Below are 72,089 nucleotides of genomic sequence, written 5' to 3'. Positions count from 1 at the left end.
GTTCTCGGCTCACATAATATACATACATATATACCATACGTACAAGCAAGCACATAGTCACATAAAATGTTCACTTATGTCATTACATTAACAAGTTACTAGTCACGAAATGTTTCAAGCAAGCTACATCAAGATACAAGAAAGGTTCTAAATTTCGAGTTGTCACATCATCCCCAAGTTGAAAGAAATTTCGTCCCGAAATTTGATGGCACTCACTGAGGAAGCTAGTCAAGTTGTAAGGTTTTCCCGGTTATCCTGGGGTGTCACATCCACCCCCCGTTGATCTGGAATTTCGTCCCGAAATTCCGTAGCTTCAGCCTCAGTAGCGGTTGTACTGTTCTCAAACAGTTGGGGATACTTTTGTTTCATCCGATCTTCGCACTCCCAGGTGAACTCTGGGCCGCGACGTGAGTTCCAACGAACTCGAACAAGAGGTATTCTAGTGCTCTTGAGGACCTTAACATCCCGGTCTGTGATTTCGACTGGTTCCTCGACGAATTTCAACTGTTCGTCGATCGTGAGTTCCTTCAGAGGAACTACGTGGGTCTCATCTGACAGACACTTCTTCAGATTCGACACATGGAAAACGTTGTGAACTGCACCGAGTTCTGCTGGTAAGTTCAGTCTGTAGGCCACCTTGCCTATTTTCTCAATGATTTCAAAAGGTCCAACGTATCGTGGGTTGAGTTTGCCTCGTTTACCAAAACGAACCACACCCTTCCAGGGTGAAACTTTGAGTAATACCCGCTCCCCAACCTGGAGCTCAAGTGGTTTCCTGCCCTTATCGGCGTAGGCCTTCTGACGGTCTCGAGCGGCCGCCATGCGTTGTCGTATTTAAGCAATCCGCTCAGTAGTGTCCACCACATGTTCTGGGCCAGTGATTTGACTATCTCCCACCTCTGCCCAACAAAGAGGTGACCGGCATTTACGTCCGTACAATGCCTCAAACGGAGCAGCTTTAATGCTAGTGTGGTAGCTGTTATTATACGAGAATTCCACGAGTGGCAGATGCCTTTCCCAGCTGTTGCCAAAGTCGATTACACAAGCGCGAAGCATGTCTTCTAAGGTCTGGATAGTGCGTTCGGACTGCCCGTCCGTCTGTGGGTGATACGTTGTGCTCATATCAAGACGTGAGCCAAAAGACTTGTGCATTGCTTGCCACAGTTCCGAAGTAAAACGTGCATCTCGATCAGAGATGATAGAGGTGGGCACCCCGTGCCTCGAAACAACTTCCTTGAGGTATATTTTCGCTAAAGTGGAGAATTTATCTGTTTCCTTAATTGCCAAGAAGTGTGCGGACTTTGTAAGTCGATCCACAATCACCCAGATAGTATCGTTTCCGCGCTGTGATCTAGGTAGGCCAGTAACGAAATCCATGGAAATTTGCTCCCATTTCCATTGTGGTATCTCTGGTCGTTGGAGTAGGCCTGAGGGTTTCTGATATTCCGTCTTGACTCGCGCACAAGTCAAACACTTGCTGACGTAAGTTGCTATGTGGGCCTTCATGCTAGGCCACCAATACGTAGTTTTAATGTCGTGGTACATCTTGTCCGAACCAGGGTGTACCGAGTAGCGAGATTTGTGTGCTTCATCCATCACAAGTTCTCGTACGTCACCATAGAATGGGACCCAAATGCGTCCTGTTACGTAGTAAGCACCGTCTTCCTTCTGTTCTAGGCGTTGTCTTGACCCGCGTAGGGCTTCAGCTCTAACGTTTTCTGGTTTCAGTGCTTCTATCTGAGCCGCTCGTATTTGCGAAGGTAGACTAGAATGGATCGTGAGTTGTAGAGCTCTTACGCGCTTAGGCGCAGTGTCCTTTCGACTGAGGGCGTCAGCCACAACATTGGCCTTGCCCGGGTGATACCTGATAGAGCACTCGTAGTCATTCAGTAATTCGACCCATCGTCGTTGCCGCATATTCAGTTCCTTCTGCTTGAATATATGTTCTAGGCTCCTGTGGTCGGTGTAGATGGCGCACTTGGTTCCGTACAGGTAGTGTCGCCATAGTTTAAGTGCGAAAACAACAGCTCCCAGCTCCAAATCATGTGTTGTGTAGTTCTTCTCGTGAACTTTGAGTTATCGTGAGGCGTAAGCTATGACTTTATCTCGTTGCATCAATACACAACCAAGACCTTGAATTGATGCATCACAGTACACCACAAAATCTTCTGTGCCCTCTGGCAGTGAAAGGATAGGTGCACTACAAAGTCTATCCTTTAGATGCTGAAAAGCTAACTCTTGTGCATTTCCCCAATGATAAACAACGCCTTTCTGCGTTAGCGAGGTGAGAGGCTGCGCGATCTTAGAAAAATCCTTAATGAATCTCCTGTAGTAACCCGCCAATCCCAAGAATTGGCGAATTTCCTTTGGTGTGCGAGGCGCTGGCCAGTTCTTAATAGAGTCCACTTTGGATGGATCAACGTGAATCCCATCCTTGTTTACCACATGTCCTAGGAAATGGACCTCTCGAAGCCAGAAGTCGCATTTCGAGAATTTTGCGTAAAGCTGTTCCTTCCGAAGGAGTTCCAGAATAAGCCGCAGATGCTGTTCGTGCTCCTCTTTACTCTTAGAATAGATCAGGATGTCGTCGATGAAGACTATAACGAACTTGTCCAGGTAAGGCTTGCACACTCGGTTCATCAAGTCCATAAAAACTGCGGGTGCGTTCGTCAGCCCAAACGGCATGACCAAAAACTCATAGTGCCCATAACGGGTTCTAAAGGCTGTCTTAGAGACATCCTCTTCCCGAACTCTCAGCTGGTGATATCCCGATCTCAGATCAATCTTTGAATAGTAGCTCGACCCCTGCAACTGGTCGAACAAGTCGTCAATGCGCGGTAGAGGATAACGGTTCTTCACAGTCACCTTGTTGAGTTCACGATAGTCGATACACATTCTGAAGGTACCATCCTTCTTCTTCACAAAAAGTACTGGAGCTCCCCAGGGCGATGAGCTAGGACGAATGAAACCCTTATCCAAGAGTTCTTGTAGTTGCGTAGAGAGTTCTTCCAACTCTGATGGGGCTAAACGATAAGGTGCACGGGCTACAGGCGCAGCTCCAGGAGCTAGTTCAATCTGAAACTCGACTTGGCGATGGGGCGGAAGACCAGGTAATTCCTCAGGGAATACCTCAGGATAGTCTCGTACAACTGGAAAATCTTCTAGCTTCTTCTCTTTCTCTGTGGTATCAGTAACTAGAGCCAAAATCGCTGTGTGGCCCTTTCGTAAGCATTTCTGGGCCTTAAGGAGAGAGATGATGTTCTCAACAGCACTCCTCTTGTCGCCACGAATCATGAGAGGTTCTCTACCTAAACCAGGGATACGAACGATCTTCTCGTTGCAAAGAATCTCTGCTCGGTGTTGGGATAACCAATCCATCCCAATGACAATGTCGAAACTACCCAAAACGATAGGAATAAGGTCAATAGAGAAGGTCTGGTTAGCGAGAATAAGTTGGCAACCTTTGACTACGTGCGAGGCCTCCAAACTCTTACCATTAGCTAGCTCTACAGTGTGCTTGTCGCTCAGGGGTGTTGGAATACGCTTAAGCATTTTACTAACTTCTAGTGACACATAGCTAGTATCGGCACCCGAATCAAATAAGACTGTAACATAAAAGTCGTCGAGAAGGAACTTACCCGTCACCACGTTGGGATCATTCCTTGCTTCACCTTGACCAATCACGAACACTCGTCCCCTAGCACCATTGTTGTTGTTGTGGTTCCCATTGTTACCATTCCCCTGATTGTTGTTGTTCTGGTTCAGTTGGGGACAATCTTTCTTGAAGTGGCCTTCAGCTCCACACTGAAAGCACCCTTTGTTGTTACCCTGTTGCTGCCGCTGATTCTGTTGAGGTTGCTGACGATTCTGATTGGCGGGGTATGCGCTCCTGCAATCCTTTGCAACATGACCAGGCTTGTTGCACCGATGACAGTTGCCCCTGGTGCATGGCCCACTGTGGTGTAGGTTGCAACGATTGCATTTGGGGTGGTTCCCCTTGTACCCACCATGACTTTGACCACCAAACGACTGCTGACTGGGGCTCTTGTGGTCGTCAGTCTTTCTCTGCTGAGACTGAGATTGTACAGAAGTCGAACCCTTGCTTGAAGTTCCATCCCATTTCTGTTTGTTCTCACTAGAAGTACCAGAAGTGGTTGCAGCACCTATGCGCTTTGGTAACTTGTTCTGCTCCACCGCCTGATCAGTGAGACGGTGAGCCAATTGAACAACCTGCTGAATAGTGGTCAAGTTTGCTGAAGTCACATGGCTTTGGATCTCTGGCACCAAGCCCTTAAGATAAAGTTCAATTCGCTTATACGGAGGGTCCACCATAGTAGGACACAACAAGGCTAGCTCATGCGATCTCTTAGTGTACGCCTCAATCTCTGACCCCGTCATCTTGAGATTGTAGAACTCATCTTCCAGCTTATGGATGTCATCGCGACTGCAGTATTCCTCCTTGATCATTTCCTTGAAATTCTCCCATGGGGTGGCGTTGGCAGCAACCAACCCCAGCATTTGCACTTGAGCATTCCACCACGTGAGGGCCAAACCCTCGAGAGTACCAGTAGCATACTTCACTCTGCGCACTTCAGGGCATTCACACATCTCGAACACAGACTCTAGTTTCTCAAACCATTGTAGGAGACCTACTGCTCCTTCAGTTCCGCTAAAAGTAGTGGGTCGACAGTCCATAAAGGTCTTAAAAGTGCACACCGGTGCCTGAGCATATTGACCTAGGGTAGGTGAAAGAAAGACAGAGTTTAACACAAAGGTAGGTTCACGAGAGTAGGATCCAAATGATCCTAGAACAAATTCGGACTGCAGGATATACCTCCTGCGTTTGCAGCTGCAAGCGCTGCGGCAACTCGTTCGTTGATCAAAGCCGTCAACTGGGCTTGTGTCATGTTAACGCGTCCAGACATGATTCTTCATAACAAGAGTAATACGTGTGAGAGAGGTTCGCGAAAGTACGATAGTAGGGCAGAGTAAGCACGCACGTGTCCAAACAACAGTAGTTATACTAATCAAGCATACCATGAGCAATGTACTATGTATCTAACAAGTAGGCAATATACACATATTATATTACCTAGTATGTCGAGCCTTGCATGCGGAGTGGAGCGTCGTTGTGGACCGTTGAGCACTGTACCGGTTATAGTCTGGTTTTAACAAAAACGTTTCTTTTTCATTAAAACCTAGTTCACTATAACCAATGGCTCTGATACCAATCTGTCACACCCCCAAAATCCCACCTGCGGAGTACTACCGCTTGGAGGCGTGACTGACCAGGATCCAGCCACCAATCATACTGAACAAGCATATAAATAATCATAAAAGTTTAACCAATACGATTGGTGTCTCACAAAACCAAGTTTAAGTCGCAAGCGGAAGCATAAGTTTAAAGTTATAACATCAGTTCAAATGTTTTCAAATAGAACATGACACGCAGCGATCCGTGTCCCACAACGACTCTCCTCCATGCAAGCTCCATCTGAGTACCTATGGTCCTGCAAAGCATGTAGTAACGAGTCAACAACTAGTTGAGTGAGTTCACAGTTGGGTGTTCGTTTTAGTTGTTTCGAAAACAGTTTCCTTTAACTGGCATCCTGCCGTGGGGGTTACCCCATAGTTTAAAAAAACGTGACTTGTTCATTCCCAGTTACTCCGGCATTCCAGCCGTGGGGGCTACCCCATGTTAGTTATCAGGCATTTCGGCCGTGGGGGCTACCCCATGCGTACACTAGACTCGTTACCATATCGACTGCTGACTGTAGTCATGTTTATGTGCCCTGAAAATCATCAATGTCTATCATCATTGACGTGCCCCAGATCCATTAGTTCACGCCCGCCCTCTGCGGCACGGTGTGAGGTTTGTCAGACCTAAATAGCGCTATCTAACTAATGACCCGCTCGCCATTGGCCCGGCGATTAGTCGATACAAAAAGGAGGGACTTCGTGATAGAGTTTTAGTCTAGTACGTGCTATCCGTCCATCCGGACGAGGAATCACATTCCTGAACCACTGCCGTCCTACCCAAGGAGGACGAGGAACCCACGTTCCTTAACCCCGTTCCCAACCCAGGGAATCCCATGCTTTGTAGAGGGTGTGAACTCACCTTGGTTTGCTCGGCAATAACACAGAAGGTCAATCAAATTGCAGGTAATCAATTAGGTCCTATCACAGATATTATTCGTATCAGATTCAAGCCAAGCAGTGCACGTATGTTCGACACGTATTGTACACAGGTAATAATCATGGCAACACGTTTAACATTAACAGTCAAACACAACCCAAAGTCCGAGAGTGAGGCCCAAACGGTTGGGCTCGTAGTAACAGGCCCAAAACACACGTCAACAGTAATACAGAAGTCCATAAGCTCGGCCCACTAACTTAGGCCCATAACTAAGCAAGCCCACTAAGGGGTCTCGAGTCGCAACCGGACTCGCAAACGTGGTTTCGAGTCATGCTGTTCGTGTTGATCATAGGTGGTTGCGAGTCGCAACCTATGTCGCAACCACGGTTTCGGCTCGTCATGCTAAGGTCTCGAGTCGCAACGGGACTCGCAACCTGTGGTCTCGGCTTGTCATGCTATGGTTGCGAGTCGCAACCAGGTGTTCTCGACTCGCAATTGGTGTCGCAACGTGGAGGTTTCGAGTCGCAACCAGGGGTTCCGACTCCCCAACAGTTGCTGATTCTGCACAGTTGTACTATCCAATAGAATTTGAATGTCATGCAACACAAATATTGTACTATCCACTAAAACATGTTTTGTTGTCTAAACCTTTGCTAAAATGGATCAAACAAGGCAGAATTCAAATATTCAACACACATTCATATGATATTCAACAAGTTCTTCATATATTCAAGTCATGTTCATGTTCATCATATATCCAAAAGCCATATTCATAACACATTTAACCCTTGTTCAAGCACACTATGCATTTATCCTAATTATAACATGAACAACTATCAAACACTTGAACCAAAGGCTATAATTCGGTCCTTTATTAACCCGATTACATGACAAATACAAACCGATTTCATGCTCCTTAAAACTAGTGGTTCAACCTCCTTTAAACACAAAGCATCAACAATCCAAAATCAAGCATGTTAACCGGTTCATTATTATCATACATGTAATATCATCTTTTGACAACAAACAACTATTTTCTATCTAGCAAACATCTTTATCATAGATAGACAATCATCAAGCCAACACATATTATCATTCAACCTCATTACACATCAACAACAAACCGAAATACAATGTGAGTTACTAACCGGTTAAGAGGTATGAAAGGTGAACTCCAAATGTTGATTTCCAAGCTTGAACCGAAATCCTAGTGCTAACCGATTGGATCCGAAAATGATGTGTGTTTGTGTTCTTAGGGTTTTAGTGAGAGGGAAAGTATGAGAGTGTGAGTGTGTGTAGTCCAAGGAAATGGTGAGTGTGGTCATGAGTGTAGTATTTATACTAGTTCCTCATGATCCACCCTAAAGGGCTTACCAAAACCGGTTAGAGGAGGTCACGGCCCAAAGGCCCAAATCGGTCACTATTCACTCGAGACCTCATGGTCTCGAGTCGGGTCCTTGTCGTCTCGAGTTGGGTTCTCGGCTCACATAATATACATACATATATACCATACGTACAAGCAAGCACATAGTCACATAAAATGTTCACTTATGTCATTACATTAACAAGTTACTAGTCACGAAATGTTTCAAGCAAGCTACATCAAGATACAAGAAAGGTTCTAAATTTCGAGTTGTCACATCATCCCCAAGTTGAAAGAACTTTCGTCCCGAAATTTGATGGCACTCACTGAGGAAGCTAGTCAAGTTGTAAGGTTTTCCCGGTTATCCTGGGGTGTCACAGTAAAAACCCAACATAAGTATTAAGTTGAAATATCATAAAAGTGTTTATCATAACATCCACAATCCGTGCCCACAACGATCACGCCTCCCGTGCAAGCTCCATGAGTACCTATGGTCCTGCAAGGCATGTAACATAGAGTTAACAACTAGTTGAGCGAGTTCACAGTAAGTAAGTTCGTTGCATAACTATGCGTTATTAATTAAGCCATTTTGTATGTTCAATTGGTGGGGGCTTCCCATGTTGTGTGTTCAGTTAGTGGGGTCTTCCCATGTTGTATATACTAGACTAGTTGTAACCATAAGTGTTCTTCTTAACCCGAGAATAGTAGTACGTACGAGGTTTACGTAGGTTTTATGTAAGTGTCCTTCTTAACCCGAGGACAGTGGTACGCGGGGGTTTACGTAGGTTTTACGTATGTGCCCTTCACAACCCGAGGCAGTAGTAAGTATAAGTTTACGTAGGTTTTACGTAAGTGTCCTTCTCCACCTGAGGATAGTGGTAAGTACAAGTATACGTAGGTTTTATGTATGGGTCCTTCGCATCCGAGGACGATGGTAGGTAGTCTAGTAATAGAGAAAGTCCAAGTAATTGTTCAATCCCATTCCCTACCCACCGGGAATCCCATGCCTTGGTAAGAGTGTGAACTCACCTTGGTTTGCTTGGTATGCTAAGTATGTGCTCACAGTTAATAAATCACGTCCTAAAGTACGCACGTGTACAGAATCAGTTTGTATTCACGAAGTTCACGTGTAAGCATATTCAAGTAGGCATCGCATCAAAGATCACCAAGTAGCACATATCACGCATTCAAGTTCATTCAAGTTATGTTCAATATTTAACGGCAGTTAACTAACTGGGTTAATTCTTAACAGAATTAAGTTAAGTTTCTGTGCAGTTTGACCACTCGACGAAACACCCCTTGTTTCGTCGTATTTACCCTTGGCGAAACACATCTGTTTCGCCGTACTTACTCATGACGAAACGCATCTGTTTCGTCGTAGTTACCCTTGGCGAAACACCCCCTGTTTCGCCGTGTCCGTTTCGTGGTGACCAGTGTTGACGAAACACATCAGTGTTTCGCCGACATCTGCGTTTCGTGAACATCAATTACGTCGTGACAGTTACAAAAATTACAGAAACCCTAATCATTGCTAACAGCCGTCATCATCAAGCAGCAATCATACAGAAATCATTCAGCGTATAATCATCATCTAATCAACACATGATTCGCAAGTTATCAATACATAGGCAGATTCATGATAGTAACACGTATTCGATCAGTATTCAATCAACATGATTAACAAACATCAAACCGACATGAACATCATTAAATCCAGTTCCACTAATCACTTATACACATCAATCCGGACCTGTTTATTAGGATCCCTAAATCAACATCATGTTTCGCATAAAGTTATGTAACCGATTACTCATGCATAACGAATCAAGATTATCCTACACATATACTCACATCCGTCCAGGAAATCAAGCATACACAAACATGTATAAAGAAATCAAAGAATCAAGAAACCGGTTTAACAAGCACGCAACTAACCGAGATAGATGGTACGAAGGTTTGATCGCTAAAGAGGCTTGAGAGAATCCTACACAGCAGTCGTCACACAGTGGGGAGAGTTCTAGGGTTTTGATTTTGCCAAAGATGTGAAACAGTAGTCGGTTCACGTTTTAATATACGAATTTACGTACTGGGCCCGTAATGGGCCTCGGCGAATTACTGGGCCGGCGAAACAGCTTATTTCGTCGAGATACAGATGACGAAACACAATCTGTTTCGTCGAATTGGTTTAAGGCAAAACACATCCGTTTCGTCGGGTTGGTTGGTGGCGAAACACTCTTGTTTCGTCGAGCCTTTTTCATGGTTTGCTTAGTTTAAGTTTTTCAACAGGTTTCATGTTCATGCCAAACACCTATACATGTAATATTCACAATACCTTTTATCATATAGCACATAACATATCCAACAATCATCTCAAATTATAATCCAGTGTACAGTTACAAGGAAATCAATCAAGCAACTAAACAGTCAACGCGCAATAAATGCGAATAAGGAATCTTGGAAACTCGAGTTGTCACATTATCCCCATCTTGAAAGAAATTTTGTCCCGAAATTTAGCATGCGGTTACTGAGGAAGCTAGGTAAGTTGTATCGTTTACTGGTTTTCCTGGGGTGTCACATCATCCCCCCGTTGATTTGGAATTTCGTCCCGAAATTCTGTAGTAGCTTCTGCCTCAGTAGTAGTTGCATTGCTCTAGAATAACTAGGGATACTTGAGTTCCATCTGGTCTTCTCGTTCCCAGGTATACTCTGGGCCACGACGGGAGTTCCAACGAACTCGAACAAGAGGTATTCTGGCAATGGGCCGGGCTTGGGCCGGGTATTGGTAATCCCAGGCCCGTACCCGGTTGTAATTCTTTGGCCCATACCCGGCCCGTTACCCGTCGGGTATTTTTCGGGTAATTACCCGTCGGGTATCGGGCATACCCGCGGGTATCGGGTATACCCGTTAATTTCTTAAAAATACATGTTAGGACAAATATGCATTTTTTACTTTGATGTTTATATAATTTACTATTTTAATGACTATAATAAATAAAAATATGACTAATAACTTACATATCATAATCAGACCACATATACTAAACTAAATTAAAACGATTACTTAATTAAATAATTGTATCAGGACCACCTATTTGCATAAAACATCCACATAATAAAGGGTGATAACTTCCATATCCAATATACATGCTTAAAAATAAGTTATATGTTAACTAAACACTTGCGAAATAAATAGCCACATATGACTATAGAGGAGGTAATAAGTACATTTACTAAGTTTATATATACGGAAATCTATAATTCGGGTATTATTCGGGTAAATGGGCCGGGTATCGGGCGGGTATCACTAAATCCCATACCCGTACCCATACCCGAATTTTTTCTATTTTTAAGCCCGTACCCGGCCCATACCCATTGGGCTTCGGGTATACCCGGCCCGTATGTTCCGGGGTTCGGGTAGACCCATCGGGCTTGGGCTTTTTTGCCATCCCTAGGTATTCTGGTGTTTTTGAGGATCTTAACATCCCGGTCCGTGATTTCAACTGGTTCCTCGACGAATCGCAACTGTTCGTCGATAGTGAGATCCTTCAAAGGAACTATGAGGGTCTCATCTGACAGACACTTCTTCAGATTCGACACGTGGAAAACATTGTGAACTGCACCGAGTTCTACTAGTAGGTTCAGACTGTAGGCCACTCTGCCTATTCTTTCTACGATTTCAAACGGTCCGACATACCGCGGATTGAGTTTGCCTCGTTTACCAAAACGAACTACACCCTTCCAGGGTGAGACTTTGAGTAGCACTCGATCCCCAACTTGGAACTCGAGTGGTTTCCTGCGCTTATCAGCGTAACTTTTCTGACGGTCACGAGCCGCCGCCATGCGTTGCCGTATCTGTGCAATCCGTTCAGTAGCATCAACTACCAGTTCTGGACCTGTGATCTGACTATCGCCCACCTCTGCCCAACAGAGAGGTGACCGGCATTTACGTCCGTACAATGCCTCGAATGGAGCGGCTTGAATGCTGGTGTGGTAACTATTGTTGTACGAGAACTCCACTAACGGGAGATGTTTTTCCCACCTGTTGCCGAAGTCGATAACACATGCACGTAACATGTCTTCCAGAGTTTGAATAGTGCGCTCAGACTGCCCCTCTGTCTGAGGGTGATAGGCTGTGCTCATGTCTAATCGAGAGCCAAAAGATTTGTGCATTGCTTGCCACAGTTCCGAAGTATATCGTGCATCACGATCAGAAATAATGGAGGTTGGCACTCCGTGTCTCGAAACAACTTCTTTCAGGTATATGTTTGCTAAAGTAGAGAACTTGTCTGTTTCTTTGATAGCCAAGAAGTGAGCAGACTTTGTGAGTCGATCCACGATCACCCAAATAGTATCGTTCCCATGCTGGGATCTAGGCAGGCCAGTAACGAAATCCATGGAAATTTCCTCCCATTTCCATTGAGGTATCCTTGGTTGTTGAAGTAGGCCTGATGGTTTCTGATATTCTGATTTGACTCTCGCACAAGTCAAACATTTGCCGACGTATGTTGCTATGTGGGCCTTCATGCTAGGCCACCAGTATGTAGTTCTGAGATCGTGGTACATTTTATCCGAACCTGGATGTACCGAGTAGCGGGACTTATGAGCTTCATCCATCACAAGCTCGCGTATGTCGCCATAAAGTGGGACCCAAATACGCATCGTTACATAATAGGCGTCGTCTTCCTTTTGTTCTAATCGTTGCCTTGAGCCGCATAAGGCTTCAGCCCTGACGTTTTCTGGTTTCAATGCTTCTACCTTAGCATCTCGTATCTGTGCAGGAAGACTAGACTGAATAGTAAGTTGTAGTGCTCGCACGCGTCTAGGAACAGTGTCTTTCCGACTGAGGGCATCAGCCACAACATTGGCTTTGCCTGGATGGTACTTGATGGCGCATTCGTAATCGTTAAGTAGTTCGACCCATCGACGTTGTCGCATGTTCAATTCCTTCTGCTTGAGGATATGCTCGAGACTCCTGTGATCGGTGTAGATCGTGCACTTGGTACCGTACAGGTAGTGTCGCCATATCTTGAGCGCGAAAACAACAGCTCCCAGCTCTAAATCATGCGTAGTATAGTTCCGTTCGTGAACCTTGAGTTGGCGCGAAGCATAAGCAATAACCTTGTCACGCTGCATTAACACACACCCAAGAACCTGGATGGATGCGTCACAATAAACCACAAAATCGTCCGTGCCATCTGGCAATGAGAGAATAGGTGCACTGCAGAGCCTATCCTTTAAATGCTGAAAAGCTGTTTCCTGTGTATTACCCCAACGATAAGTAATACCTTTCTGTGTCAGCAGTGTAAGCGGCTGTGCAATCTTGGAGAAGTCTTTAATATACCTTTTGTAATAACCCGCCAAACCCAAGAATTGGCGTATTTCCGTTGGTGTACGCGGTGCAGACCAGTTCCTGATCGAATCTACCTTGGATGGATCAACATGAATCCCATCCTTGTTTACCACATGGCCTAAAAAGTGGACTTCACGAAGCCAGAAGTCGCATTTTGAAAACTTGGGGTACAACTGTTCTGTTCGAAGAAGTTCCAATATAAGTTGTAAGTGTTGTTCGTGTTCCTCCTGACTCTTGGAGTAGATCAGAATGTCATCGAGGAAAACAATCACAAACTTGTCTAGATAAGGCTTGCACACTCTGTTCATTAGATCCATGAAGACTGCAGGTGCGTTCGTTAGCCCGAATGGCATGACTAGAAACTCGTAGTGGCCGTAGCGAGTTCTGAATGCTGTTTTGGAGACGTCCTCATCCTGGACTCTCAGCTGATGGTAACCTGACCTCAAATTAATCTTCGAATAGTAGCTCGACCCTTGCAACTGTTCGAACAGGTCATCAATACGTGGAAGAGGATAGCGGTTCTTCACTGTCACCTTGTTTAGTTCGTGGTAGTCTATGCACATCCTGAAGGTACCATCTTTCTTCTTTACAAACAATACTGGGGCTCCCCAAGGCGAAGAGCTAGGACGAATAAAGCCCTTATCCAAGAGCTCTTGTAGTTGCTTAGACAGTTCTTCCAATTCGGTTGTGTAACAACTCTCACTAAAATCCATAATTAGGATAATAATTATCTATTAAGGAAACCCTAATTGAGACACCCAAGTAATTCTGCATTAACCCTAAAATTTTCAGAACAATCAGAATCAGGATCCGGGCCCCTAAAACTCAAGGGGGCAAACCCTAGTTGGACGTTTATCTAAATAAAACGTTGGTACAATCTGATTTGTTAAATTAGTTGATTCAGCAAGCCTAGTCCCTAGCCTAGGCAGCCTATAATTAGACTGCTTAGCTTACGGACCGTAAAGGAAATGGCATACGGTCCGTAAGCGAGTCCCAAAAATCAGTATAAATAGCCGACCTTGGCACTTGAAATCTGTTGTTAAAACGACGCACAAAGCTTCTGTGTACGTCGAGTTATACTTAAAACAGCCCACAACACACACACGATCACGAAGTGTTGCCGCAATCAGGGTAATAACTCGATCGCTATTACGATTCAACGTCCGATCGATTATAACTATCCAACGATTGTCCGAGTGCTGCTCAAATTGAGCCTGTACTTTGATTATTCGTCGTGATTTCAACTTGAATATTTGAGTGTTGTTCGAATTCGGACTATGCTCTGTTATTCGTCGTGAATCCGATTGATTTATTAAGTATTGCACTTGCTAATCGTTGTGAGGGTTTAATCTCGTGAATTGATGTAACTACTGTATTAGTTACTAACCCGTTTGTGTGTGCATTATGTTAAATTAGGTTTAATCAAGGCTAATCAGTAGGCTTATATCTTGCTCGTTAAATCTGCAATGTGAGTCATTCTCTTTTTATCAATTGTTTTACAAAACTCCAAATTATTTTTAAAGTTATAAATACAGTGATTAAGTTTATGTAATCACCATATTGCAGCCGATATGTGGGGTTTTGTATACATTACTTGATAATCGTCACCATTGGGGCAGCCATTGGGTGATATGACCATAATCACAGATACCATTGGACAGGTGGGCCAATGGGTCGAGTGGTAAAGTATCGTGGGTAGTTGGTTTGATATCAGAAACATTGTAATCTCTCTTAATACTGTAGATTATAACAACATAAAGTTTTCAGTAAAACGAATGATTCACTCAGTATTTCCCCGCTGACAAAACCTTTTTCAAACATGTTTCAGGTGATCTGTTGTAATCCAAGAAAAGTGCCGTGAAGCACTACAAGCTCTGAGAAGTGGCTCAAATGTGAATAAATAAAGAAACATGTTTTTAGAAATAAAGATTTCCCGGTGAAATCACTTTATTGTAAATTATGGGATTGTATCCCTAAAAACCTTATGTAAAATATTAAACGGGCATTTTCAGTATTAAAAAGATCCTGTATTAAAAGACTTCCGCTGTCGCCTAAATTAGATACCGCAGGTTTCCTGTCCCGCGGCTCTTGGAACCGGGTCAAACCGGGCCGAGGGTCGTGACAGGAAAATGTGGTATCAGAGCCACTGATCGAGCCACTGATTTAAGCCTATAAATTAAGTATTTAACAAAATGCTTAATTTTACTAATTGCTATTTTGTGATTATATGTGATTATTAACTGATTATTTATTAGATACAGTATGGGTAAACAAAAGCTTTATGCTATCTACCACAAATTAGACACTACAAAAGGAACCTCTTCCTCCAAACTCCCAGCAGATCTAAAAGAAGGAATTTTTGTTCGTAAAGCAAATTATGAAAATCCTCTTACCCCAGAGAAAAGAAATTCAATTCTTAGGAAAGGTCAGGAGAAAATAAAGAAACCCCAAGTCAAGAAAGTGAGGTTTAATCCAGAAATCCAGGAATTTGTTACTAGTCCACCTTTGACCTTTGGAGGACAAATTAGATGAAAAATGGGCAAACCTTTATATGCTAGCTACCGTAGCCGAAAATGCAAACCTTTAAATTTCCAATAAGTCGGATCTAGTAGAAAATCACTATCCAGTTAATAAATAAATCCTAGTGTGTTTCTTTCCTGTTATCCTCTGTACAAAGTAGTATGCAATAAAACTTTAGTGTTTATTTGTTAAACTTTGTTCCAAAGTTTTAACATTGCATTTTTGCATTTTGCATATACGCTACACAGCATGAATGAGATATCGGAAGCATTTCAGAATCTCAACTTATATCCGGTACCAATTGAAGTCTCCCACGACTTTACTGGTTATATTGCTGATATAGAGGAACCCATGGAATTCCAAGCTCCGCCGCTGGAAAAAGCAAAACCTAAAAAGAGAAGAAGATATGTAGGATGGAGGAAAGTACGCCGAAGGAAGCCGGCCACTAGGAGACTCCCTAAAATAGAAAATCCTTTGAGCAAGGGGAAAGAAATAGAAACTGGGGAGAGTTCTAAACAGCCAGAAATAGACATTAAGAAAAAGGGAATAGAAATTGGAGAGAGCTCGAAACAACCTGAGGAAATCACGTTTCAAGACGAAATAGGCCGTCTACTGGCAAACTGTGATGTTATAAGCCCTATCCACAATAATCTGTACCCTTACCCGGCCACAGCCCAATTTCCCTTCAACCTAGAACCAGCTATTTCAGACCCTCTGATTCACACTCGCCCTTTAGACGAAATGGACGAGTGGTGGACAAACGACTGGAAATTCCAAAACATGATTAATAGCCCTTATACCTTCCTTCCCCAATTTGATCCAGAACCTATCCCTAATCCTCCGATGAGTAACGAAAACCTAGCCGAACTTCGTCAGTTTGGTGAAGAACTGATAGGTACGGGGAATAGGATTCGGGAGATGGGGGAACAACTATCCTGGAAGTATGACGAAAGGGAACGTCGTTACTAAAACTGCCAGTTAACGAACCAAATAGTGAATCAGGAAGTATGTTTATAGAAGTAAATAGAACTTTGTAAAATAGGCAATAAAACCTTGTAAGATACGGTGTGTACGGATGCCTATAGAATCTATAAAACAAAAAAGAAGTCGAGAAATCGACAATTTTGATTATAAATATGTGGTGATAAGATTATGCGATTATGTGCAATTGTTTTGTTAAAATTATTTGACACTAATAAGTTTATATCTATAAAAATCATCAGATGGAGAACGCTAACAATGAACCAGTTAATGAAGAAAATCAATCTGAGCAAAACCAGGAAAATCAGTATATGACTAGACAAGATATTGAAAATATCATTACTCAAGGGATAGCCAATGCTATTCCAGAAATCATGGCTGCTGCTAGGAAACCTGTTGAATCACAACAAATCATTCCTAGTAAACGTACTCAGGAAGACAATTTTAGCCATAGTGTAAATGGAGGCGGCAATCATGATAATCATGATAACAATCCGCAACAGGCTCTACTTCCTAAGAAAATGAAAGTTGCAACGTCTGGTTGCACTTACAAGGAATTTCTTGCTTGCAAACCCGCAGAATTTGCAGGTAACGAAGGAGCAACTGCAGTACTGCGTTGGTTAGAGAAAATCGAAGCAGTAATTGCAATAAGTAAATGTGCTGAAGAAGATCAAGTGATGTATGCTGCGAATCTATTCAAAGAAGGGGCGCTAGAATGGTGGAACACAGTGCTACAAGCAAAAAGAAGAAGGGTGGCCTATGCGATGAATTGGGAAGAATTTAAAAGTCTTGTAGAAAGAAAATTATGTCCCGAATATGAAAAGGAACAAATGGCAAACAAGTTCCTGAGTCATCGTATGATAGGCGTAGATTGTCGGGGATATACTTCGACATTCTTCGAATATGCGAGAGTGGTACCTACCCTGGCTTCGCCAGAACCGGTACTCATTTCCCGTTATATTTGGGGATTAATTAGTGAAATCCGTAACATCGTCAAAGCCGCGAGACCTCGTACTATTGACGATGCTGTGGAATTAGCTGATACCCTAACTGATGAATTAGTACGCACTAGAGAAGAAGATCGAAAGAAGGACTTGGTTCAGAAAATTACCCAAGGAGTTCGTATGGGTAATAATACCAGTTTCAAAAGAAAAGGAGCAAGGCAATCTTCAACCCCGCCATTTTGCAGGAATTGCAGAAGGAAGCATTTTGGAAGATGCAATGCAATTTGTAGTTTCTGCAAATCTGTAGGCCATAGTGAAGAAAACTGTAAAAAGAAAACCATAGTTTGTTATAACTGTGGAGAAATAGGACATTACAAAACAGAATGTCCTAAACTGGTTAAAACCGCAGACAACAAAGGAAAGCCAGCTGAGGGAGCCACTAAGAAAAATGCACGAGCATTTCAACTGACCACTCAAGAAGCTGAACTTATTCCAGACGTGATAGCCGGTACGTTCTTAGTTCACGACGTGTTTGTAAAAGTATTATTTGACTCTGGTGCAAACCAAAGATTTATTAATACTTCATTTTGCCAAGCTCTTAAGCTACCCTTAACCACTCTTAGGCAAATTTTTACGGTCGAAACCGCAGAAGGGAATTCTGTTAACATAGATAAAGTTTTGCAAGAAGGAAAGATAGAACTTTTGGCCATAAGTTTTCTGCAAACCTGTTACCTATGAAGTTAGCCGGATTCGATGTGGTATTAGGAATGGATTGGTTAATAGCCAACCATGCTTGAATCTTATGTGATAAGAATTCCGTAGAAATTCGAACCCCCGCAGGAGAGGTGATTTTGATTACAGGAGATAGATCTCGAAAGCCACTAAAATTCATATCAATAATGAAACTGGCTAGTTATTCGAGAAAACAAGAAATGGTGTATATGATTTCCATAATCATTAATACTAAAGATAAGGAACTTCAAGACATCCCCGTAGTCTCAGAATATCCAGACGTTTTTCCAGAAGAATTACCTGGATTACCACCCGATAGAGAAGTAGAGTTTAGAATTCATTTGATTCCGGGTACTACACCAATAGCCAAGGCACCTTATCGATTAGCACCCACCGAAATGCTAGAATTGAAAAAGCAATTAGATGAATTACTAAGCAAAGGTTTCATACAACCTAGTTCATCCCCTTGGGGAGCACCAGTGTTGTTTGTAAAGAAGAAAGATGGATCAATGAGAATGTGTATCGATTATAGAGAATTGAATAAGGTTACCATTAAGAACCGATACCCATTACCTAGGATGACGATCTTTTTGATCAACTTCAAGGAGCTAGGTATTTTTCTAAGATAGACTTACGTTCTGGATATCATCAATTGAAAGTAGAAGAAGAAGACATACCTAAAACTGCTTTCAGAATGAGGTATGGTCATTATGAGTTTACAGTCATGCCATTTGGATTAACGAATGCACCCGCAGCATTCATGGACATGATGAATAGGATCTGTAAACCATACTTGGATAAATTTGTGATCGTTTTCATTGACGATATACTTATTTACTCCAAAAGTCAAAAGGAACATTGTGAGCATTTACACGCACTCTTAACTTTATTAAGAAAAGAAAAGTTTTATGCCAAATTCTCAAAGTGTGAATTTTGGTTGCAAGAAGTGCAATTCTTAGGTCATGTAATAAATCACGAAGGTATCCATGTAGATCCTGCTAAGGTAGAAGCAATCACGAAATGGAAAGTCCCACAGACAGCTATGGAAATTAGAAGTTTTCTAGGCTTAGCTGGATACTATAGAAGATTTATTAAGGATTTTTCTAAGATAGCTGTACCTTTAACTAAGTTAACCTGTAAAACCGTTAAGTTTGAATGGGGATTTAGACAAGAAGAAGCTTTTAAGATTTTAAAACATCGATTGACAAATGCTCCAATTTTAGCTTTACCCGAAGGAAAAGAAGACTTTGAAGTCTACTGTGATGCTTCAAAATTAGGATACGGATGCGTGTTAATGCAACGCAAGAAGGTAATTGCGTATGCCTCAAGGCAATTGAAAAAGCATGAAGAGAATTATACGACTCATGACTTAGAATTAGGAGCCATAATTTTTGCCCTTAAGATCTGGAGACATTATCTGTATGGAAGTAAGTTTACTGTTTATACAGATTATAAAAGCTTAAGGTACATATTTGGGCAAAAAGAGTTAAATATGAGACAAAGAAGATGGATGGAAATCCTGAGTGATTACGACTGTGATATTCAATAGCACGAAGGAAAGGCGAACATAGTCGCAGATGCCTTAAGTCGTATGTATCATGAGAAGCAAAAGCGAGTTCGTGCTCTTAGATTAAATCTACAAGTGGATTTAATGGATCAACTGAAGAAAATTCAGGAAACAGCAATCAAGGATGATGCTGAAGGAATGAAAGGTTACATAAAAGAATTGAAACAAGGAAATGATGGAATTTGGAGATTCCACAAGAAACGAATTTGGGTACCTAAGCAGGGAGAATTAAGAAATAAGATTTTAGAAGAAGCCCATAAATCTAGGTATACTATGCACCCAGGAAATAATAAGATGTACCAAGATTTAAGAAACAATTTCTGGTGGATAGGAATGAAAAAGGATATAGCCGAATACGTATCTAAGTGTCTAACTTGTTCATAAGTAAAAGCTGAACACCAGAAACCTTCAGGACTACTACAACAGTTAGAAATGCCTGTATGGAAATGGGAACTCATAACAATGGACTTTGTTACTAAGTTACCCAAAACCAGAAAAGGTAATGATGCTATTTGGGTAATTGTGGATCGATTAACCAAATCAGCTCATTTTCTACCAATAAAGGAAACCTTTAGCATGGAAAAGTTAGCCAAGTTGTACGTAGATGAAGTAGTATCCTTACATGGAGTCCCACTCTCCATTGTATCAGATAGAGATAGTCGTTTCACTTCTCATTTCTGGACTAGTTTCCAGGAAGCAATGGGAACCCGACTAAATTTAAGTACCGCATATCATCCTCAAACGGATGGACAAAGTGAAAGGACGATACAAACCCTGGTAGACATGCTCCGAGCATGTGTAATTGGTTTTGGTGGTAATTGGGATAACCACTTACCCTTAATTGAATTCTCCTATAACAATAGTTATCATTCAAGCATTGAAACTGCTCCATTTGAGGCATTGTATGGACGCAAGTGCAGAACTCCAGTATGTTGGGCAGAAATAGGAGAAAGTCAATTATCAGGTCCAGAAATCGTACAAGAAACTACTGACAAGATAACTCAGATCAAAGAAAGACTGAAAACGGCTCGAGATCGTCAGAAGAGCTATGCAGACAATCGTCGCAAACCATTAGAATTTCAAATCGGAGACAAAGTTCTATTGAAAGTTTCTCCTTGGAAAGGAGTAGTACGATTTGGTAAGAAAGGAAAACTGAGTCCAAGATACGTAGGACCATTTCCAGTAGTCCAACGAATAGGACCAGTTGCTTATCGTCTACAACTACCAGAAGAACTAGCTGGAGTACATGATGTGTTTCATGTATCCAATCTCAAGAAATGTTTAGCAGACGAATCCCTGGTAGTACATCTTCAAGATGTAGAGGTAAACGAAAAGCTGAAATTCGTAGAAAAACCACTACATATCGAAGATAGAAAAGTCAAATTTCTCAAGCACAAACGACTAGTGCTGGTCAAGGTCAAATGGAATTCAAAGAGAGGACCAAAATACACTTGGGAACTGGAATCAGAAATGAAGCGAAAATATCCTCATTTATTGCAGTAAATCTCGAGGACGAGGTTTTTCTTAAGGTGGGAAGGATGTAACAACTCTCACTAAAATCCATAATTAGGATAATAATTATCTATTAAGGAAACCCTAATTGAGACACCCAAGTAATTCTGCATTAACCCTAAAATTTTCAGAACAATCAGAATCAGGATCCGGGCCCCTAAAAGTCAAGGGGAGCAAACCCTAGTTGGACGTTTATCTAAATAAAACGTTGGTACAATCTGATTTGTTAAATTAGTTGATTCAGCAAGCCTAGTCCCGAGCCTAGGCAGCCTATAATTAGACTGCTTAGCTTACGGACCGTAAGGGAAATGGCATACGGTCCGTAAGCGAGTCCCAAAAATCAGTATAAATAGCCGACCTTGGCACTTGAAATCTGTTGTTAAAACGACGCACAAAGCTTCTGTGTACGTCGAGTTATACTTAAAACAGCCCACAACACACACACGATCACGAAGTGTTGCCGCAATTAGGGTAATAGCTCGATCGCTATTACGATTCAACGTCCGATCGATTATAACTATCCAACGATTGTCCCAGTGCTGCTCAAATTGAGCCTGTACTTTGATTATTCGTCGTGATTTCGACTTGAATATTTGAGTGTTGTTCGAATTCGGACTATGCTCTGTTATTCTTCGTGAATCCGATTGATTTATTAAGTATTGCACTTGTTAATCGTTGTGAGGGTTTAACCTCGTGAATTGACGTAACTGCTGTATTAGTTACTAACCCGTTTGTGTGTGCATTATGTTAAATTAGGTTTAATCAAGGCTAATCAGTAGGCTTATATCTTGCTCGTTAAATCTGCAATGTGAGTCATTCTCTTTTTATCAATTGTTTTACAAAACTCCAAATTATTTTTAAAGTTATAAATACAGTGATTAAGTTTATGTAATCACCATATTACAGCCGATATGTGGGGTTTTGTATACATTACTTGATAATCGTCACCATTGGGGCAGCCATTGGGTGATATGACCATAATCACAGACACCATTGGACAGGTGGGCCAATGGGTCGAGTGGTAAAGTATCGTGGGTAGTTGGTTTGATATCAGAAACATTGTAATCTCTCTTAATACTGTAGATTATAACAACATAAAGTTTTCAGTAAAACGAATGATTCACTCAGTATTTCCCCGCTGACAAAACCTTTTTCAAACATGTTTCAGGTGATCTGTTGTAATCCAAGAAAAGTGCCGTGAAGCACTACAAGCTCTGAGAAGTGGCTCAAATGTGAATAAATAAAGAAACATGTTTTTAGAAATAAAGATTTCCCGGTGAAATCACTTTATTGTAAATTATGGGATTGTATCCCTAAAAACCTTATGTAAAATATTAAAGGGGCATTTTCAGTATTAAAAAGATCCTGTATTAAAAGACTTCCGCTGTCGCCTAAATTAGATACCGCAGGTTTCCTGTCCCGCGGCTCTTGGAACCGGGTCAAATCGGGCCGAGGGTCGTGACAGGTTGGAGCTAATCGATACGGTGCACGAGCTATAGGTGCTGCTCCTGCAGCTAATTCAATCTGGAATTCGACCTGGCGATGAGGCGGTAGCCCAGGTAAATCTTCAAGAAACACTTGAGGAAAATCGCGCACAACCAGGATATCCTCCAATCTCTTCTCTTCCGCTGATGCATCAGTAACAAGTGCCAAAATGGCAGTGTGACCCTTCCGCAAACATTTCTGAGCCGTCAGAAAGGAGATGATGCCAACCACGGCACCACTCTTGTCGCCTTGAACTTCGAGAGTTTCTTTACCAGAACGGGGAATACGAACGATCTTCTCCTTGCATACGATCTCCGCTTGTTGGTTGGATAACCAATCCATACCAATGACGATGTCGAAACTACCCAGAACTATAGGAATGAGATTGATCGAAAAAGTCTGACCAGCGAGGATAAGATTACAATCCTGAACTATGTGTGTGGCCTCTAGTCTTTTACCATTGGCTAACTCTACGACGTGCTTAGTGTTCAAAAGTGTGGGTGTGCGCTTGAGCATTTTACTAACTTTCAAAGACACATAACTGGTATCCGCACCCGAATCAAACAAAACAGTAACGTAAAAGTCGTCAAGAAGAAACTTACCCATCACTACGTTGGGATCATTCCTTGCATCACCCTGCCCCAGCACAAATGCACGACCCCTAGCGCCGTTGTTCCCATCATTGTTGTTTCCCCTGTTGTTGTTCCCATTGCCTTGATTATTGCTGTTGTTGTTGTTGTTGTTGTTGTTCTGGTTTCTGTTTAACTGGGGGCAGTGTCTCTTGAAGTGACCTTCAGCACCACAATGAAAACATCCTTTGTTACCCTGTTGTTGGTTCTGCTGTGTTTGCTACTGCTGCTGATTCTGAGTTACAGGCCGTGGGCTCCTACAATCCTTGGCCTCATGACCCATCTTGAGACACCTCTGACAACGACCCTTGTTGCACTGGCCGCTGTGGTGTCTGTTACAATTGTTGCACCTGTGGTGATTTCCTCGATAAACTCTCTGCCCGTGACTACCAGATGACTGCTGACTGGGACTCTGGTAGTTGTCAGGCTTTCGCTGCTGAACCTGAGACTGAACCGTAGCTGAACCCTTGCTGGAATCCCCCTCCCATTTTCTCTTGTTGTCACTGGGAGTAGCAGGAGTAGCTGAAGTGGTAGCGGTAGTAGTAGCGCTGATACGTTTTGGCAGCCTGTTCTGATCCACTGCCTGATCCGTGAGGCGATGAGCAAGGCGTTGAATGTCTTGGATATTATCAAGGTTAGCCGATGTCACGTGGCTTTGGATTTCTGGTGCTAGCCCTTTAAGATACAACTCTATACGCTTGATTGGAGGGTCCACCATAGTTGGACACAAGATGGCCAGCTCGTTTGACCGTTTCGTATAAGCTTCAATTTCCGACCCTGTCATTTTCAGATGAAAGAGCTCCACTTCCAACTTGTGGATGTCATCACGTGTGCAGTATTCCCGTTTGATGAGTTCCTTGAAATCATTCCAAGGGGTGGCGTTAGCAGCTGCCAACCCTAAAATTTGAACTTGCGCGTTCCACCAAGTCAGCGCGATTCCTTCCAGAGTACCAGTGGCGTACTTCACCCTGCGAGCCTCAGGGCATTCACACATTTCAAACACCGACTCGAGCTTTTCAAACCAATGGAGGAGTCCAACTGCTCCTTCAGTGCCACTGAACGTGCTAGGACGACAGTCCATGAAATTCTTGAAGGTGCAAACAGGTTGCTGAACGTGTTGACCTGTTGTGTATAAAAGCAGGACAAGATTAAACATAAGAGTTGGTCTAGGAGTGTAGGATCTAGGAACCTTAGGGTGAGTTACGACTGCAGGGTATACCTCCTGCTTGTGCAGCTGCAAGTGCCGCAGCAACTTGTTCGTTAATAAGAGTCGTCAACTGGGCTTGTGTCATGTTAATGCGTCCAGCCATGATCTTCATAGCAAAGGTAACATAAGTGAGAGAGGTTCGCGAATAATGCGATGACAGAAGAGAGTAAGCACACAAGTGCTCTCAAGCAGTTATTGCTATGTTTGTCTAAGCATACCATGAGCAAAGTTCTATGTAATCTAGCTAGTAGGCAATAAAACATATACCATATTACCTAGAATGTTGAGTCTTGCACGTGGAGCGAGGCGTCGTTGTGGATCATCGTTGAGCACTATACTGGTTATAGTCTAGTTTTAATAAAAACGTTTTCCCCTTATTAAAACCAAGTTCTTTATAACCAATGGCTCTGATACCAATCTGTCACACCCCCAAAATCCACACGCGGAGTACCACCGCTTGGAGGCGTGACACGACCAGGATCAAGCCACCAATCATATTGAACATGTAAGTAAATAGTAAATGTCATTCATCAATACGAAAGGTGTTTTCAAACCAAACATAAACAAGTGTGTAGCAGAAGCAATAATGTAAAAACCCAACATAAGTATTAAGTTGAAATGTCATAAAAGTGTTTATCATAACATCCACAATCCGTGCCCACAACGATCACGCCTCCCGTGCAAGCTCCATGAGTACCTATGGTCCTGCAAGGCATGTAACAGAGAGTCAACAACTAGTTGAGCGAGTTCACAGTAAGTAAGTTCGTTGCATAACTATGCGTTATTAACTAAGCCATTTTGTATGTTCAATTAGTGGGGGCTTCCCATGTTGTGTGTTCAGTTAGTGGGGGCTTCCCATGTTGTATATACTAGACTAGTTGTAACCATAATTGTTCTTCTTAACCCGAGAACAGTAGTACGTACGAGGTTTACGTAGGTTTTACGTAAGTGTCCTTCTTAACCCGAGGACAGTGGTACGCGGGGGTTTACGTAGGTTTTACGTAAGTGCCCTTCACAACCCGAGGCAGTAGTAAGTATAAGTTTACGTAGGTTTTACGTAAGTGTCCTTCTCCACCTGAGGACAGTGGTAAGTACAAGTATACGTAGGTTTTACGTATGGGTCCTTCGCATCCGAGGACGATGGTAGGTAGTCTAGTAATAGAGAAAGTACAAGTAATTGTGCAATCCCATTCCTTCAATCCCATTCCCTACCCACCTGGAATCCCATGCCTTGGTAAGAGTGTGAACTCACCTTGGTTTGCTCGGTATGCTAAGTATGTGCTCACAGTTAATCAATCACGTCCTAAAGTACGCACGTGTACAGAATCAGTTTGTATTCACGAAGTTCACGTGTAAGCATATTCATAGTAGGCATCGCATCAAAGATCACCAAGTAGCACATATCACACATTAAAGTTCATTCAAGTTATGTTCAACATTTAACGATAGTTAACTAACTGGGTTAATTCTTAACAGAATTAAGTTAAGTTACTGTGCAGTTTGACCACTCGACGAAACACCCCTTGTTTCGTCGTATTTACCCTTGGCGAAACACATCTGTTTCGCCGTACTTACTCATGACGAAACGCATCTGTTTCGTCGTAGTTATCCTTGGCGAAACACCCCCTGTTTCGCCGTGTCCGTTTCGTGGTGACCAGTGTTGACGAAACACATCAGTGTTTCGCCGACATCTATGTTTCGTGAACATCAATTACGTCGCGACAGTTACAAAAATACAGAAACCCTAATCATTGCAAACAGCCATCATCATCAAGCAGCAATCATAGAGAAATCATTGAGCGTATAATCATCATCTAATCAACACATGATTCGCAAGTTATCAATACCTAGGCAGATTCATGATAGTAACACGTATTCGATCAGTATTCAATCAACATGATTAACAAACATCAAACCGACATGAACATCATTAAATCCAGTTCCACTAATCACTTATACACATCAATCCGGACCTGTTTATTAGGATCCCTAAATCAACATCATGTTTCGCATAAAGTTATGTAACCGATTACTCATGCATAACGAATCAAGATTATCCTACACAAATACTCACATCCGTTCAGGAAATCAAGCATACACAAACATGTATAAAGAAATCAAAGAATCAAGAAACCGGTTTAACAAGCATGCAACTAACCGAGATAGATGGTACGAAGGATTGATCGCTAAAGAGGCTTGAGAGAATCCTACACAGCAGTCGTCACACAGTTGGGAGAGTTCTAGGGTTTTGATTTTGCCAAAGATGTGAAACAGGAGTCGGTTCACATTTTATTATACGAATTTACGTACTGGGCCGTAATGGGCCTCGGTGAATTACTGGGCCGGCAAAACAGCTTATTTCGTCGAGATACAGATGACGAAACACAATCTGTTTCGTCGAATTGGTTTAAGGCGAAACACATCCGTTTCGTCGGGTTGGTTGGTGGCAAAACACTCTTGTTTCGTCGAGCCTTTTTCATGGTTTGCTTAGTTTAAGTTTTTCAACAGGTTTCATGTTCATGCCAAACACCTATACATGTAATATTCACAATACTTTTTATCATATAGCACATAACATATCCAACAATCATCTCAAATTATAATCCAGTGTACAGTTACAAGGAAATCAATCAAGCAACTAAACAGTCAACGCGCAATAAATGCGAATAAGGAATCTTGGAAACTCGAGTTGTCACACGTTCAGTCTTTATGGTTTCGATGTTATAACACCTTTGAGTATTAAGGTTCTTTGTCGTTAATTTTTCTGTTAAATTAGTTTAAAATAACTAAAATACCCTTATATAATTTTTTGTTAGTACTCAAAGGCGTTGTTTTCAATGAACTGTAAGGACTATTTATGTAATTAACTCACAAAATACAAAAACTCATTATATTTGTAAATAATATTATAAAACTCGCTACACAAAATTATTTAATAATTGTATTCCTAAAATTAATATACATAGAATTACCAAAACGTCTACTATGAGGGGAAAACATTGTAGTAGTGATAATTTTAAGTTTTTATATAATTAATTTTAAAAAGAAATACGATAAATATAAAAATCATGCATATTATCTCAAATATAATATACACACACATTTTTTATCTTTTATTATATTCAGACCTACAAAAGTTTGTTATGGTTCTATGTTTAGTTTAGTTAATATCATTTTATAGAATGTTATGTGTTATGTTATAGATTATTCAATTATTTTAATAATAAAATTATATGCAGTAATAATCATATAAATATATATTTTATATATTAAATAGGAAAATTGGAAATAAACAATCCCACCTAACTCAATTTGACCGATAATAATCTCAAGTCAGTTATTGGCCGATAATAATCCGAACTAATCAATTTTTTTTTTTTGTAAAATAGTCTGCCGTTAAAATAGCTTAACGAAGATAAGTTTTTTTTCCGAATTACAAATCGATGTTTTAGGGCTTTTGATCAGAACGAGGATACGAGTCGATTAATTTAAAACTTACCTCGAAATTGTGCTCGAAATGGCTTGATCAATTTTGTTAATCGGAAATTTAAACACCCGAATTGAAGCACCGTTTTCGTGGGTTGGGCAGTATTTCGAGGTAAGTTTTACATCAGTTGACTCGTATCCTCGTTCTAATCAAAACCCTTAAAACATCGGTTTGTAATTCGGAAAAAAAAAACTTAACTTCGTTAAGCTATTTTAACGACAGACTATTTTACAAAAAAAAAAAAAAAAATTGACCAATTCGGATTATTATATGCCAAATTGAGTTAGGTGGGATTATTTATTTCCAATTTGCCTATTAAATAAAATTTATATAAATATTAGACTCGTATTACTCGAGCTTGACAAGTAACGATCGAGCTCATTTAACCTTGGTTTGAATTTTTGTATTAACGAGTCAGTATCAATTAGTAGCTCACGAGTAACTTTAAACCTAGTCTCACATCCAAATATGAGCTCCGATCATCCTGAAGATACCGACGTCGACTTTCGACTATAATTCAAACCCCTACTATTCTCTGACCTCCTAGATTCTTCATCAAAAGCTTCACTGTCATCTACACCTACATACATTCTCTTTTGTACCGAAAAACCAACAATACCCTCTGACCTACCTGCTTCCTACCACCATCGTCTCCGATCAAAGAACAACGAGTTTTGAAAATCTATTGGAAAAACACGCTTCACTGAGTTGAATGCTTTTTGTGGTAGATTTGAACTCCCCGTTAGCGGCTCCATCAACTCGTCTAAAGTTGGTTACTAGTTATATAATGTAATATTACTTAAATTAAACCAAGAATAGAATATATAGTATAAATTAACATAACATGAAATGATATGATATAATATAATATAATATAATATAATGCAATACAAAATAACATAATATATATATATATATAGTGGAAGGTTCAAATGAGAAGAAAAATATTGTAAGAATAAAAAGAATAAGTTTTAAACCAATAGAAATGCTCCATTTTAGTTCATTAATATGTGTATTTAATGTTACTAATAAGGGCATATATGTAAATTTCTAATTGTAATTAATTAGCTAACTTATTAAACTTGTAACTCCCATTTAAAATATACTCTTTCAAGATAAAATAATTTAGGGTGAAGGACAATTTTCGACATGTGTAGGATAAATTTTAGTATGTGTAGGATGAATTTTAGTTTGTGTAGGATAAATTCTTAAATGTGTATGATAAATTTAGATATGCGTAGGGTAAATTTCGCTAACTGTAAGACATATGTAGAATAAATTTTGAAATGTGTAGGATAACATGTTTTTTTTATTTATTAATGAGAGATAACATAATTAATGGGAGGAGTTATAAACTATTTAATGTTTTACCATTATGCCCTTTTCTTCTTTTTCTTCTCACATTAAATTTCTTCTCAAATGAACCTTCCCCTATATATATATATATATATATATATATATATATATATATATAGTATTAACTAAATTAAACAAAGAATCGTAATAAAAATTATATGCTCCAATATAATAAAAGAGAAAAAATGTGTGTGTATATTATATTTGAGATTACGTGTATTATTAGATACTTTTATGTAGCATATTTTACAAATTTATTTTACAAATATAACGACTTTTTATATTTTTTAGAGTTAATTACACAGATAGTCCTTGTGATATATTAAAAATAACAACTTTGAGTACTTATAGAAAATTATATAAGGGTATTTAGTTATTTTACACTAATTTAACTGAAAACCTAACGGCGGTAAGCCTTAATTCTCAAAGGTGTTACAAAATCGGAACCATAGAACCTGATCTTATTAAAAAAAAATAGTACTCAAAGGTGTTAGACTATTTATGTAACTAACTATATTTTATTTTACACATGCTCTTCATCGATCGGGCAAGGTGGCCATGGATAGCTTTACACTCCCCATTTGAAGTGTATTTTTTTTATACCCCTAGCTAAATTCTGAAAATTGAAAGTGTATTTTCTTATTTTATATACAAACCACCCTATGTTTTCTACCATATTCCACCATTTGAAGGGTTTATTCTGAGTGCATTTGCAAGTTGCAGCCTAGCTACTAATTCAACAAGAAAATAAACTTGAACCAAATCCTGGATATTTAGTACTTTGGAAGTTTAATCATACAATATATACCCAATATAAACACAAATATATATGGCTTCACTTAAAATATATATATATTCACTAGAAAATAAACACATGATAACTTTTTAACATTTTTTAGAGTTCAATATAATTACTCTGACCAAGTAATATCCAAATCTCCCCAGTTATCTTGCGACACCCCTAAGGCTTTCCACACAGCTTTTGAAGCATCAACAATATTATTTGGGCAAGGTGGTTGATAGTCATGATCAGCGTCGCACCCCATAGTAGAGTCACACTCATCCACAACCATCGCCTTCACGCTCCTCCCATTTCCATTGATGGTAATATACTTATGGCACCTATCACCTCCCTTGTACCATCCGGTTGATAATGCCACAACTGGCGTGTCATCGGAGTGGTATTGGTTGTCACACTCTGATGGACCACCGCCATCACCTCCCTTTTGGAAACTGTTTATGGTAAGCTTTGCTTTAGTAGCACTTGTCACTGCAGGAGAGCATGTATACGTGGTGTAGAACTTACCTTGGACACAGCAATCCGAGTCATTCTCTTTGTTGCATTGTCCAGGAGGTGGTTTTCTTCCCCGGATGCCGCCACTCGGTTTGCAAGTCTGAGCACCAATTTGAATAGAAGTTGCCGTCAGGATAATGAAAAACAGGATAAAGTGGAACCTCTTCATTCTCTCTTTTAATTTGTGGTCTCTTTTACAATATATGGTGTGATTTGATGTCTAGCAAGGCAAAGTGATTTTGCTTTTATAAGGACTGGCTAAACAACAAGACTATTTTGTAGTCAAAACCATTTTTTCATAAAATTACAGTCCCCTTGGGCATATATTCACTTTGTTCTTAAAAAAATTAGTAAATATGATGAGTGCCGTCTCAAGTTATCTGAAAATAGACTACAAAATTGTCAAATACTAAGTTGGGTAAAATTTAATCTTGTTTGATATGGGCTCTTCTTGTAAGAATAAAATTGCAGTTTTAGTTTGAATATTAAATTATAGAAGCTTGTCATCAAGAGTATATTTCTTGTACCTTGAAAACCTTTTACTCAGTTGAGTATAATTGCTCCCTACACTACCACGATTATATATATCTTAAATCTTTACAATTGGGAACAGTATTTTTAGACATGTGGAGTCATCTTATTTGTTCCTTTTTTTTCCTTTTTCCGATTTTTAGATCTTTATATAACATTCTTTTCCTTATCAGAGCATATGTCTTTGTGTGGTGAAGTGGTTGTGTTTGTGTTTCAGCTCATCTTTCTCCCGGGTTCGATCCTCTTTTGTCAAACCCTACTTTTTTTTTTAACCGCCCACAGGTTTTTTAGTGCTTCACACGTGTCCCTTGTACCTTCAACTGAGGCCAGGTGTCTAATTGCATGGAAAAATGTTTGATTTAGATATACCAGTGTTTGATTGCATTGTATCTTCTTCCGGTTCTTTTGCTAATCTGCTTCTCATCTTCTCAGGTTGGTTAATTTTTCATTTCGTATGGTGCCATTGGGTGTTTCTTGTTTTTAATCTGAAGTTATTCTTGTCGATTTGGGGGTTTTGTGGTTTATTGTGAAGTTATTCTTGTCGATTTGGGGGTTTTTGTGGTTTATTGTGAAGTTATTCTTGTCGATTTGGGGGTTTTTGTGGTTTATTGTGCTTAAATTGATGTGCAGGTGTTGGTGTTTCAAGATTTCGGTGTGTGTCTCTTCTTCTCTTATGCAGGTACATTCTTTTCTTTCTTTTAGTGTATGTCCTTTCTGTTGTGTTACGTCGTATGCTGAAAGATTAAACCCAATTTAGAGCTTCTGGACATTTATTTTAATTTTAATAATCAACATGAAAACAAAACACATGCTGGGATTATTTTCAGTGTTCAACAGTTACCAGATCATAGCAAAACAAACTCTCCAATTTTCGTTTTTGAAGGATTTCCCTCTATTGTATCCAACTTTGTTATAAGGTGGTCATCACGATTTACGACGACGGAAAACGCCGTTGTAGAGTAGTGGCGGTGGTACGGTAGCGCTAGCACCGTCACGGTGGCGGTGGCTTTAATGGTGGTGCCGTTTGGTACAGAGAACGCCAAAAGTCGATGTCGAATTGATTTTGGAAACATTTTAGTTCGGGAAATTCGCTACCGCTGCCCGGTACCATTTGTTCATCTCTAATCACGGGTACCGTACGAACAACAACGGTGTCGTGCAACTTTTTTTGTTGATTTTCTTCGACTTTTAATGATTTCTTTTTTTATTTATGTTAAATAATGGTATCATTGAAGAATTTTGAATAAATCATCGATAACATCTTTCCAATTCAATAAAACTTCTAAATTAAGGGGTTTTCGGTGCAAACCAAAAACCACTAACCAAAATGCATATTAGGAGAATTTAACATTCATCTTTTTCATTTACTGTTTTAAGAACTTCACACAAATGCTATTTTTTCAGGAGGTGAGAGAGAAGCATTAGCATTACTTTACTTACACTACTTTATGAAAACGTTTTAGCTATATTATGAAAGTGAAAATAACTGTATCATTAGGGCAGTATCATGACATTTTTTAAATAAATATGACTGTTAATCTAAAGTTATAAAATTTACTTTCAAATAGTAAAATAATATTGTTGTTGCATATCTTTTAACGCTATTTATGTATATTATCTTGATGTGTTAGCTTACTCGGTTGTCACGAGAAAACTTTTATACAATTTGAATTTTTGTTAAATGGATACAATAACAAAAACATGCTTCAATAATTGTACAGTTGGTTAAGAAAATAATGAACGTTATCTAACAAAATAAAGTAACTGGCTAAGAAACTTTTGAAATGCTTTTCATACCTACCTAATAGCAACAACACAGCTTGTACTTGTAAAATCCCCAAAAACATAAAATTTCCATAAATTAAGGGCAAATCAATAGTCTGTCTTTTTTTGGCTGTGATGTACATGTGTGTTTTCTTTTAGGATTCTTCATTGGGTACCAATTAGTTGTTTAGGTTTGTTGATCGTAAGATTTAAAGTAAACTTAGTAGGATATCGCTGTTAAATTTACGATACTAGGTGTGTTTGTTTTCAAATTTTCCTTTTGCGCCGTGATGTTTGTTTTTCTTTTTAGCATCCGCGTTTGAAGCGTAGGCGTCATGCCTCTTCTACTGATGACGTTCCTACATCATCTGACGCCTCTTTCCCAGCGGGAAGTACCACTCACAGGCAAACTGCTTATCGCGCCGCAATCGCGCGTTCTAGGGTTCAGAGAGCAGTTCCTGGCCATTCAAATGTGTTCCAGCCTGTTAGTGTGCAACAATTGGACCGTTCAACACCGGTTGAGTATCTAGATTTGGGGAGTTGTACGGAAGTATGTGAGCATTGTCAAGCGTTGTTTTGGTACGACGAAAGGCTGGTTTCGTCTCCGGTGATTTTAGGGCCAAAATACAACAAGTGTTGCAAGGGTGGTAGAGTTGTCCTTCCATACCCAATTCAGCCCCCTGACTTACTAAAGTTGTTGTATGCGGATCCGCACTTCATGTCAAACATTCGTGCTTACAATGCTATGTTCTCCATGACTTCATTTGGCGCGACCATTGATGAAGATATAAACATTGGAGGTGGACCGTACGTATTCAAAGTTGCAGGTCAAGTCTCGCATTGGCTTGGTTCTTTATGTCCACCTCCTGGTGATAAACCTCGATTCTTGCAAATGTACATATTCGATAGTGAAAATGAGGTAGAAAATCGTTTGCGGTTCTTTACCAACAATGGAAGCGGGCAGTTGAATCCCGAAGTTGTTAGCGCTTTGAGTCTGATGCTTTCTGATGTTAATGGTTATGTAAAGTTGTTTAAGTCTGCAAGAGAAATCTGTTTGCAGTCCTCTGTCCCAAACTTTGTTATAAAGTTGTTTAGTCGTGTCGCGGATCGTCGCTATGATGCTCCAGCTCCTCATATGCTTGGTGCAATCATACGCGAAGGTAACATGGGTGCTGCAGACTATGATATCGTTGTAAAAAGTAGAGAAAACACGCCACAAAGGGTAAGCAAGTTGCATTCGTCGTACATGCCTTTACAATACCCAATTCTATTTCCAACCGGCGATAAAGGTTGGTCACCTGAGCTACACATGCTTGATGTAACAACACCGAATGATGATGCTTTGTCTGTCGAAGAACGTAATTTGACTCCGATAATGTATTATAGCTACCAAATTCATGATCGCAGAGACACTTACACACATCTGTTGAGGTCTGGTAGACTTTTTCAGCAGTATTTGGTTGACGCTTACATATGCGTCGAGCACTGTCGCTTGGAATATATAAGGACAAACCAAGATGCTCTTCGTTGTGAGTTTTTAGATGGAGTCCAAGATGCAATTTCTCGAGGTGATGTTGATGCACGAAATGTTGGTAAACGTGTTATCTTACCAGCATCTTTTACGGGCGGCCCACGGTACATGTACAAGCATTACCAAGATGCGCTTGCGATATGCCGAGTGTATGGAAATCCACAATATTTTATCACCTTTACATGTAACGTACGCTGGCCAGAAATAAGTAGAGAAATCCAACGTGTTGGTGCGTCCAGCGCTCAGGACAGACCAGATATAATCGCTAGAGTTTTTCAGTTGAAGGTTCGATCTTTCATTAAGTACTTAAGGAATGCTAAACCCTTTGGTGATGTAACAGCTGGTACACTCCCGTTTAAGGCATTTTCCAATTTGTTTTCCAATACCACATTTTTATTATGTTTCTAATTATTGATATTGTTGTTTTTAGATCTTTACACCATCGAGTTTCAAAAGAGGGGTCTTCCCCATTGTCATACATTGCTCTGGGTCTCAGATGCATACACCGTGCGCACGCCTGCAGATGTTAATCGCTATATATCCGCCGAACTTCCTGATCGTGATGCTGATCCTATGCTTTATAGAATCGTCGCTGAGTCTATGTTGCATGGTCCATGCGGTACGGCAAGAATGACCTCACCTTGTATGGAGGATGGCGTGTGCACAAAGAACTTCCCAAAGCCATATGAAACCGCCACTCGATTTGACTCTGCTGGGTATGTTCATTATATGAGGGCTTCCAACTGTGAACCTTTCTTGAAAAATGGCATTCCCCTTGACAATGGTTATGTCGTTCCATATAATCGAAACCTACTCCTACATTTCGACGCTCATATTAACGTTGAGTACTGTGGATGGAGTATGCTTATCAAGTATTTGTTCAAATACATAGCAAAGGGAGCTGATCGAATCCGCTTTGCATTGACTTCTGATAGAGATACGTCATCAAATGAAGTCATCAATGAAGTACCAGTGGTAGATGAAATACAGAATTTCTTGGATGCTCGATTCATTTGTCCACATGAAGCTACATGGAGAATACTAGCGTTCCCGATACATCACAGAAACCCGCCTGTTCAAGTTTTGGCTGTCCATTTAGAAGGTAAACAAAATTTAACATTCAAGCAATCCCAACGCTTGAATGACATCATGAACAATCCTAACACAGGCAAAACAACATTGACAGAATGGCTTTCAAGTAATACTTCTGAAATGTTGTGTGGAAGTACATCGTCAGTAGGTGGATTAAATCTTCGTTACATAGATTACCTGTCAAAGTTTAGATGGGATCTTACGAAAAAGATGTGGGTTGCTCGCAAATCTAGGCGCACACCTACAGTTGGAAGGCTTGCGTATGTGCACCCTTCTTGCGGAGAGCTTTTTTACCTTAGAATTTTGCTTACCTATCAAAGTGGATGTTGTTCATTTGAAGATATTCGTAAAGTTTCTGGTACTGTTATGCCAACTTATCGGGAAGCGTGTGAGAAATTAGGTCTTATTGGAGATGACAAAGAATGGGAGACCACTATTAGTGAGGCAGCGGAGTGGGCGTCTGGTCCCGAACTTAGATCTCTTTTCATGTATCTGTTGATGTATTGTGATGTGTCAAACCCGGCGAAACTATGGGAGCAAAACTGGAGGTGCATGTCTGATGACATAAACTATCGTTTGCAACAACTCGGTTCCAGTTCTTCGTCTTTTGTCAACACTGATGACCTTCAACAATACGTATTGTTTGAAATACAAGTGTTACTGGACTCAAATTCCAGCCCTCAATCAGTTACTGATTTCGGTCTTCCTGCATTGGATCCTACTATTATATCAGCTTTGCAGAATAGCCTTCTATTGGAAGAGAAAAACTATGACAGGCGTGCGCTACAAGAAGAACACAACTTGCTTCATTCAGGGCTACATCATGAACAACTGCATATTTACAACTTAGTTATGAGTTCTGTTGTATCTTGTTCACAAATTCTACTTTTTGTGTACGGTCACGGTGGAACAGGAAAAACGTATTTGTGGAAAACATTAATCGCTGCTTTGAGATCTACCGGTCGTGTTGTTCTTGCGGTCGCTGCCTCCGGTATTGCCTCACTGTTGCTCCCCGGTGGCAGGACAGCGCATTCAAGATTTAAAATTCCGCTTGAGCTTACAAATGATTCTGTTTGCAACATAAAGAAAAATACTAACCTCTGTGAATTGTTGCTGGAAACTAGCCTTATAATTTGGGATGAGGCGCCAATGAGTGATCGCCGGTGTTTTGAGTCATTGGATAAAACACTTCAAGATCTTACGTGCAATACATCACAATTATTCGGTGGCAAATCAGTACTATTAGGAGGAGACTTCAGGCAAACATTACCTGTAAAACCGAAGTGCACGAGAGCTGAAATTATTGATTCGTGTTTACCACGGTCGTATATATGGAAACACTTGACTGTTTGCAAGCTTTCCCAGAACATGCGTCTTGCAACATCGGCAGCTAATGAGGTAGGAAATCAAGAAGTTCAAGAGTTTTCCTCTTGGCTTCTACAAGTTGGAGATGGTCATGAAGGCGTGTTAATAGAAGGACAAAATAAAGATGTACGCCAGATAAAAATTCCAAGTCAGTACTTGCTACAAGAGGGCGACAATAACTTGCAACAATTGATCAGATTCATCTACAATACTGAATTGCTCACTTGTCCGACACCTGCTTTGATTGCGGAACGAGCAATAATATGCCCTAAGAATGATACGGTTCAAGAAATCAATAATATTGTGCAAGCCTTTACGCCTGGAGAGTGTGTCACATACTATAGTACAGATTCTATGGTTCCACATTCTAAAAACGGAGAAGAAACAGATGCAATGTACCCGATTGAATATTTAAACATGCTTTCATTTAACGGTATTCCTGATCATTGTTTACAACTAAAAAAAAATTGCCCAATAATGTTGATGCGAAATATAGATCAAAAGAATGGTTTGTGTAACGGTACCCGTCTTTTAGTGTCGCAATTGCTACCACGTGTAATTGAAGCTAGGATTATAACAGGAACCTCAGTCGGTCATAGGGTTTATATACCAAGAATTTGTTTTGTCGAAAATTCAAAAGATCTCCCATTTGTGTTTACACGACGCCAATTTCCTGTTAAACTTTGTTATGCTATGACTATTAACAAAAGTCAAGGTCAATCACTTAAAAAAGTAGGTTTATACTTACCTGGTCCTGTTTTTGGTCATGGTCAACTATACGTCGCTCTTTCAAGAGCTACGTCTCCATGTTCATTGAAAATTTTAATAACAGATGATAATAATACTTCTAGCGATACAACATTAAATATAGTTTACAAAGATTTCCTTGCAGAAATTGACAACTCCCAGGTCTACTATTTCTATTATTATTTTACATTAACACGTATATAATAGGTCCGTTTCAGATTCACCTAACAACCATGTTTGTTATTACTCACAACTGTCTGTCTTCTTCAACATGTGATGCAGGTGCCTTATCATGGAACACCCCGGAGTTTTTGAGCTAAGGCCTTCTAAATCCGCGCCGACAATCCATGTACGAGTATTGCGTTCATGGGTACCAGATTACAGGGATAATGAGCTGCACTTCCTACTGGTAGATCAAGAGGTAACAATTATATATTAAAACCAACATGAATATGAATGGTAACATCATATAAGTAATAACCAACAATTTTGTACGCTACTACAACATGTGCATAGGGACTTGGAATTCAAGCTGTCACAAAGGAAAACGACTGCACCAATGTGCGTTCAAGGCTGCAAATACAAGGATGCTACGAAATAAGCCGTTACGCTTGCGTGGATGTTGACGACTTTACTGCAGTGATCACGCATCCTGCGATGATCAGATTAGGATCAGCGTCTGTATTCACACCAATTGCTGATACTCAAGAATTGCCCACGCAATACTTCGACTTTGCCACCAGAAGAAAAATGGAAATTCAAGCCAAAAAGGAGAGAGGAATCGTTGGTATGGATACTAATATACTTTTAACACTTTTAGAAAAAAATATTTTCCATCTGGTACATGTACTTTGCAGACTTCATCGGAATCTATCTCAAGTTAGAAGATAAGACAAGTAAAAAAGGAAGACCGTATGTAGTGCTCACACTTCGAGACATCAGGTACAATCACTGGAAAATGGAAGGTTTTAGTTATATGAGAAGATTACTATCACTTTTACTTTTACTGAAATAAGGCACTTAGTATTTCAATCTTCTAAAATGTGCTAGATGCTACATCAGGCAGCCCCACCTAACCAAGTTTTTAACTAATATAGAGCCATTTTTCTGCTTATTTAAGTTATATGTGCACAAGCACATAAGCGGTTTACACTGCAATATTATAAAGTTAACTATGATAACAATGCTTCACTGAACACCTATCTAGCTAACTTCTTTTGTGACAACCATGAAAAAAACAGCAACCAAGACATGAGCGTTGCTCTATGGAAGGAGATAGCAACCTCAACCCATCGATTCAATCGCCGAAACATCGAGACGGCCGCCTCGCCAGCAATTGTTGCATTTACCAGTTTGAAAGTTAATGACCAAAACGGTAATATTTTCATCTAAAATAAACAATTTTTATTTCCTTTTAATTGGGAAACTAGCAAGACATAAACCTGGTCCAGCTCAGCTTTAGGGACCCGCTAGCTAGACCCAGCACTTAACTAACTTTAACTCTATTTTTAGCTGGTTTATACCTCAGAAAGATGTCCAATGTGTGCTGCCATTCATTTCAATTAGATATTAATTGATCGATTCAGATGGTTATATAGGTTGCTATTTGGATTCGTCAATTGTGTGTTCATGTTTATTCCTTCTCTTTCAGTTCCATCGTTTGTTTTTGGTCAGTTTTTTAACTGTTTTGTTGTCTTGCTTTTATTTCACAATACCTGAATTTGTTATTTGTTTTATGCGTCATTCGCTGATTATGCAAATGAATATTGCTAGAAGGTTTAACTCAGTTCTCTTTACAATAAAACTTAAATGACCAAGGAAATAAAATTTAACACATAATCTACTGATACATGTTGTATTCAATGAAACAGGTCTTCAGTTGCAGTCAACTAACGCAACTTACGTCTTCGTGAACCCACATCATTTGGAAGCTGAGCTATTGAAAGAAATGTAACGCCACCATATAACATCTTCACAACCACAATAGTTTTTCCGCTATTAACAACTTCTTTTGACATAGGTGGCAAAGCCAGGAACCACATCATCCAGCACTACAAATCATGCCCGATAACTTTGTACCAATAGCTGATCTACTTCAACTTCAGACCACCGAGATAAAGGTACGTATAAAATCTACAAACAACAATTCACCAGACCAAATTTTAAAGCAGATTTAACTATAGGGGAGGACATTCAATATCAAAGCTGAAATTACAGAAATTGAAACGACCAAAGGATGGTCATACAAAGCATGTCCTAAATGTAATCAGTCAGTATTACAAGTCAACACCCAATGGTTCTGTACAACAGATGGCATGCAAGAGAAAGCAAACACCATGTAAGTAACACACCATTTAAGCCCTTTCTTCAAAATATTATATTTGAACACACTAACACATATGTATACAGGTATCGAATCATCGTTACACTATCTGACAACACCGAAACAATCAAGGGAGTAATTTTCGACCAAGCTGGCAGGCAACTATTAGGAATGACATGTGAACAATTAGCCGAAAAAGAAAACCCCATCAATACCCTGTACTCACTCATGGCTAAAGAAGCATTGATGAGCATTCAATTGCAACACGACAAGAGGATGCGCACACTAAAATGCATTGTCAACAAAGCTTCATATCCGGTTGTAAAAAATATTGAGGCAACTTCCTCCAGTGTCACTGTCACTGATGCAATAAAGACACCCGCTCCAACCACACCAGGTCAAAAAGGAAGCACTGCAACCGGAGCAAAACGTCAACTGGAATTCGATGGTAAGCCAAGCCAGCCAAAATATTTACACATACACACGCCACATATACTCACATTAAACAAACTTTTACTTGCAGACTCAGACCCATCATTGGAAAGGCCTGGGAAACGCAGCCTCACCAACTAACACCCAGTTAACAGTAGTTTGATCTTTTGTCCACCAATAAAAAGAACCAATGGTGGGACAGCAGCCAACAACTAACTCCTTTTGTATAGATGATGGCATGATGCAGTCTAGCTACTAATACAACAAGAAACCCAGGCAGAACAGCAGTCAGGGGCAACACGTGGTCAACTAATTCTTTTTGCACTAAATATGTCGACTGCTTACAAACAACATAATACACCAACCTTGTAAAACATGAAACTGGTGGTTGTATTTTGATAACACTTAACATGTATGCATGGCCATACCATTTTTTGTTGGCTGCATCCATTAGGAGCAGCATGATAAGTAAATGCAACTTAGTTATTAACATCATGCACCAGCACCAACTTGATTACAGTATCTCACAGGATGTCCTTGGTAATACCCTTTATTCCCTAATGATCACCCCTATTATGATTTATTTATTTTGTTATGGTGACCTTTGTCGATCGACGTAACTAACTGAAACTAACATCTAACATCGCGCAACGCGCGAACACTCGGAAACCCCTAGTTATATGAAATCTTTACTCGGTTTGAAAAAGCATGAAAACAAAGATCCTTATAATAAATTCAAAAGTTGTATGATTTTTACTCTTTAAATTTAAAAAATTGTCGTGTTTTATATTTAACAAATAATGCTAAAATTATATATATATATATATATATATATATAGGGTAGGGATCCTAAGAGAAGTCCACCCTATATGAGAAACTTGAGAAGCATTCTGGACCACACATTTTTCTAAGCCTTTCGTAATATACACATATATATAGTTTAAAATTGACTATATACATATGTATATAGTCAATTTTAAACTATATATATGTGTATATTACGAAAGGCTTAGAAAAATGTGTGGTCCAGAATGCTTCTCAAGTTTCTCAACTAGCCTATCACTTCTCACATGATCCTTATCCTATATATATAGGGTAAGGTTCATGCGAGAACCACCCTTATTGCGAGAACCGCGAGAACCAATGTGAACACAAAATAAAATCTAAAAAAATCAAAAAAGCACTCAAATTTTTTTTTTATTTTTTTTAATATTTTTTAACAAAAAATCGCTATATTTCGTTCCATAAAAAAAAAAAAAAAAAAAAAAAAAAAAAAAAAAAACTTTTTTTTTTCGAGTAACAGTTATCCATGCACATGTGCATATGTATCATTACTTCAACAAATTCGGTAATACATTATCAGGAATAGACAATTGCACTTTAATTTACAATACCATTAGTAATACACTACTTTTTACATTACCAATATTCAAAATGCACATGTGCATAATTAGGTATAACCATGATATAACGTGTTTTGGTACAAAAAGTTTGTGATTTTGAATGGAGAAGTAGACCCATATACATGTTTTTTGGTTAGTTATATCTAGTGGTTGATGGTTTGGTTATAGTTGTCAATTTTTTATGTAATATGTTGATTGGATGGTATAAATGGTGTTTACATACATGTAATAAAGTGAAAATATTGTTAATGGTATTGTATTATGGATGGTAGGAGGTAATGGTATTGTATTATGGATGGTAGGAGGTAATGGTAGTGTATTATGGATGGTATGATAGATGAAAGGGAAAGTGTATTCAAAGTGGTGTACCAAAACACCTTATTTCATGTTGATACATATAATGCACATGTGCATTTCTAATATTGGTAATGTAAAAAGTAGTGTATTACATATGGTAGTGTAAATGAAAGTGCAATTGTCTAATATATGTAATGAATTACGGAATTTGTCAAAGAAATGACAGAAATGCACATGTGCATGCTTGTGTATTATGGATGGAATGATAGATGAAAGCGAAAGCAGTGTACCAAAACACCTTATTTCCTGTTGATACATATAGATGCACATGTGCATTTCTAACATTGGTAATGTAAAAGATAGTGTATTACACGTAGTAGTGTAAATGAAAGTGCAATTGACTATTATTTGTAATGAATTACGGAATTTGACAAAGAAACGACACATATGCACATGTGCATGGATAACTGTTACCCGAAATTTTTTTTTTTTTTTTTTGAAATTTTTTTTATTTTTTTTATTAACAAAATATAGCGATTTTTTCAAAAAAAATAGTAAAAAAATAAAAAAAAATTTTGGGTGTTTTTTAGATTTTTTTAGGAATTACTGTTTGTGTTCACACTGGTTCTCGCGGTTCTCGCAATAAGGGGTGGTTCCTAACGGATCTTTGTCCTATATATATATATATATATATATATATATATATATATATATATATATATATATATATATATATATATATATATAGGGGAAGGTTCATTTGAGAAGAAATTTAATCTGAGAAGAAAGAGCATATTAGTAAAATACTATTTCATGTATAACTCATATCATTAATTTTTAACTCTTTAATTAATTAGTTAACTAATCATTAATTATCCTACATATAATCTACAAAACCTACACATATCAAAAATTTCCTACATATACCCTACACATTATAGAATTTTATCCTATACAGTCGAAATTTATCCTACACAGCTCGAAATATATCTTACACAACTCGTAATTTATCCTACACAACTAGTAATTTATTCTACACTTTAAATTAAGTAGTTTTTTTAATTTGGAAAAAAATATATGTTTTGAAAAGGAGTTACAAATTTAATTTAGTTAGTTATTAAAGGGTAAGAATACAAATTAATGATATTTGTAAGTTTACCAATATACCGTTTTTTTTTAAATTAAATGCAAATATTAAATGAAGTAAAATGAAGCATTCTTATTGGTTGAAACTTCTTCTTTTTTTCTTCTTACAAAAAAATTCTTCTCATTTGAACTCTCCACTATACATATATATATATATATATATATTTATATATATATGGTTCCCATTAAGTCTAACCGCTTTCTAAATCGGTATCCACCGTTGGATTTGGCTGAGATTAAATCTCAGCCACTTAAACTCACAAAATTAACCGCTATGATGACGGTTTAGGACGGTTTTAATCAGTTTTCTTAGTTGGTGGTTAACTCAATCTTTTTCTGCCCATGATCTTCAGAACTCCTACAAACCTGGATAGTGTTATGAATTCAGTTGAGAGCATTCTTATATGATGTACAACCCTGGCACCCTGCACTCACCGATAGCTTCAATTTTTCTCCAACTACCCAACATCCATACCCATTCTCTCTCTATAGAAAAAGAAAGAAAAAACAATCACATTGAAAGAATTTATCAACAAGTTTGCAGATAATGATGGCGACATCCTATTCTTCTCAGGCTTGCACTCCATGATTCGCTAATGATTTCAAGAGAATTGAAATTGTAATAATTTGGTGATGAATTTGTGCAAGTTGATTCCTTGAAACCAAAGGAAAGCTTGGTGTCATACGAAGATATGGCCTGGATGGTATAGAACACAGGGAGAGAGCGCAGGTGACGATGAAGTCTGTGACGATGTGATAGAACAAAGAGGCTTAGACACCGACTGTTGCAATCCACAGAAGAAGGTTTGTTTTCCATGTTCATCCGCTGATGATTTAATATTATATTTGAAATATAAAACTGATAATTATTAACTTAATATGCACATAATCGATTTATGTTAATTATGCCCGAATGTACGATACTTCGTTTGTTTTTATGCAATCGCTTAATTAATTTTCAAAGATATTTTATCAACTGAGTCTATATGCACACCACCTGTTTTATTTGTTGATCCGTAATTTTTTATCCTGTCTAGTATGTGTTTTTCTTGAAAGAACAAAATTGCAGTTTTAGTTTGAATATTAAGTTATAGAAGCTTGTCATCAAGAGTATATTTCTTGTGCCTTGGAAACTTTTTACTATGTTGAGTATAATTGTTCCCAACACTACTACAATTATGTAAAATCATTACTCGGTTTGTAAAAGCATGAAAACAAAGATTCCTTAATTTGTTACTTGTGTATTTATGAGAAATCTCAATCTAGTCTAATTACCAGTTTAATGCTTATATTTCGTATTATTATATAAATATGGTTAGCGATGCTTCATGAACAGTATTTTACCAACATCTTTCTTTCCTCATTTCCTGCTACCACGTGTCGTCCCCCTTTAAATCCTAGATCTCTACGTCTCCTGCCACTTCTTTCTTTGTGCAACACCTCTTACTTACCCTAATTCACTCTCATCTCAACTTCAAACTTTTTGATATCATCACCCATTGTTACAATTTGTAGCTTAAATCCCTCCACCTCCTTACCCTAGCTCCTAATCTTATCATCTCCTGATTCATCTTTTTGCTCTGTTCGAAATCTTCAATGTGCATGGCTAGATAGACTGCATCTCAGGCAAGAACCGATTGCTGTACTTAATCTCTGCACATTTTTGTGTTTCATCGCCCTTCTAACATTGTTATTCTTCAAGAGGGTTTGAAATCTAGGTTGCTCAAAGTCTTTTCCTTTATGGGTTAATCCGAAGATTCACTCCATCTCAAGAAATGTTCTCTTGATCTTATTTTACTCCAATCTAAATAAGGCGTTGTTGTTAGGTGGGTAAATCGACATCTTTCTAGAATGCCCACCAGTTGTTTGCTAAAATGTTTTAATGAATTTCACTATTTTTTTTCATAAAATTGTGATTTTGTATGTAACTAAATAGAGCATGCTTCTTACATTAGTTAACACTAGCTTCCCATCAGGCGTTAATTGGATGCCTCAAGCTATGAAGATAAAGGAACCTGAGATTATTGAACATGTTGGGCTTGATTATTTTGAGAATTACATCCATGGGTAAGTTTTGGATTCAGTCACATGTCACAGTTGATGTTATCTTAAATATTTTGGATTCATTGGTTAAATACACATGAATGGTTGTTAATTTGTTGAGCAAGATTGTGAGCACTAAGATTTTAGTGTTATTTTATTTACCACAATTTGGAACTACAGTAGAGAAAAAATTGTGACAGTTGGCATTTTCAATTGTATTTTCTTTGACATGGGGTTTTGTTAATTTGAACAAATATATAATAACTAGAGCCTTCTTAATGAAAACAATTAAAATTCAAGATTTTATCGTTACAACATGCCTTCTAGCTACCATGATCATTGTTAATAGTGTCCTTGATTCTGGCAAGCAATTTTATCTTCTGTTATCAATATTGGAGGGCAACTATCATTTGGTTAGTAGTCAACTCTCCAAGTCCAATTAAAAGATTCAATAATCACTTATTAATGTGGTTCTATGACAGTTAAAGGATTCTTTAATCAGTTTCGAGCATAGTTCTATGACAGTAAAAAATGGCAAGTCTTCCGACATGCACAAAAAAGGTGAAAGAAACAGAGCCTAAGTAGCAGACCTATTCCGGAAAAAAAAACTAGAAGAACGCTCGGTAAGTGTTTTCCCATATTATTTTTCCTTATTAGGTTGTGGAACCTGCTACAAATACAGCTGCAGTTGCGAGGCCTTGGAGTGATCTTTTCAGGTAATGTGTGAAAATATATATTATTTTGACCCATTAGAGATTAAGCATAACTCAAATTAACCCATCCATTAGTAATTGGGTTTTAAATGCATGTGAAAATTACTCTTTTGCAGGGCTTAAAAGATTTACCAAACACAGCTCATATTGGTTTGAAGAGGATGGGAGGACTCGAGAATAAATTGTTTATTGATGCCATGAAGAGGAAATATGACGAGTCAGAGGCGGAAGATAGAGCGTCGGAATTATGTTCGTTGTGGGAAGAGTTTCTTCGCGATCCAAATTGCCATCCGTTTAAAGTCATCACTGTTAATGGAAAATCTCAGGTATACCAGAGGTGACAATTTTGACGTATATATAAGTAGAGGCCGGTTAACGTACAAGACCACCTTATCATGCGATGCGTACGTGAGCATCTCAACCGCACATCTAATCTAATCTAGGCCTTCAATCGAATGCGGTGGAACAATAGTAATTAATTTTGCATAATTGCGCCCGTCATTGCATAATTATGCACGTTATTTGCATAATTACGCACGTTATATTGGTGTTCGCGTACCGTCGCACGTTAAGAGCCTTTTGTATATACACCTTTCACTATATAAGTAAATGACCGACTTGGGGTTTATTTTATCTCTCATAGGCCAAGCCGGTGGTTAACATTCAGAAAATTAGCTAAAAAGAGGTTACTATGGTGTATCTGTGTAATGCTTTGTATAATATCTCAGAAGTTATATAATTTTTTTGTTTTTATTTTTACACAATGGGTGCAGCGTGTGATAGATGAAAATGAGGAAAAACTGAAGGGGTTAAAAAGAAACTACGGGGAAGAAGTTTATAAAGCTGTGGCTACTGTGTTAACAGAAATAAACGATTACAATCCGAGTGGAGCATATGTGACAACCGAGCTATGGAACTTCAACGAGGGCCGGAGATCTACATTAAAGGAAGGAGTTATGTCTCTTTTAGAAATGTGGGACATGCACAAACGAAGGCGGAACATGTGACCGGGTTTCACGCATGTTACATTAGAAGTATGCTTTCTGGTTTTGCGAACTCCAGTTTCCGTCACTTATTTTTAATGGGTCGCATGAAAATTAAACGGGTCAAATGGGTTAAAAGTAGCTTGAAGTATACTTTTAGCAAAAAAAAATAATCAACTATGGTAATAGCATATTCTATAGATTTTGTAGATATTACCTGCCAGAACAATGGCAAAATTTCGGCCTCAAGTTATAGATTTGAATACAGTAGCCTAAAGTTCTCGCTATCCCTCATTGTTGCCTCAACCCTATATCTGGCCAAATGGATGTTTTATTAGACATGGGTCAATGTTTGTTTTTATCTATTATTTCCTACATCTGTTTGATTTATTTGCAACAAATATAAGTGATGATTATTTTTGTCTATGTTTTTTGTTTTTATCTATACTATTTCCATGCAGGTACGATACATCAAGTCCCAAATACCAGGCTCAAACGTTCTAGCAGTTAACAAGTTAACATGGCATTCATTACACAACCACTACCAAACACACATAGTACCCCACCATCATCAACACCTGTTGTGCAAAAGGAGTAGCGATCGAATCAATAAGCAACCTTCCCAACTAAACGACAACTGTCCTTCACGAAACCAGGTCTATTCCTAACTACAGATACTACAACAGTATTACAACATTATACCTATGAAACTTTACTCGCAATCAACAACACCAAAAGAATCCGCTACCCAGATGCTTAAGGACAAGAAGAAAAACTCAGGACTAGAAAAAAGGCACCTCCGGATATTTTGTAACCATTGTGCCATTATTTTGTAACTAGATGCTCATGGGTAAGAAGAAAAAGTCAAGACTAGGAAGAAAGCATCTCTTTAGATATTGTATAATGTTGTACCTAATTATTACCATCAAAGGAGATAAAAAAACCAAAGTGTATGTTATAAGCTTCATTTTATAAATGGCTTCTATTGGCAATCTAAAGGCTTAGTTTTCAGTTTACCAATGTCTATTGGCAATCTAAAGGTTTAGTTTTCAGTTTACCTCTGTCTTACATTGGTGTTCGTTATGCTTCGCCGCAACGCGCGACTTCAACATAACTAGTTTATTATTATAATTCCTAATTCCTTTGTCAATTACATAAATAGTGGCGTGGCTTATTTAATAAAAAAATGATAAAAAAATATTTACTTATGAATTTTAGGAAAATACTCATTTATTTGTATCTTTAACTCTAAAAAATAGTCTATTATTTTAACTCATCAGATTGTATTATTTTCGGTAATTAAAATTATTCTACAAATCTGCTAAATATAATAAGTGTACAAAGAAACAATGTACAAAGAAACAACGGATTACAAAAAATAACATGGTCTTAATCTCCTCCATGAGAGCATCCATTGGCCTCCTAGTGTTGTTGAAGACCACCTTAAGGTCGAGCAAATGATAGCACCAAGAATTTATTTCAGTTGGCTGAGTTCTGTCCTCAGCCATGAAAAGAAGTTGCACCAAGTTATCCCAACCCATCAAATCTGACCCGGCCCAAATAGACACCTTTCTCCAACTCGCCTTAATATTTTTCCATTGCATAATAACATGGTTTGCTTTTCTTTAATGTCTACTTGTTGTGTCAATTCTTTAACATCTACTTCTTTGTCCTATGATTGCAAATCGCTTTTCTACCTAACATTGTGTCTAATTACTTATTTTTTACAAGTCACATGATTTCAATTTTGGCATTTAGGTTATTTTTCTCTTTCTTAGTAGAATTATTTTTTTACTAGATGTTGGTCTATCAGATTTTGTCTTCTTTTTATAGGTAGAGGTTTAGTATCAATAGTAATTTTTTGCCAATATTCATTTCATCTCAATTAGGGTATTGGTATGCTTATTTGAGTACGTCCATCATCCCTATCTGTTAACATCAACTTTTCAAACATGTTCACCGGCAAATTAAAAAATAACCAACATTTTCATTATATCATTCATCACAAAAAAATTAACAATCTACTTAACACACACAAAAATAATATTAACTAAGGGGCTGTTTGGTAGCCTCTTAATGGAACCATTAATAATTTTACCAATGAGAAGGTAGAAACATGTGACATGTGATGATTTACCATTCAGAGGTTACCTCTTAACCATTCAGACTTGAGGTTACCTCTTATTCATTCAGAGGTTTTAAACCATTAAGAGGTAGCATCTGAATGGTTATTAAGAGGCTACCAAACAGCCCCTAACAGTTTCATCATCTCATCATCAATCACACTTTTTTTCTCGAAAGGTAATCAATTTTTTTTTTTAGAACAAAGACCATGTTGAACCTAGCAAGAAGCTACCAACCATGGCAAAAGAACAACATATATGTCATGAGACAAAAGAAACAAAAAACAATAAATACAATGGGGCTTTAAGCTAGTCTTCCCAACTCAGGTCCAAACGCCTAGACCTGTTATTAATCCAGCCAAAAAGAACCATGTTGACCTCCTCCATGAGAGCATCTATTGGCCTCATACTAGTAACTAGTGCCGTTGAAGACCACCATAAGGCTGAGTAAATGATTCTCAAAGCTGAGTTCTGTCCTCAGCCATGTAAAGAAGCTGCTCTAAGTTACGCAACCCGTCAAAAAAGACCCAGCCCAAATAGAAACCTTATTCCAAGTTGCCTTAGCATTTTTGCATTGCATAATAAGACCATGCGTAGTCGTTAGCCCAATAATGCCCCCATCCTGGGGCGTTTTCTGCCATGTGGCAGTCCAGTCAGCGTGGGGGCATTATTGGGCGTTATTGCAAAAGTGCCGTAGTGGGAATAATGCCCAATAACGCCCATCCAATCATTACACAATTATTTATTTTTTTAAATTTAAAACTTAAAATACTTCATTAAATTAAATAAAATTACAATACTAAAAAATTACGTTGCAAAATTTTAAGTTTTATAAAAGATCCAAATGAGACATTTAATAAACAAAATTTTAGGGACTGATATAGCATTTTTGAAACTTAAAATATTAAAGATATTGAAGTTTAAAACCACAGGGGCCTAATGTGACAACTGAGGAAACTTTTAAAACAGCCACCCACCTCCATCCTTCTTCTTCTTCGTGACTGTGACCTTCAAACCCAAAAAATCCGGCTAAAATTCCGGCAAAGCCATAAAATACGGCAAATTCAAACCCCAAAATTCCATATCTCTCTCTCTCTCTTTAAACCACACGCTCTTATCTGATTGGCCAAAGATTTGCCATTTCGGCGTGTTTCAAAAAACGCCAACCTCCTTTTTTTCACGAATAACTATTACGGATAAACATAGTCAATAATATTGTATATATTTTAATTTGTATTTATTGTGCATTCCTTATTTAAAGGTAGACTAGTCAAGGTGGTTATAGACTTTCCATGTGACTCTCCTGTAATTCCGTAATTCCTCCTGTACATTGTATTTATATTCATGAATGAGAATTAATCTTTTTCACCAAATATTCTCTGTTACTATATTGTATCAGAGCTCCATATACTCCATTGAGTTTTTCGATCCTACTGCCACATCCTAGCCTCACTAAAATCACATGGCTTCTTCCAATTCTATAATACAAATAACTGCAACCCAACACTTCCCCATCAAACTAACAACATCAAACTTCACCACATGGAGAAAACAAGTCCTTTCCACTCTTATTGGACTTGATCTTGATCGACCTATCACAGGCACCTCGAACCAACATACAAAACTCATTGCCGGCGACATCCCGAAAACGAATCCGGAGTACACACTCTAGTTCCAACAGGATCAAATCATCATCAGTGGAAGCCTCTCCCACACCATCCAACCGATCGTCTCCTCCGCAGAGACCGCCCGTGAAGCATGGGATAAACTAAATGCTAGCTACGCCAGCACTTCCCCGTCACGGATTATCTCCCTAAAGTCCAAACTAGCCAAAAACCCGAAAGGCACTCGGTCCATCACCGAGTTTCTACACGACATGAAATCCGTAGCAGATGCTCTTGCTTTCGCTCAAAACCCGGTCAAGGAAGAAGATCTGGTTGTTAACGTTCTAAATCAATTAGGAGACGAGTACAGCCAATTAGTTGCAGCCATCAAGACCCGTGACACCCCTATCTCCTACCCCGACCTATTTGAAAAACTTGTTGATTTTGAATCTTCTCTGAAGGATTCAGATCCCATCCCATCCCAACCATAACCACAGTCAACTACACTCAACGTGCTACCCGACCTTCGAACCGCAACCCTCAAGATACTCGATCAGGCCGCTTCACACACACCGCCCCTTCGAGACCAAACCGCTCCGCTTGGTCATCCTTGAACCAAACCACTATTAGTCGCCCACCTCGGCACTCTATGTTCTGCCAATATTGCTCTATCCCTGGTCATGACACCAAGGACTGCCGGAAACTTGTTCCATTTTTACGTGACAGTAACGTCTTGCCGCCTACACAACCGTCCATGGCGCCGACAGTGAACACTACTTCTACTCAGCCTACCTCTCCATGGATGATGTTTGACACTGGCGCCTCGGATGACGTGACTCCAAATCATGGATCTCTTCATACCCTCTCGGAGTACGGCGGACCGGATGAGATTATTCTCGGTGACGGCAAAACTCTTCCTACTTCACACACTCTGGTCACACAACCATACCTACCTCATCTCGTCCTCTTTTGTTAAATAATGTTTTATGTGCTCCCAATATTCGCAATACCCTTGTTTGGGTTGCTAAATTGTGCAAATCTAACAACGTTTCTGTGGAATTTTTCCGTTTCATTTTTTGATCAAAGATCTTCGCACGGGGGCGCATCTCATGCGAGGACTGAACCTCAATGATCTACTATGCTCCGATTCGTCCCTTACCGAAAATCAACTCCACAACTACCGACTCTCTAAGTGCTTGGCATCACAAGTTTGGTCATCCATCCACCAAAGTTCTCAATAAACTCCTCAAGATTGTAGGATTTAATATTAAGTCTAATTCATCTTGTTTGTTTCTCTGTGATTCTTGTTCAATCAATAAAAGCCATAAACTTCCATTTGGCCAAAACTCTTTAATGCACACAAACCATTAGAGTTAATTTATTTAGATGTTTGGGGACCTGTTCAACGTTCCATTGATGATTTTATATATTATGTTATTTTTGTTGATTACTATTCGAAATATGTTTGGCTATACCCGATGAAACGTAAATCGGATGTTGCCACATTGTTCCCTCAATTTAAAAACCTTGTTGAAAAGTTTTTCTAAATACCATTAATCTCTATTTTTACCGACAATGGGGGCGAATATATAGGTCTTAAAAACTATTTCCATCAACACGGCATATCTCACCTCACCACCCCTCCCCACACTCCGGAGCAAAACGGTATCGCCGAACCCCGTCATCGACACATTGTTGAAACCGGACTTGGCCTACTTCACTTCGCTAATCTTCCGATGTCGTTTTGGTCTCATGCCTTTCAAACCGCCGTCTATCTTATAAATAGACTACCCACCCCAATTCTCGAATTTCAATCCCCGTACCAACGCTTATAAACTCTCCTCCTCACTACGCCAAGTTAAAACCCTTTGGTTGCCTATGCTTTCCATGGTTAAAACCTTATATTCTTCTAAATTATCCGGAAACAGTGGCTGTAGCTCTGATACCACCTTCTTTCGCAACCCACGTCCCCTAATTATCCGGGAACAGGCGGCCGCGGCCAGTATTAGTGGTATCGGTGTTTTACCAATTTACCCAGCGGAAATTACATCAGAACCGTAGTTAGGAAATATTTTATCAGAGTAAAATACCACACTTTTATAATATTAAAAATATGGGAAATTCCCAAGTTTCCTTTACAAACATTTTGTAGGGATAAACCCTATTTTATTAAATAAAAACATCTCCTTTATTTAGGTAACTTTATAGCCACTTTTTCAAACCTTCAGTGCTGTCCAGCTACCTTCTATTTTGGCTTTCACATTTTGTTATCTGAAACGCGTTTAAAAACATTTGGTCAGTGAGAAATACTGGCGAGTGAATCCCAATTTAATCAAGACAGGTTTTATCAGTTTACAGTTATTGAGGGCGATCTCGCAATTACATTTGTTTATTTTTCTACTTTAATTACCACCCACGGTACTGTTAACCCGACTTTTAGGAGGGTCGTTATACCAAATCCTATGTTTGTGTCTGATGAAGAGTTGTGAACTCTTTAGCCATAGCATTCTGCCAAAGAGGATTAGAGACAACATGTCTATACGATTCAGATTTAGAAATCTAATGTATATTTGCAATAAAAGAAGCAAAGGAAGCCGAGTAGGTGAATAGGAAAAATCTGGTTGTTTTGTGGACTTACATTTACGAGTGGACCTCCTTAGAGGCGGGGTTGTATCAACAGATGAATGTGTTGTCGTAAGCGTAAGCATAACTGGACCTGAATTTGTGTATGGCGATGTAGACCTATCAGGTATTAATGCCAATCAAGTTCTATTGGTTCATTATGTTCAGCAGATGTAGTAGGAACATTAGACAATGTTGATACATCAGTGTCACAAGTGAAGAGGTCAATGTTCAAAAGATCTAACTTTGTTGAATCGTGCGATTTAGATGGAATCGAATAGAAAGGATTATGCTCAGAAAGATAACATGCCTGACACATACAACTTCTTAGTTAAAGGATCAAAACAACAATATCCTTTTTGTGCAGTGCCATAACCTTTCAAACCACTTGCATAACCTAAAAATACACATAAAGCTGACTTATTTGATAATTTGTCTCACTCAACGTGAGGACGAAGGACAAAAGTACATCTAAAAACTCGTAATTTATCGTAATATAGGAGATTGCATATAATTTTTCAAACGGAGACATCCTAGAATTATGAGCAATAGAGATCCAAATAATCACATGTTTGACAGTTAGGAGTGTTTCTCCCAAAAACCACTCAGAATATCAGTAGATAGAAGAGATAGAAGAAACAATCGAGCAGTTTCCATAAGATGAGGTGTTTCCATTCAACAACACCATTTTTTTTTCCGAGGGGAGTCAGTACAAGATTTTTGGTGTACTATAAGCATTGGAGGTACATTTACCCCCTTGGTCACACCAAAAGCAGTTTATCACAGTCGAATGTTGTGTCTTAACATAGGCTCTAAAGTATTTGTAAATGCCAAAGAATTCAGATTTACGATTCATTAGATACACCCAGGTATAACGAGTATAATCATCTTTAAAAGATACGTAATAAATCAACCCACCCCTTAGTAGAGACCATTGACGGAACCGCATATCAGAATGCACAATATCAAAAGGAGCAACAGAACGAGAGATACTTTTTTCAAAAGGCAAAGCCGAAAATTTATTAAGTTGTAACCACTACAATCAGAAATATTACCGTTGTTCAATTGTCCCAAAGCCCCTGTAGAAACCAAAAACTTTAAACGCTATGCTGACACATGTCCCAGATGAAAATGCCATTGATAAAAATCAGGAGATGAACGACTCAAGTGAAAGGAAGACAAGTCAACACTAGAAGGAGCCACACCAATTTCTTTGAAACCATCTAAGACATAAAGTTCACCTACCCTACGACCAGTCTCGATCACCTTCGTAGAACGAGAATCCATTACACAACAACGGAATCCGAAAAGAACACCCAATAACCATACTTGCATAAATGACTAACTGAAACAAGGTTTAAAGCAAGATTGGGGATATAATAGACATTAGTGGGAGTAATATGAGGGCTAGCAATAGAACCAACACCCTCTACCAACATCGGCGTAAAACTGGCAAACATAACAGATAGATACTGGTGAAATAGGAGACAAGGAACCAAAGGATGACAAATAAGGTGACATGAGACATGCCAGAGTCGAAAATCCATAAATATGGTGGAATACCCGAGTACCAGATGAAGATATACCTTGATGAGACATATATGTGGACATGGCAGCAGGCTTAGCATCAAGCAACTATCTAAACTACTCGACAAGTCTATTTTCCCAACAAACATAACTCCACACGTGTTTCCCATGAAGAAAATTGTTAATAACATAACTCCAATAGGAATAGTTATTACCATATAGTTGGGTACTAATGGGATGAAGAGAAGTATCCTTTCTAGTCATATTATCAACATGAACAAACAACAACAATAATCCAAATATGAAGATGGTTGGAGGCATACTAGGGTTGATGATATAGGTCGTACACCGATATACGAACATGACAAATTTGATACCATGATAATTGATAAACATGTACACAGAAAAACGGTTAGGATTATATAGTCGAGCTACAGGCTTACTAGCTAACGAGCCAAAGCCCGTAATAAACTAATAAACTAAACTTATTTTATTATGCTAAGAGGAATCACCTTCCAATGCCAACACAATCAACCAAAAAATATAAAAATTAATAATATATGACAAAAAATTTATAAAATTAACCCTTACCTTTGTTTCACTTTAATTTTTTCGAAATTGTTTTTATCATTTTTTTTTCTCATTTCGTCGGCATTAAAAGGATTCTTTGTGTTGCAAATGTTATGATTTCTTATATCGTAGGGGTAGGGATGATAACTTTCCTTCATGCGACTCGAAGAAGCTTTCATTCATGCAGTCATGCTATTCTCAAACACAACACATTCCCTATCAACCTAAAAAATAGACTTAAGAAAGGGCTATTATTTGGTTCATGATGCCAACATCGATCATCATCAACATCTTCATGTTCTAATGACATTTATTTGGATATTTGAGAGTCAACTTCATATATTTCATGCTAACACATGCTTGTTAATTGGTCATGGACACAACCGTTTGGGCCAAGTTACATGGAAAAACAAGTTGCAACAAAACGCCTGTGTTAGAACGATGGTCCTAAGACACAGTAGTGTGTCGAGCATAACCAAATTTTAATTTGTTAATTACACATATAGTCCTTGTGTGGTTTATTGAAAGTAACACCTTTGAGTACGAACTTTTATTTGTAACACGTTTAGTCTTTATGGTTTCATGTTATAACACCTTTGAGTATTAAGGTTCTTTGTCGTTAATTTTTCTGTTAAATTAGTTTAAAATAACTAAAATACCCTTATATAATTTTTTGTTAGTACTTAAAGGCGTTGCTTTCAATGAACTGAAAGGACTATTTGTGTAATTAACTCTAAAAATACAAAAACTCATTATATTTGTAAATAATATTATAAGACTCGCTACACAAAAATATTTAATAATTGTATTCCTAAAATTAATATATATAGAATTACCAAAACGTCTACTATGAGGTGAAAACATTGTAGTAGTGATAATTTTAAGTTTTTATATAATTAATTTTAAAAAGGAATATGATAAATATAAAAATCATGCATATTATCTCAAATATAATATATACACACATTTTTTATCTTTTATTATATTCAGACCTACAAAAGTTTATTATGGTTCTATGTTTAGTTTAGTTAATATCATTTTATAAAATGTTATTCTTTGTTTAGTTTAGTTAATATTATATATTATATATATATATATATATATATATATATAATATGTTATGTGTTGTGTTATAGATTATTCAATTATTTTAATAATAAAATTATACGAAGTAATAATCATATAAATATATATTTTATATATTAAAAAGGAAAATTGGAAATAAACAATCCCACCTAACTCAATTTAACCGATAATTATCCCAAGTCATTTATTGGCCAATAATAATCCGAACTAATCAATTTTTTTTGTAAAATAGTCTGCCGTTAAAATAGCTTAACGGAGATAAGTTTTTTTTTCGAATTACGAATTACAAAACGATGTTTTAGGGCTTTTGATCGGAACGAGGATACGAGTCGATTGATGTAAAACTTACCTCGAAATTGTGCTCGAAATGGCTTGAATTTTGTTAATAGGAAATTTAAACACCCGAATCGAAGCACCGTTTTCGTGGGTTGGGCAGTATTTCAAGGTAAGTTTTACATCAGTTGACTCGTATCTTCGTTCTGATCAAAAGCCATAAAACATCGGTTTTTAATTCGGAAAAAAAAAACTTAACTTCGTTAAGATATTTTAACGATGGACTATTTTACAAAAAAAAAAAAAAAAAAAAAATTGACCAATTCGGATTATTATCGGCCAAATTGAGTTAGGTGGGATTATTTATTTCCAATTTGTCTATTAAATAAAATTTATATAAATATTAGACTCGTACTACTCGAGCTTGACAAGTAACGATCGAGCTCATTTAACCTTGGTTTGAAATTTTGTATTAACGAGTCAGTATCAATTAGTAGCTCACGAGTAACTTTAAACCTAGACTCACATCCAAATATGAGCTCCGATCATCCTGAAGATACCTACGTCGACTTTCAACAATAATTCAAACCCCTACTATTCTCAGACCTCCTAGATTCTTCATCAAAAGCTTCACTGTCATCTACACCTACATACATTCTCTTTTGTACCGAAAAACCAACAATACCCTCTGACCTACCTGCTTCCTAGCACCATCGTCTCCGATCAAAGAACAACGAGTTTTGAAAATCTATTGGAAAAACACGCTTCACTGAGTTGAATGCTTTGCATGGAATTATCTGGATTTTGTGGTAGATTTGAACTCCCCGTTAGCGGCTCCATCAACTCGTCTAAAGTTGGTTACTAGTTATATAATGTAATATTACTTAAATTAAACCAAGAATAGAATATATAGTATAAATTAACATAACATGAAATGATATGATATAATATAATATAATATAATGCAATATAAAATAACATAATATATATATATGTATAGTATTAACTAAATTAAACAAAGAATCGTAATAAAAATTATATGCTCCAATATAATAAAAGAGAAAAAATGTGTGTGTATATTATATTTGAGATTACGTGTATTATTAGATACTTTTATGTTGCATATTTTACAAATTTATTTTACAAATATAACGACTTTTTATATTTTTTAGAGTTAATTACACAGATAGTCCTTGTGATATATTAAAAATAACAACTTTGAGTACTTATAGAAAATTATATAAGGGTATTTAGTTATTTTACACTAATTTAACTGAAAACCTAACGGCGGTAAGCCTTAATTCTCAAAGGTGTTACAAAATCGGAATCATAGAACCTGATCTTATTTAAAAAAAAAAATAGTACTCAAAGGTGTTAGACTATATATGTAACTAACTACATTTTATTTTACACATGCTCTTCATCGATCGGGCAAGGTGGCCATGGATAGCTTTACTCTCCCCATTTGAAATGTATTTTTTTATACCCCTAGCTAAATTCTGAAATTGAAAGTGTATTTTCTTATTTTATATACAAACCACCCTATGTTTTCTACCATATTCCACCATTTGAAGGGTTTATTCTGAGTGCATTTGCAAGTTGCAGCCTAGCTACTAATTCAACAAGAATATAAACTTGAACCAAATCCTGGATATTTAGTACTTTGGAAGTTTAATCATACAATATATACCCAATATAAACACAAATATATGTGGCTTCAATTAAAATATATATATTCACTAGAAAATAAACACATGATAACTTTTTAACATTTTTTAGAGTTCAATATAATTACTCTGACCAAGTAATATCCAAATCTCCCCAGTTATCTTGTGACACCCCTAAGGCTTTCCACACAGCTTTTGAAGCATCAACAATATTATTGGGGCAAGGTGGTTGATAGTCATGATCAGCGTCGCACCCCATAGTAGAGTCACACTCATCCACAACCATCGCCTTCACGCTCCTCCCATTTCCATTGATGGTAATATACTTATGGCACCTATCCCCTCCCTTGTACCATCCGGTTGATAAGGCCACAACTGGCTTGTCATCGGAGTGGTATTGGTTGTCACACTCTGATGGACCACCGCCATCACCTCCCTTTTGGAAACTGTTTATGGTAAGCTTTGCTTTGGTAGCACTTGTCACTGCAGGAGAGCATGTATACGTGGTGTAGAACTTACCTTGGACACAGCAATCCGAGTCATTCTCTGTGTTGCATTGTCCAGGAGGTGGTTTTCTTCCCCGGATGCCGCCACTCGGTTTGCAAGTCTGAGCACCAATTTGAATAGAAGTTGCCGTCAGGATAATGAAAAACAGGATAAAGTGGAACCTCTTCATTCTCTCTTTTAATTTGTGGTCTCTTTTACAATATATGGTGTGATTTGATGTCTAGCAAGGCAAAGTGATTTTGCTTTTATAAGGACTGGCTAAACAACAAGACTATTTTGTAGTCAAAACCATTTTTTCATTAATTTATAGTCCGATTGATGAGTTACGTCTCAAGTTATATGAAACAGACTACAAGATTGTCAGATACGAAGTTGAGTAAATTTTTTTATCCTGTCTAGTATGTGTTTTTCTTGAAAGAACAAAATTGCAGTTTTAGTTTGAATATTAAGTTATAGAAGCTTGTCATCAAGAGTATATTTCTTGTGCCTTGGAAACTTTTTACTATGTTGAGTATAATTGTTCCCAACACTACTACAATTATGTAAAATCTTTACTCGGTTTGTAAAAGCATGAAAACAAAGATTCCTTAATTTGTTACTTGTGTATTTATGAGAAATCTCAATCTAATCTAATTACCAGTTTAATGCTTATATTTCGTATTATTTATTATTATAATTCCTAATTCCTTTGTCAATTACATAAACAGTGGCGTGGCTTATTTAATAAAAAAATGATAAAAAAAATACTTACTTATGAATTTTAGGAAAATACTCATTTATTTGTATCTTTAACTCTAAAAAATAGTCTATTATTTTAACTCATCAGGTTGTATTATTTTCGGTAATTAAAATTATTCTACAAATCTGCTAAATATAATAAGTGTACAAAGAAACAATGTACAAAGAAACAACGGATTACAAAAAATAACATCGTCTTAATCTACTCCATGAGAGCATCCATTGGCCTCCTAGTGTTGTTGAAGACCACCTTAAGGTCGAGCAAATGATAGCACCAAGAATTTTTTTTCAGTTGGCTGAGTTCTGTCCTATGATTGCAAATCGCTTTTCTACCTAACATTGTGTCTAAGGGGGTGTTTGGGATTGCGTTTTCAACCTAATTATTTGATTATTGTGTTTTGAAATCGCAAAAGATCTATTTTGAGTGTTTGGTAAAAAATTAATAAAAAGTGATTTTTTACGTTTTGTAGAGTTCAAAACGTGATAATCCATAAGTAGGTCACCCCTTGCTGCAGGAAAACGTGATAATCCAAAAACTGATTTTTTACGTTTTCACTTATGTATTTTTTTAAAATATATATACTTGCCAAACACTCAAATAGTTGATTATCTGATTATTGTGATATCAAACAACATAATCAAATCCAAACAATGTTGATTATCTGATTATTGTGATATCAAACAACATAATCAAATCCAAACACTATCTTTCTGCAGCACGTTTTGTTACAGCTAATTATCTGATTCTGATTATTGAAAACGCATAATCTATTTTCAAAACTCAACCCCAAACACCCCCTAATTACTTAGTTTTTACAAGTCACATGATTTCAATTTTGGCATTTAAGTTATTTTTCTCTTTCTTAGTAGAATCATTTTTTACTAGATGTTGGTCTATCAGATTTTGTCTTCTTTTTATTGGTAGAGGTTTAGTATCAATAGTAATTTTTTGCCAATATTCATTTCATCTCAATTAGGGTATTGGTATGCTTATTTGAGTACGTCCATCATCCCCATCTGTTAACATCAACTTTTCAAACATGTTCACCGGTAAATTAAAAAATAACCAACATTTTCATTATATCATTCATCACAAAAAAAAAAAAAAAAAAAAAAAAAAAAAAAATAAATTAACAATCTACTTAACACACACAAAAAGAATATTAACTAACAGTCTCATCATCTCATCATCAATCACACTTTTTTTCTCGAAAGGTAATCAATTTTTTTTAGAACAAAGACCATGTTAAACCTAGCAAGAAGCTACCAACCATAGCAAAAGAACAACACAACAGATATATGACATGAGACAAAAGAAACAAAAACAGAAAAAAATACAATAGGGCTTTAAGCCAATCATCCCAACTCAGGTCCAAATGCCTAGACCTGTTAATAATCCATCCAAAAAGAACCATGTTGACCTCCTCCATGAGAGCATCTATTGGCCTCATACTAGTAACTAGTGCTGTTGAAGACCACCATAAGGCTGAGTAAATGATTCCCGAAGCTGAGTTCTTTGAGAAGAAAATTAAATTGAGAATAAAAAGAACAAAGGATACAATTGTAAAACATTAAATAGTTTTTCTCTGATCTCATTTATTTTAATCTTTGACTAAAGTCATAAAAAACTATCATCCTCCACACTAAAATTTTTGCCTAGACACATAGAAATTTATCCTACACAACTCGTAATTCATCCTGCACACCTCATAATTTATCCTACACTTTAAATCAATTTTTTCTTCTTTGAAAATATATATTTTTTTTTAAAATAAGTTATAAATTTAATTTAGTTAGCTATTAAAAAGGAAGACTAACAATTAATGATCTATATAAGTTTACTAATATACCCTTACACTCATATTAAATACAAAAATTAAATGAAGTAAAATGAAGAATTCTTTTTGGTTGAAGTTTGTTCTTTTTTATTCTTACAAAATATTTCTTATCATTTGAACCCTCCACAACTTATATATTTTGTCAATTCAATCTCTAACATTCTTTCCTTTTTTTCCTGTTTTTTATGAGGTTCTTTGGGCTCGTGTCTTGGGCTCGGCTGCTTCTTTGGGCTCCTTTTCTAGGGTTCGCCCCCTTTTTATCTCGGTCGCTTCTCTCCTTTTTGTACATCGAATATTGCAGTCTGTACTCACTACTCTCTAGAACAAAAAGACTGTTCCAGTTGTTCGAGAGCCATCCAGTGTTGTTGTTGATAGATTGCAGCCTCTCCTCACTACTCTCTAGAACAAAAAGACTGTTCCTGTTGTTCGAGAGCCAACCAGTGTTGTTGTTGATCGTTTGCAGCCGCCTCACATCAGAAAGAAGATAATCAGCGGCTGTTATACTTGTGTTGCTGTTTAATTGTTTACAGCCGCCAATCATCAGCGGCTGTTTGTGCTTTATAGTGTGCTGTTTTTTTATTCATTCGCTGTACCGAGAACACATTTATTGTTATTCAGTGGTTTTTTGGTTCTTGATATTGTGTCGCTGACATGGTATCAAAGCCACAATCGGCTCTTTGAAGTTTATCATCTTCCGCTGCTGCTTCGTATCGAAGAACAGATTTGTGTGGATCTGTGTGTCGCTGAAGATCTAAGGAATATTGGTGGTACAGTTTGAATCTACCGATTCCTGATCCTCTGCATGGTTATTTGGGGTTTTCTCAAATCTGGTTAAAAAAGAGTAGTTCTTGGCTGGTTAGTAATCGTGACTTTTTGAAGATCAAACCCTAAGTCTTAGGGTTTTCTGTTGCGGCTTCTTGAAGGTTCTCGTTGGTCTCTATTTAGGGCAAACCAACAGAACGTTTTTGTTCATCATCTGATCAGATCCTTGTAACCCTAAGTGAAGGTTACAGGTCTGATTCACTGCAGTTATTCGCACCCACTGTGAGATTGTTCTATCTCTGTCCTTTATTTATTTAATTTTCTGTTTCCTGCATCACTGAGTCAGTGTGTCTTGGCATCCACTGTTTACCGGACTAGTCTGGCCGGCACTTGATCGAGTCTTATTTGCTTATCTGTTGCATTTGTTTTGTCTGTGTTTTCAATATGTCTGGTGATGATAACTCTGTTATAACATCTCCTAGTGCTGCATTGGTTAGCAAAATAGATGCTGGTGATCCTCTGTTTCTTCACCCTAGTGACTCTGCCAATATATCTATAGTCAGTGTAAAACTTAAAGGGTCAGAAAACTATAGAATCTAGTCCAATGCCATGTATCTTGCCTTACAAGTAAAAAATAAGATAGGGTTTGTTGATGGTTCTTGCCTTAGGTATAAAACTGATGAGGTTTTGGGTAGGCAATGGGATAGGTGCAATTCTATTGTGCTTACTTGGATTCTTAACTCCGTATCTGAGGAATTATATCTTGGTCTTGTTTATTCTAAAATTGCTTCGGATGTGTGGAAAGACTTAAAGGATACTTATGATAAGATAGATGGGTCTGTTGTGTTTAATCTGTATCAAAAAATTAACTCCTTTAGTCAAAATGGCATGCCTGTTTCTGAATATTATCATAAGTTAAATTGTATGTGGAAGCAATTAGACCAGTTACTTGCTTTGCCTGCTTGTTCTTGTGATGCATCAAAACAATTTAATGACTTTAATCATCTTATTAAACTTATGCAGTTTTTAATGGGTCTTGATAGTTCCTACCAGTTTGTGAGAACGAATTTACTAACTAGAGAAACTCTTCCTTCTATGAAGGATGCATTTTCAGTCATCTCTAGAGAAGAATCTCACCTTCATTCTAAAAATATTTTTGATAAAACCCCTAATAACCCTGTTGGTTTTTCTGTTAAAACTGGTCAAGTTATTGACTCAAGAAAAAAGAATAATAGAACTCCGAACCCTAATCTCAAAGGTTCTCATTGTAATAAGACTGGACACACTATTGAGAAGTGTGTTGAACTTGTTGGGTATCCCTCTTGGATGAAGTCAAAACCCGGTGGGAACAAGGGTAATAGGTTTAGTAATAATGTAACTACTGATTCTACTGATTCATCTTCTGTTGCGAGTTCATTAACTAATGACCAGGTAGCTCAGTTGCTTAGTCTTTTGAAAGATAAACCTAAGGGTGACACTCAGAATAGTAACTTTGCTGGTATGTGTGCAAATTCTGTATGTCTAAATAGCTTTATTACATCCAAACCCACTTGTGATTTTAAACCTATCTATTGTTTTTCAAACTTTATAAACAATGGGGAAAAGGTTGGGTGGATAATTGACTCTGGTGCTAATCAGCATATGGTTATGACTGATATTTAATCAAAAAGATGTCACTGAATTCAACATTAAGGTTAAACACCCTAATGGCACAAGTGCTTTGGTAACTAAAATTGGTGATATAAAATTAAGTGACAAGGTCATTCTCTATGATGTGTTCGTTGTTCCCAATTATTGTGTTAACTTAATCTCTGTTCACAAACTTGCTAGAGATTGTCAGCTTACTGTTTCTTTTGATGAAAATAACTGTTATATTCAGGATTCTCATCTAAAGAAAGTCCTGGTGACTGGTAATCAGTTTGATGGTCTTTACTTCTGTGGTAGTTCCTCTGTTTCGAATAAGGTGTGTAATGCTAATTGTGATGTTAATCTCTGGCATGCTAGGTTAGGACATCCTGCTCAACCTGTTCTGTATGTTTTAAGAAATAAATTAAATATTAAAACTAACTCTCAGCTTGCACCTTGTGAAACTTGTCATAGGGCTAAACAACATAGAGAACCATTTCCCTTAAGTAACCACAAATCAAAATTCTTTGGTGATCTTGTTCATCTAGGCGTTTGGGGTCCCTATAGAGTTCCAAGTAGGGATGGTTTTAGATACTTTCTTACTATTGTAGATGACTTCAGTAGAGCTGTGTGGGTATATCTCATGAAGTCAAAAGATTAAGTTTTTTTACTATATTAAAGGCTTTTATAATATGCTAAAAACTCAATTTAGTAAACCTGTTAAAATATTCAGGAGTGACAATGGAACGGAATTCATTAATAAACAAATGATTAATTTCTGCTATGAAAATGGTATCCTACATCAAACCTCATGTGTTTATACCCCACAGCAAAATGGGATTGTTGAAAGAAAACATAAGCATCTATTAAATGTTGCTAGAACATTACTTTTTCAAGGAGGTTTTCCTCTCAAGTTCTGGTCTGGTTTGAATGTGTTCTAACTACTACTTATCTGATTAACAGGACCCCTTCATCTGTTTTAAATGGGAAGTCTCCGTATGAACTAGTGTTTGGTTTTGCCCCTGTTTTAAGTCAACTCAGGGTGGTAGGGTGTCTTCGTTTTAGCACTGTGTTAAATAACCCTGATAAATTTGACATACATGCTGAAAAATGTGTCATGATTGGATATTCAAATGAAAAAAGGGTATAAACTTTGGAGTCTTGATCAAAAATTGATGTTTTATTCTAGGGATGTCAGGTTCTATGAAACCGTTTTTCCTTTTAAAGAAAAGAAAATGTCTATTGATCTTGATTTTCCTGAGACTAATACTCTAAACTTTTTTTATTTATCCGATTTAAACTACACCCAAAACCCTAATGTTGACCAAACTCCCAATGATGAGAATATTCAATCGAGCACCTTATCAGGACATGGGTCTGAGCAGTCGACTGATTCAAGTGCTACTTTAGGGATGGCTGATAATCAGCAACCCGGTAGTGAAGAATCAAGACAAGACAGGGCTGAGCATGACACTGAATATGAGGACAACAACAATTCTGAGGGAGAAATTCAGGATCAACCAAGCACCACTCTTAGGAGATCTTCTAGAAATATCAAATTTCCTTCTAAACTTGATGATTTTGTGGTAGATGGGAAGGTTAAATATGGTCTAGAAAAAGTCCTAAACTACGCTAAATTATCACCTGAAGGGATGTGTTTTGCTGTTGTCCTTAACAAAAGCTGTGAACCAAAAAACTATTTTGAAGCTAAAATGGATAGTAACTGGGTTGATGCTATGAACTTAGAGATAGAAGCTTTACATAAAAATAACACATGGGAACTTATTGACTTACCTCCTAATAGGAAAGCTATTGGATGTAAGTGGGTATATAAAATAAAGTACAAATCTAATGGTGAAATAGAAAGATATAAAGCTAGACTTGTCGCTAAAGGTTTTAGTCAAAAGGAAGGCATTGACTTCTTTGACACCTTCTCACTAGTCGTAAAAATGGTCACTATTAGATGTGTTTTGTCCATAGCGGTCCACTTTGACTGGGAATGTTTTCCTTTATAGTGAGCTCAATGAAGAAGTTTATATGTGTTTGCCCGATGGTTATGATCAATCTAATGGGACTAAAGTCTGTAGATTAAAAAAGTCCCTTTATGGCTTAAAACAAGCTCTCCTAGGATGTGGAACGAAAAACTTGTTTCCGTTCTCCTTAATCTAGGTTTTGAACAAAAGACTCTAATTTTATTATTCTTCTTGTCTATGTAGATGATATTATTATAACTGGTAGTTGTCCTAAAAAGGTTAATGAAATAAAATTGTTACTAAAGTCCATTTTTTAAATAAAGGACTTGGGAAACCTACAATATTTTTTAGGTCTTGAAGTTGTTAAAAACACTGCTGGCGTTTGCCTAACTCAAAGAAAATATTGTTTAGACTTACTTGCTGAATTTGGTATGACTGGTTGTAAACCAGTTAGTTATCCCATAGAACCCAATCATGTTTTAAACCATTTGTGTGAAAAGGATAATCAACCTTTAACTAACATAACTGTTTATCAAAAACTGGTTGGAAAATTAATTTACCTTTCTCACACTAGACCGGATATTGCATATCCTGTACATTTCCTCAGCTAATTTATGCATTCTCCCACTCAAGCTCACTTTAAAATTGCGATAAGGCTGTTAAGATATCTAAAAAGTGCCCCTGGCAAAGGTATTCTTTTTGCAAAAGGGGACTCTTTGGGAATAAAGGCCTTCTCTGACTCAGATTGGGCTAAATGTTTGGGGACTTGAAGGTCTACTACTAGGTTTTGTGTTTTCTTAGGAAACAATCTAGTTTCATGGAAAACTAAAAAACAGTCCACCGTTTCTCGATCCTCTGCCGAAGCAGAGTATCGTTCGATGTGTGCTGCGACATGTGAAGTTATGTGGATTTCCAATTTATTAAAGGAATTAAAAGTTGATGTCAATCTGCCCGTTCAATTATTTTGTGATAACATGGCTACTATATCAATAGCAGCCAACCCCGTGTTTCATGAACGCACAAAACATTTCGAAATAGATCTTTATTTTTTAAGAGAAAAAATCTCCAAAGGCATTATTCAAACGGTGGGAATCAAATCAGAGGATCAAGCTGCCGATATTCTCACAAAAGGTCTATCTACAGGCTCGCATGAAAAGGTTTGTTCCCTCCTCAACATGTTTAACATGTTTGATTGTTTCAAGTATTGAATTGAGAGGGGGTGTTAAAAGATATAAAACTTATATATTTTGTCAATTCAATCTCTAATATTCTTTCCTTTTTTTCCTGTTTTTTATGAGGTTCTTTGGGCTCGTGTCTTGGGCTCGGCTGCTTCTTTGGGCTCCTTTTCTAGGGTTCGCCCCCTTTTTATCTCAGTCGCTTCTCTCCTTTTTGTACAATGAATATTGCAGTCTCTACTCACTACTCTCTAGAACAAAAAGATTGTTCCAGTTGTTCGAGAGCCATCCAGTGTTGCTGTTGATCGATTGCAGCCTCTCCTCACTACTCTCTAGAACAAAAAGACTGTTCATGTTGTTCGAGTTCCAACCAGTGTTGCTGTTGATCGTTTGCAGCCGCCTCACATCAGAAAGAAGATAATCAGTGGCTGTTATACTTGTGTTGCTGTTTAATTGTTTACAGCCGCCAATCATTAGCGGCTGTTTGTGCTTTATAGTGTGCTGTTTTTTTTTCATTCGATGTACCGAGAACACGTTTATTGTTATTCAGTGGTTTTTTGGTTCTTGATATTGTGTCGCTGACAAGAAGCTGCTCTAAGTTATCACAACCCGTCAAATCAGACCCAGCCCAAATAGACACCTTATTCCAAGTTGCCTTAGCATTTTTGCATTGCATAATAACATGGTTCGTTTTTCTTTAATGTCTACTTGTTGCGTCAATTCTTTAACATCTACTTTTCTACCTCATCTCATCTCCTTTGATTGCACGTCGCATTTCTACCTAACATTGTGCCTAATTCCTTGATAGTTTTTACAAGGCATGATTTAGTTTCGACATTTAAGTTATATTTCTCTTTTTCAGAAGAATCTTTTTTCACTTGTTGTTGGTCTATCGAAGATTCGTCCTTTGCAAAGGTAGATGTTTGATATCAATATTTTCTGGCCAATATTCATTTCATCTCAATTATTCTATACAGTATTGGTATGCTTATTTGAGTATGTCCATTTAATCCAATTTCAGTCATAAGTTTAGAGTTCTTCTTGGTGAACGTTCAAGTTGCTACTATATTTATGAACACAAGTATGCCTGAAAAATGACAACTACTATGAAAAATTACAATTTTGTTCATCGGCGTTGTTATGTCATCACTTGGAATCACCTTCCAATGCCTACAAAATCAACCAAAACATTTATGATAATTATCAAATGAAAAAAAAATTATAAAAATAACCCTTACCTTTGTTTCGCTTTAATTTTTTCTAATTGTCTGCATCATATCCTAAATTTTCTCATTTTGTCACCGTTAAAAGGATTCTTTGCATTACAAATGTTCGGATTTCTTTATCAGAGAGGGGGTCGGATGATAGCTTTCCTTCATGCGACTCGAAGCGCGAGTTGAAGCTTTCACTCATGCTATTCTAAAACACAACACATGCCCTATCAACCGAAAAATAGACTCAAAAAGGGTTATTATTTGGTTTATCGCGCTAACATCGTCATCAACATCTTCATGTTCTAATGAGAGCATCTCTGACGCCAGGTGGGGTTTGGAATCCAAACATGCCACTCAGCAAGCCACCTCATTCAAAACCTCTACTTAAAAAAACAACATTTTTTCCACATGCTAAACCAATCCAAAACCCCACCTCACACCCCACTTTATATTAAAATATATTTAACAAAGAATGGTTTTTGTGTGTGTGTGTGGGCGGGGGTGGGGGGGGGGGGGGTCTGCTGGAACGGAGTGGACGAAGCCACCTCACGTCCTCCATCGCCTTGCAGAAGTCCGCTTTTGCGGTTTTGGAAATCCGGATGCGACTGGATTGACACGTTGTAGATGCTCTGAAAATTATTTTGATATTTGAGAGTCAACTTCACATATTTCATTTCATGCTGACACGGGCTTGTTGGTCAAGGACACAACCGTTTGGGCCAAGTTAGACAAGCTGCAACAAAAACAACAACACACGCACGCTTGTGTTAGACCAATGGTCGACACAAGCTTGTCACTCTAAGACATGGTAGTGTGTCGAGTATAATCATATTTTCTTTTACACATTTGGGCCATTTTGGGCGGCCATGGATAGCTTATTCTCCCCATTTGAAGTGTATTCTCTTTTGATACCACTTAAATACAGGATATTGAAAGTGTTATTTTATTTGCAAAGCACCCAACGTTTTCTACTGTATTCCACCATTTATAGGGTTTAATTTATTCTGAGTACGTTTGCAAGTTGCAGCCTAGCTACTAATTCGACAAGAATATTAACTTGCACTGAATCCTGGATATTCATTACTTGGTATTAATCATACAGGATACCCAATATAAATACAAATATACATAGAATATATTCACTAGAAAATATTCACATGATGACTTTTTGACATTTTTTAGAGGAGTTCAATATTATTACTCGGACCAAGTAATATCCAAATCTCCCCAGTTATCTTGTGACACCCCTAAGGCTTTCCACACAGCTTTTGAAGCATCAACAATATTATTGGGGCAAGGTGGTTGATAGTCATGATCAGCGTCGCACCCCATAGTAGAGTCACACTCATCCACAACTTTTGCCTTCACACTCCTCCCATTTCCATTAATGGTAATAAACTTATGGCACCTATCCCCGCCCTTGTACCATCCGGTTGATAAAGCCACAACTGGTGTGTCATCAGAGTGATATTGGTTGTCACACTCTGATGGACCACCACCATCCCCTCCCTTTTGGAAACTGTTTATTGTAAGTTTTGCTTTAGTAGCACTTGTCACTGCAGGGGAGCATGTATACGTGGTGTAGAACTTACCTTGTACACAACACTCCGAGTCATTCTGTTTGTTGCATTGTCCAGGAGGTGGTTTTCTTCCCCGGATGCCGCCACTCGGTTTGCAAGTCTGAGCATTGATTTGAATAGAAGTTGCAGCTAGGAGAATGAAAAACAGGATAAAGTGGAACCTCTTCATTCTCTCTTTTAGTTTGTGGTCTCTTTTACAATATATGGTGTGATTTGATGTCTAGCAAGGCAAAGTGATTTTGCTTTTATAAGGACTGGCTAACCAACAAGACTAGTTTGCAGTCAAAACATTTTTTTCATAGAATTACAGTCCCCTTGAACATATATTCGTTTTTTTCTTGGAAACAAAGGTAATATGATGAGTGCCGTCTCAAGTAATCTGAAAATAGACTACAAGATTGTCAAATACGAAGTTGAGTAGAATTTTATCTTGTCTGGTATGGACTATTTTTGAAAGAACAATATTGCAGTTTTAGTTTGAATATTAAATTATAGAAACTTGTACCTTGGAAACTTTTTACTTAATTGTATACAGACATTGTATACAGACATTGAGGCACAAGTAAAATCTTTACTCATATATGCGTGTAACGTGGATCAAGTAAAAAAGGATCGTCAATACAAAGATGTATACAGACATTAAGGCACAAGTTTAGGAAAATAGTAGGGACATTGGGAACGAGCAAGACTCGAACCCGCCACCTCCGGATTAGAATGCGGGTTGGTGGTCATTGGGCTGACACCCAATGGTTCATTTATGTGTATCTTGAAGTCTAGAAAATAGTCAATTATTAAAATTAAAAAAAATTGTATTTCTTTTACTCTTCAAAAATAGTCATATGTTTTGTTTAACCTTAAAAAATAATACTAAAAATTATATTGAAAGTAAATAAATAACCATCTAACGCTAGTTCATGGGTATATAAGAACAAAATAACTAACCAATTTTTCACTATTTCCATCATCAAAAAATAAATAAAAGTAATAAATAACCAACATTTTACTTAACACACACAAAAAAAAGTGTTAACTAAGGCCTTTGGGTATACTTTAACCTAACTTAACTCCACCTAAGTAACACATCAACTTTTTTTTCTCATTTCAATTTGTTTCACTCTAAGGAAATGGTTTAACATGTTAACACATAACTCATTTAATGCACTTTAACATTGGGTTTTTGTCTTAGAAAGAAAATAATAATTAATTTAATGTCTTAACATTGGGTTAACATGTTAACACATAACTCATTTAATGCACTTTAACACAAGGAGGGAGTGGTTTGAAATGTTAATTAACATGCCATGTCATTGTTAACACTGTAGATGTTAGAGTATACCCCATGACCTAACATTCTCATCATATACAAGACTCGGACTTTCAGATTATCAGCAAATAGGACGAATGAACACTGTTTCAAACATCTAAATTCTGTGGATGTATTCGCAATTATTATGCAGATCTGTATAACCAGCAACGTTCAGAAGTTGATTCAAACTGAACTGATTTGTTCTAACAGATCTGTTAAAAAAAATATTCTTGTTCGCTATCAACAACAACAACACCTGTGAAATTGTTTTTAAACAATACTGATATTGACCCTAGCACAAAGATTTGTTTTATGCTGATCCATAAGACTGAACCACTTTTAACGAATGAACAACGACAAACCCTGGATGAACAGAACTTCCGAATGGAGACTCTCCGCAGGATGAGCAATGGAATCGAACTGATAAGCTTCAAAAATACCGTCTGGATTATGATTCACAGGGTGTGCGGGTTATGATTCACAGGGTGGTTTATGATTCACATGGTGGAGGAGGGTGGAGGTTGAAGATGAAGTGTGGTGGTGGGGTTTTATAAATAAAAATGAAGAAGATGCCCGGATAGTCCCTGTGGTTTGGCCTTTTAAGGAAAGTGTATTTTTGTCATTTCACATCATTTTAACAGAGAAAAGTAACTGAAGTTAGACCCAGGGACTATCCGGGAACAAAAAATGAAAACTTGGGGACTATTCAGGTAGTTTTAGAAAGTTGGGGACTATAGGTGAAAAAAGGCGAAACCACAAGGACTATCCAGGCCTTTTTCTCTCTAATAATTTCAATTATTTTGATTAAATTTCTACAAAAGATCATATATTCTTAACACTTAATCATATTCCACTAATACATTTAATTCAAACCTCTTAGATTCAACATTTTAAAATAATCGTTCCAATTAACTTTTAATAGTGTAACCTATTTAATTAGAGTTGCATTTGATTTATAACATGAA

General features: G+C 37.8%; 4 protein-coding genes and 1 long non-coding RNA gene across 7 annotated transcripts; 2 read left to right on the top strand and 3 right to left on the bottom strand.

Annotated features, from left to right (window-relative positions):
- Positions 1 to 30,083: 30,083 nt before the first annotated feature.
- LOC110915668 (kiwellin-1) lies at positions 30,084 to 30,732 on the bottom strand. Its single transcript, XM_022160400.2, has one exon. It carries the CDS (start codon positions 30,730 to 30,732, stop codon positions 30,181 to 30,183), a length of 552 nt encoding a protein of 183 aa, XP_022016092.1. The 3' UTR covers positions 30,084 to 30,180.
- Positions 30,733 to 31,297: 565 nt separating this feature from the next.
- LOC110915667 (replication protein A 70 kDa DNA-binding subunit A-like) lies at positions 31,298 to 40,843 on the top strand. Of its 2 annotated transcripts, XM_022160399.2 has the most exons (11): positions 31,298 to 31,526; positions 31,725 to 31,773; positions 37,876 to 38,014; positions 38,110 to 38,380; positions 38,451 to 38,535; positions 38,835 to 38,968; positions 39,465 to 39,543; positions 39,614 to 39,713; positions 39,777 to 39,931; positions 40,003 to 40,364; positions 40,440 to 40,843. In XM_022160399.2, exons 1-11 carry the CDS (start codon positions 31,445 to 31,447, stop codon positions 40,487 to 40,489), a joined length of 1,506 nt encoding a protein of 501 aa, XP_022016091.2. In that variant the 5' UTR covers positions 31,298 to 31,444; the 3' UTR covers positions 40,490 to 40,843. The 2 variants fall into 2 exon arrangements, with proteins under 2 accessions (XP_022016091.2, XP_022016090.2); XM_022160398.2 differs by lacking the exons at positions 38,451 to 38,535; positions 38,835 to 38,968; positions 39,465 to 39,543; ... (2 more) ...; positions 40,003 to 40,364; positions 40,440 to 40,843 and adding exons at positions 33,169 to 34,732; positions 34,820 to 37,279 and having other exon boundaries at positions 31,427 to 31,526; positions 38,110 to 38,138.
- Positions 40,844 to 44,551: 3,708 nt separating this feature from the next.
- On the top strand, positions 44,552 to 47,921 carry LOC110916933. Of its 2 annotated transcripts, none has more exons than XR_002580137.2 (6): positions 44,552 to 45,020; positions 45,171 to 45,261; positions 45,720 to 45,953; positions 46,067 to 46,276; positions 46,724 to 46,984; positions 47,395 to 47,921. It is a non-coding gene; the product is annotated as an uncharacterized LOC110916933 (long non-coding RNA). The 2 variants fall into 2 exon arrangements; XR_002580138.2 differs by having other exon boundaries at positions 45,150 to 45,261.
- A 10,529-nt stretch (positions 47,922 to 58,450) lies between these two features.
- LOC110916060 (kiwellin-1) lies at positions 58,451 to 59,081 on the bottom strand. The gene has a single exon (XM_022160809.2). The coding sequence runs from the start codon at positions 59,079 to 59,081 to the stop codon at positions 58,530 to 58,532; it is 552 nt and encodes a 183-aa protein (XP_022016501.1). The 3' UTR covers positions 58,451 to 58,529.
- A 10,209-nt stretch (positions 59,082 to 69,290) lies between these two features.
- Positions 69,291 to 69,998, bottom strand: LOC110916059 (kiwellin-1). Its single transcript, XM_022160808.2, has one exon. The coding sequence runs from the start codon at positions 69,985 to 69,987 to the stop codon at positions 69,436 to 69,438; it is 552 nt and encodes a 183-aa protein (XP_022016500.1). The 5' UTR covers positions 69,988 to 69,998; the 3' UTR covers positions 69,291 to 69,435.
- Between the last annotated feature and the right edge of the window lie 2,091 nt (positions 69,999 to 72,089).

Source organism: Helianthus annuus, chromosome 16 (assembly GCF_002127325.2).
Source record: "Helianthus annuus cultivar XRQ/B chromosome 16, HanXRQr2.0-SUNRISE, whole genome shotgun sequence".
Classification (NCBI taxonomy): Eukaryota; Viridiplantae; Streptophyta; class Magnoliopsida; order Asterales; family Asteraceae; genus Helianthus; species Helianthus annuus.
Note: the sequence above shows the minus strand (reverse complement) of the source record. Positions and strands in the feature narration are given on the sequence as shown.

Bases quoted from the DNA above. Each gene is read 5' to 3' on its own strand.
- LOC110915667 (XM_022160398.2), top strand. The intron at 34,733-34,819 runs GTACACTCCCGT...TGTTGTTTTTAG, and splicing joins CTTTGGTGATGTAACAGCTG to ATCTTTACACCATCGAGTTT. The intron at 37,280-37,875 runs GTATTCCTGATC...CATGTGATGCAG, and splicing joins AAACATGCTTTCATTTAACG to GTGCCTTATCATGGAACACC.
- LOC110915668 (XM_022160400.2), bottom strand. From the start codon at position 30,732: ATGAAGAGGTTCCACTTTATCCTGTTTTTCATTATCCTGACGGCAACT.
- LOC110916060 (XM_022160809.2), bottom strand. From the start codon at position 59,081: ATGAAGAGGTTCCACTTTATCCTGTTTTTCATTATCCTGACGGCAACT.
- LOC110916059 (XM_022160808.2), bottom strand. From the start codon at position 69,987: ATGAAGAGGTTCCACTTTATCCTGTTTTTCATTCTCCTAGCTGCAACT.